This window comes from Rhamphochromis sp. 'chilingali', assembly GCF_963969265.1.
Source record: "Rhamphochromis sp. 'chilingali' genome assembly, chromosome: 1".
NCBI classification, from domain to species: domain Eukaryota; kingdom Metazoa; phylum Chordata; class Actinopteri; order Cichliformes; family Cichlidae; genus Rhamphochromis; species Rhamphochromis sp. 'chilingali'.
In genome coordinates, this window is record NC_137929.1 from 43,262,100 (window position 1) to 43,334,188 (window position 72,089).

A 72,089-nucleotide genomic window follows, 5' to 3' on the forward strand; every position below is an offset into this window, starting at 1 on the left:
TCCACACCTCCAGTGAATGGACATGAAAGGTACCTCTCCAGTTCCTCTGCTTCTGGCTTTCCTGACCCCATGGATCCATCATCTTAGTCGGTTAGGCTGCTGTTTGTGCTGGCCTCATCCAGCTCTGAGTCCAGGTGATGTCTGATGAAGTGGGGACCTGTGGAAAGATGTATGGTTTTCAAAAGAATTAGGTCTGGTCATTATAGTGCTGTATACACTGCCAAGCTGCAGATGTTTGTTTGGAGCTAGCCTCCAAAAGCTGGCCATACACTGTGCGATTTTTGGCCCATTTTGAGCCGATTTTTCAGTTGCGCAACCGTTTTGGGGATCGGCCCGTGTTTTGCCTTAATCGTGTGTGCATCATGTAGTATACATGGGGTAACGAAAAGCAGTTAACACCTCACGACCAGCTCCCAATCATCAATCGTATGGTCGCAAGATAATCTAACCTGTTTGAAATCCTGTTGCCCGTCAACGCAGCCTCTCACACTGCGCACGCACAAACACAGAAATGAAAGAGAAAAGGTGGAGCAGCACGGCGGAGCAGCGTGTGATCTGGACACAAGAGATGGAGGCACAACTTGTAGGATGAGGCAAGCTCATCCGAGTACGTAAGCGTAGAGCTGCCACCCAGGCAAAAGAAAAATAGAGCTACATCACATTATAACGTGAAAAGTTTATTGTTCTAACAATATACTTTTCATGTTCGTGCAATATACTTTTCACATTTGAACAATATAATACCACGTTCGTACAATATAATATTTATATTGTACGAACGTGATAATTATGTTTATTGTAATAACGTGATATTATATTGTTCAAACGTGGAAAGGTATATTGTTAGAAAAATTGTGCTACAACACAGCATTTTACATTCCTCAGGATGCCATCACAACATCAACAAAACATGGTTAGCAACATCTGGACTCTTACTTCAGTCATGTCTAGGTTCACATTGACAAGATAAAATAATATTAATGTTTTTATTGTTGGTTTGTTACACTCTCTCAGAAAGGTTACTGTGCATCATAAACTTAAGTATTATAGCTCTTAAAAATGGCTTTTTGGTACAATTTTTTAAAATTGTGTCATATAAAAACAAAAATAAAACAAATAAAAGAAATATGATTCAAAACTGGAGGGTTAAAATAAGAGGAAAAAAACGCAGCTCTTGGATGAATTAAACACCATTGCAAATATTCCATCGCTAACATAGAAAACATCCCTGTATCACAGCCTATTTGATTGAGAGGAGTCAACAGATTTCTGAAAGTCTAACAGCTGTGAATTATGCTCCAGTCAATCACAACCAATTCTTATCACAACCTCCTTCTTTTGATCAATTCTCACTCTTAAGTGACATATGTCAACTTTTCTGCTTTTCTTTGTATTTACCAGTTGTCCACTTTGGCCCTGAAGGATCACTCACTCACTTTCTCCTCTGGGACTGTTGACACATGTACAGGCAGTCACCAGTGCTTGTCGATGAAGACAACGTGGTAATTGACAGGCCGAAGGAAAATGTTTCAATCTGTAATTAAACTACACTTTTTGTTGAGCTTTTCTGCAACCGTTTTTATTCCTCATAAACATGCCATTGCTACACCAACATTATACATTTAACAGCATTCGTAACATCAGTTCTAACATTAACATTGAAGTGCCAAGGCGATTAAATGGATCTTTTCTCACTGTCCCTCTTCCCCTCTGTTTTCTTTCCCTGTCCTTTTCTTGAACTTCTCTTTTCTACGTCTTTCCCTTTCCTATCCCCAGTCATGTCTGTTCCGATTGTAATAACTTAAAAGTAAAAAATAAATAAATAATAAAGATCAATCAAGAGCACCAGTATGGCAAAGTACTGCAGGATGCTGTGGTAGCCAAGCTGGTTCAGTGTGCCTTCAATTTTGAATAAATCCCTAACAGTGTCTCCAGCAGAGCACCACCATGCTATCACACCTTCTCCTCCATGCTTCAAGGTGAGAACCATGTACAGTGGCTTGCAAAAGTATTCGGCCCCCTTGAACGTTTCCACATTCTCTGTGACAATGTTAAGATGATTTTATAGTCATGCCAACCTCCAACCGCATGGCAAAATATACCAAGAACTATAGAATAGTTTCTTCTTTTACATAATATTTCTTTGAATCCCAGTGCGTATTTCAAAGAATATGTGCAGCCTTTGAACAGTTCCTCAAACAAAACAAAGGCCAACTTGTTTGACTTGTTGCTTTACCTTTTGTTACTATTGTTATTTCAGTGGTCAGTGAAGGGAATCAGGTCTGGTTGTGTGAGCTTGTGGGTGGAGCTGAACACAAGATTTATAGTATTTAACAGTTGAAGTCAAATTAAAGCCAGCGTAGTCAACAATGGCCCTCCAATGGTTCTTGTGCTTTTTCTCTGTGATGATCATTCTTTTTGGCGAAGGTGAGAGAGAAAATTGTATTTCTGTTTGTAGTATTAAAATCTTTCCCATTACTTCTTTCAGATGAAGTGTGGAAAGTTTAATTACAGATACTAAAGAATTTTATAATAAATTTTATTTTAGCTGGATAGTATGAAATGCATCCTGCCTGTAGCATTCTGCAAGATGGGAAAGAATTTTTTGACATCCTTAAATTCTGCTCTTCTTATTTTTTTCTTTCTTTATTTTCTCTTCTAAATTATATGGAATAGAATGTTATTATACTAATTATTTTAATTATTATTATTATTATTATCATTATTATTATGTTTTAAACATTAGAGTTATTTCATATTAGTTGCAATTGAATAAAAATACTTATTCACTATGGACTAGTCATGATGTGTATTACCTCTATTTTGATATATTTGTCTTTGTGTTCCAATTTTTAGATGTTCATTCACAGCAGCCTGGTAAGCATCCAAGAACAATTCTGAAAGTTTTTCATACTTAACCTTTTTTTTAAATTATATTTAAACCTACACCAATGGGAGTGCCAATTGAACGTCTGAGCTGGGTATCTGTCAAGATTTTATTTTTCATTTATCTGTTGAAATCCACAGGGTAAATGGTATTAGTAAACTACTGTATCGTTGATAATCAGTAAGAGTATGGGAGGCAGAGTCTTCCTTTGTGGCACCTGCTCCCAGTTTTGACTGAGGAGACCGACATCCTCTCTACTTTTAAGATTAGACTTAACACTTGATTTTTTTTACTGTTTCTTCTTCCCTAACCTTTTTTCACTCACCATGTGTTTATAAAGCACTGTGCATTTAATCATTGCTTATTATTAATCTCTAGCTCTCTTATGTTCTTTGAAGTTTTCCCTGAACAATTTTGCACTAAAATGTCACAAAATACCTTTTCTGTGGTTGAGTGTGGTTCATGTGCAACAATGTTTTTATGACTTTACATCTAAAAATAACATCAACATGTATCATCTCCCATCAGAACTCTTCATGAGATGTTACTCACTGAACGTGTGAATGGTTATACAGGGAGTGCAGAATTATTAGGCAAGTTGTATTTTTGAGGAATAATTTTATTATTGAACAACAACCATGTTCTCAATGAACCCAAAAAACTCATTAATATCAAAGCTGAATGTTTTTGGAAGTAGTTTTTAGTTTGTTTTTAGTTTTAGCTATTTTAGGGGGATATCTGTGTGTGCAGGTGACTATTACTGTGCATAATTATTAGGCAACTTAACAAAAAAAACAAATATATACCCATTTCAATTATTTATTTTTACCAGTGAAACCAATATAACATCTCCACATTCACAAATATACATTTCTGACATTCAAAAACAAAACAAAACAAATCAGCGACCAATGTAGCCACCTTTCTTTGCAAGGACACTCAAAAGCCTGCCATCCATGGATTCTGTCAGTGTTTTGATCTGTTCACCATCAACATTGCGTGCAGCAGCAACCACAGTCTCCCAGACACTGTTCAGAGAGGTGTACTGTTTTCCCTCCTTGTAAATCTCACATTTGATGATGGACCACAGGTTCTCAATGGGGTTCAGATCAGGTGAACAAGGAGGCCATGTCATTAGTTTTTCTTCTTTTATACCCTTTCTTGCCAGCCACGCTGTGGAGTACTTGGACGCGTGTGATGGAGCATTGTCCTGCATGAAAATCATGTTTTTCTTGAAGGATGCAGACTTCTTCCTGTACCACTGCTTGAAGAAGGTGTCTTCCAGAAACTGGCAGTAGGACTGGGAGTTGAGCTTGACTCCATCCTCAACCCGAAAAGGCCCCACAAGCTCATCTTTGATGATACCAGCACAAACCAGTACTCCACCTCCACCTTGCTGGCGTCTGAGTCAGACTGGAGCTCTCTGCCCTTTACCAATCCAGCCACGGGCCCATCCATCTGGCCCATCAAGACTCACTCTCATTTCATCAGTCCATAAAACCTTAGAAAAACCAGTCTTGAGATATTTCTTGGCCCAGTCTTGACATTTCAGCTTGTGTGTCTTGTTCAGTGGTGGTCGTCTTTCAGCCTTTCTTACCTTGGCCATGCCTCTGAGTATTGCACACCTTGTGCTTTTGGGCACTCCAGTGATGTTGCAGCTCTGAAATATGGCCAAACTGGCGCCAAGTGGCATCTTGGCAGCTGCACGCTTGACTTTTCTCAGTTCATGGGCAGTTATTTTGCGCCTTGGTTTTCCACACGCTTCTTGCGACCCTGTTGACTATTTTGAATGAAACGCTTGATTGTTCGATGATCACGCTTCAGAAGCTTTGCAATTTTGAGACTGCTGCATCCCTCTGCAAGATATCTCACTATTTTTGACTTTTCTGAGCCTGTCAAGTCCTTCTTTTGACCCATTTTGCCAAAGGAAAGGACGTTGCCCAATAATTATGCACACCTGATATAGGGTGTTGATGTCATTAGACCACACCCCTTCTCATTACAGAGATGCACATCACCTAATATGCTTAATTGGTAGTAGGCTTTCGAGCCTATACAGCTTGGAGTAAGACAACATGCATGAAGAGGATGATGTGGACAAAATACTCATTTGCCTAATAATTCTGCACTCCCTATAATGCTGTGGCTTATCAACATATTCAGTATTTAACTGTTGTGTCTTATTCTCTCAGCATGTGGCAGGGTTATTAAAAATCCTAGAATCGTAGGAGGTGAAAATGCAGCCCCTGGAAGTTGGCCCTGGCAGGTATCTTTATCCAAAGATGGCTTTTTTTTCTGTGGAGGGTCCCTAATCTCCAACGACTGGGTGCTGACAGCTGCTCACTGCATTACACCGTAAGTCAACACTGCAAGTGTTTCTGTGGTGGTGCAGTGGTTAACGCCTGTCAATCACCATGCTAACCAGGTCTTCATCTATTTGAGATTGTTCTCCTGAGGAAAGACAATAAAGATAAAGCACAAATATAAATATCACACACATAACTTATTGCATTGTATAATATTGTTATATCATTTAGTAACATTACTGCATGCTATATTATCATGGCATTTGATGGCTCACCTGGTCTTGCTCCACAATCGGTGTTCCCCTTATTCTCATGCATAGCTCTATAGTGCCTAAGCAAATCAAATCAAATCAAATCACTTTTATTGTCACATCACATGTGCAGGTACATTGGTACAGCACATGTGAGTGAAATTCTTGTGTGCGAGCTTCACAAGCAACAGAGTTGTGCAAATACAATAATGTAAACAAGCAAAATACGAGAATGGCTACATCTGAAACTAATAAATATATGTACAATATATAATAGTATATGCATTTCTGGATGTGTATACTAAATATATTTTGTGTGTGTGTGTGTGTGTGTGTGTGTGTGTGTGTGTGTGTGTGTGTGTATACACATATTTTACAAATTAAATAGAGTAAACAATAAATAAAATATATAAAATAAATATACAGAGTTGAGACATGTGCAAAACAGTGGCGTTACTGTACAGTATGGAGTGCATAATGTTAAAGTTCCAGTAGTGAAGCTGAGGTGTCTATGAAGTGTTCAGCAGTCTGATGGCCTGTTGGAAAAAGCTGTCTCTCAGTCTGCTGGTACGGGACCGGATGCTGCAGAACCTCCTTCCTGATGGAAGTAGTCTGAACAGTTTATGGCTGGGGTGACTGGAGTCCTTGATGATCCTCCCCGCTTTCCTCAGGCACCGCTTCCTGTAGATGTCTTGGAGGGAGGGAAGCTCACCTCCAATTATCCGTTCAGAGCACCGCACTACTCTCTGGAGAGCTTTGCAGTTGTAGGCGGTGCTGTTGCCATACCAGGTGGTGATGCATCCAGTGAGGATGCTCTCAATGGCACAGTGATAGAAGGTCCTGAGGATGCGGGGGCTCATGCCGAATCTTTTCAGTCTCCTGAGAAAGAAGAGGCGCTGCTGCATGGATGAGGTGTTGTTGTTATATCCCAGCTCCCTGGCACATAGCAAACACCTCACCTTGTACAAAAGTACAGACAGCTTAACATAGGTTTTATTGCACCATCAGTATTATGAAAATACATCTTCTGTGGAAATTTACATACCTTGTTGGGAGATATAAGCTCAAAATGTTCCCACACAGGGGAGGACATCCTTCTCTTCGTAGCTGGCTCCATTCTCTCCTGACTTTCTCTCCTCACTCTCATAAACCTCCAACCTCTCTCCAAACTGTCTCTAACTCTCTCTCACTAACCGCAACTCTCCATCAAACACCCACATTTTGAATGGAGTCTGAGGGGTGTATATCGCTGTCATAGCTCGCGGTACAGTTCGAACCGCTTCCTGAACCAGTCACGTGGTACAGCCGGGCAGCGAGGCTTCGGACGTCATCATTTTCAGCTCCTCCCATAAATGAAGCAAGCCTCGATACGCGCTTCGCGGAAACGCCCCCTCCATTACTCGACACACGCTTCGAAGCCTCGATACAGAACGTCACATCACTAGGCGGAGGTTCACCTTCCAGCAGCACAACGACCCTAAACATAAAGCCAGGGCAACAATGGAATGGTTTAAAACAAAACATATCCATGTGTTCGAATGGCCCAGTCAAAGTCCAGATCTAAATCCAATCGAGAACCTGTGGCAAGATCTAAAACTGCAGTTCTCAAACGCTGTTCGTCTAATCTGACTGAGCTGGAGCTGTTTTGCAAAGAAGAATGGGCAAGGATTTCAGTCTCTAGATGTGCAAAGCTGGTAGAGACATACCCTAAAAGACTGGCAGCTGTAATTGCAGCAAAAAGGGGTTCTACAAAGTATTGACTCAGGGGGCTGAATAATTACACACACCCCACTTTTCAGTTATTTATTTGTAAAAAATGTTTGGAATCATGTATGATTTTCATTCCACTTCTCACGTGTACACCACTTTGTATTGGTCTTCCACGTGGGATTCCAATAAAATTGATTCATGTTTGTGGCTGTAATGTGACAAAATGTGGAAAAGTTCAAGGGGGCCGAATACTTTGGGAAGCCACTGTATATATTTATCATCAAAATCTCACAACCATCTGTTGCTACCTGGTTGTGACGGTAGTTCAATGATAATGATCACTATGCAATGCTATAAAAATAACTATATTTTTTCTTTCATTCAAGTGCTGATCTTCACACCACAAAAGTGACTCTGGGCCACAACACCGCGTCTGGTCCAAACCCAAATGCAGTTACTGTGACACTTGAAAACATCATCTGCCATCCCGACTACAATGCTGCAACATTTGAGAATGACATGTGCCTCCTGCAGCTGTCGACTCCTGTGAATTTCACAGACTACATTCAGCCAGTCTGCTTAGCCGCAGCAGGCAGCACTTTCAACAGTGGCACCAGCAGCTGGGTCACTGGCTTTGGTACCCTAGAAAGTAAGTTTTTTAAAATATGTATTTTCTTTTATTAGTGATAAATGATTCAGTAAAAATGATCTTCCTTTTAACATTTCCCAATTAGGTGGTGGTCTCACCCCAGAGATTCTGCAGGAGGTGAATGTACCAATAGTGGGAAACAACGAGTGCAGATGCGAATTACAAAACTTCGCTGCAATCACAGATAACATGATCTGTGCTGGACTGCAAAATGGCGGGAAGGATTCATGTCAGGTGACTACCACTTTGTGCTTATTTGTAATGTAAGGCCTAATTGACTGCATTGACTATCAGCTTTTAACCACTCACTGCTTTTCTGTAGTAGTGTTTATGATTATTAACATTATAGCCCTATTCCATTAGCACCTACTTGACTCAACTCAGTTTTCAGGGTTTTCGTTAGGTGTTATCACCTGGTACCAGGTACTTTTTTTTTTTTCCTTTAGTACTGCTCGGCCGGTATTCCAAGCAAACGAAATCGATACAAAAATGTGACATCAAGAGACTGCATGTCACTGATAGGCCAGTCAGTGGTGTAGCTCAAGGACTCATGAGAGTCACTCCTTAACAGTAATCAAAAGCACCATTTTGAAGGCATGCAACAACAGAAATGGGTACACAGAAACCAACACCATGGTCCGAGAGCCACCATAGACCAAGTAGCAGGTAGAGAATCCCCTCGAAGCCTTCCATGGTTAGTTTGTGTTCAGGTCAGTGGACTTTCTGTCATGTTGCTTTAATGATACAACGCAGGTGGTGCTCTATTGTACGACAAAATGGCAGAAACCAAGTAAAGTAGAGTCAAGCTGAGAAGGTACTGGTGGAAAAGAGGCTTTGCATTGAAGCTCATTTACTCATAATTCGTAATTATTTTCACTTAGATGTATTTAATTTATTCTATAAAGGTTTTCCCAAAGGTTTTGTGATAATTTCTGTCAGTGACATCACATCATGTAGTGACGTGCAGTTGAGTGTGTTGGGTGATACTGTAACTAATCAGCAAAAGTTGTGTGTCTGATTGACAATTAACACAAACATCTCCGGAAACATTTTATGTATTTAGTAGAAATTAAGCTCCATGAGATGTTCAACTGATCTCAATCTGTTTTAACAACTTTTACACTTTTTTCACAGGGAGACTCGGGGGGACCACTTGTGACAAAAGATAATAGCGGTATCTGGATCCAGAGTGGAGTCGTGAGTTTTGGTCAAGGCTGCGCCTTGCCTAATAGTCCTGGAGTCTACGCTCGTGTGTCCCAGTACCAAAACTGGATCAACACCACCGTCACCGGAACACCACCAGGCTTTGTTAACTACTTCAGCCTGGACTTTGACTATGACTTAATCTTCACCTGCCCCACATCAACACCACCCACTACAGATACACCACCCACCACCCCATGTGACAGTGACAGTTTGTTTTGCAGTGGTGAAAACCTGATCCACTTCACTCACTTCACCTCTCTCTGTGTTCTTGTTGTGTTGCTCCAAGTGTTTTTTGGAAGTGGTGGAATGTAACTCAACACATTTACTAGTCCTGTACTCAAATACTAAGTTGAAATAATCATTACTCCAAGAGATTTATGGGACAGCTTAAGTTTCTGGGCACTTCACAAGGGAAACGAAACAGTTATTAGTAGAAATTAGACTAACTGTTGATACCATAAGAGAAGAAGAAGTGGACAGTTTAAACATTTGGACATGAAATATTTGTTTATCTGAAAATGGCAACAATTTGTTATATCCTGTTTCTCAATTACAGTGATTGGCTAATCTTTATCTGATGTATTTCCATGACTTCAGTAATGATTTAAAACTACAGCCTGGCAAATTTGAAGTAATACATTTTAAACATTATTTAGTAATTCTCTTTAAATGTTAACACGTTATATATGGGCATATATCTGTGGTCTGTTCAAATCATGTTTTGGTATGCTTACACTTTTGATGATTAAAACATGCAATTTTAAAATACTATTTACTGTGCTGCATTCTTTTGTATTCTATTTTGAGTTATTTAAATAAATAGTATTCGTTGTTGAGTTGGTAGGACTATCATTCACAAGCTTGATGTTGCCAGCTAGATATTTTCTTTACATTAGAGTGCCTCGAAACGTATTGTGCAACATAACTTTTCCTCATAGAGAAGGCATTGCTAAACCAGCATCATACATTTAACAGCATTTGTACCATCAGTTTTTGTATCAGAAAGTCTGCTATTTTTTTCTAATGCGATGATGGAAAAATAAGAGAAGATGAGAAAATGAAAAAAACAAAAACAAAAAACAAATTAAATATGTATGTGTGGCATTAGAAACGGACCTGACCACAGGCTTATGCTTTTCACCATTAATCTCAAAAAGTTGATTCTGTTCATCTGGACGTAGCGTTTTCAGTGAGAGAAAAATTTCATCACTTATCCAAGTGACTTCTTCAGTCTCAGCTGACTGCAGGTTTCCCCAATCTTATACACAGCCACAGAAACAGCAATTTGAAATAACAATTTTGCAGACGTGGAAGCAGAGCAACTACGGACGAATTTTTCAGCCTGTCTCAGCAATGTAAAGCCCCTAGCATCCAACATCAGCATGGAGGAGAGGAAGGCACTCACATCACTTAGTAATGACAACAACATTATCATCCTTGTGGCAGACAAGGGTAGATGCATGGTTTTGCTAAACCAGAAAGACTATCATGAGATTATTTTGTCACTGCTCAGTGACAAAAATACTGAGCCCCTGAAATGAGACCCAGGAAGTGGTTACAGGAAGAGGGTAGGTAGTTCTGTTACGGTTGACATGGAGGACTCACACGCAGGACTCAGAGGTCAGATGCACACAAGAGAATTTATTTACAAACGTCCACCAGGTGTGTATACAAAAAGGTTTTTAGTTTTCAGTTTTATTTGTCATATGCAAGTTAGCACAGGGTCAACATTGCAATGAAATGTGTTTGACGAGCAGCAGTCACTCAGCAGCATGATACAATAGGAAAAAATATAATAAAATAAAATAATAAAGAAAATAGAAAAATAGTAAGGAGCAAAATATTAGAGAGACATGGTAAAAGAGAAAAGATGACTAAATATATATGTATCTATAAATATAAATATATGTACACTAGTGATTAAATAAGAAAATCTTGAAAAGAAATATGACGGGAGGGCAGATGGGATATTGCACAGGAATGAGCAGCAGAAAATTACAGTATTGCACTTTTAAATATAAATATCAATGACAATAAAGTGGAGTGACCAGTGCAGATTAAACAGAGTACTTGTGAAGCTGCAGGGTAGCTTCTGAGTGCTGAGTTGTGTGTGTTTAAGTGTTGTGGTTGAGGTGTCGTATGGCTTGGTGGTAAAACTGTTTTTAAGTCTTGTAGTCCGAGCAGACAGGCTCCTGTAATGTCTGCCAGATGGTAACAAGGAGAACAGCTGATGTGCTGGGTGGCTGTGGTCCTTGATGATGCTGTGTGCTTTACGGAGGCATCGCTGGAGATAAATGTCCTGAATGGCAGGAAGCCTCGTGCCAGTGATGTGCTCTGCTGCCTTCACCGCCCTCTGTAGTGATTTACGGCTGCTGGCAGAGCAGCTTCCGTACCAAACTGTGATGCAGCTTGTCAGCAAGCTCTCAATTGCACACCTGTAAAAATTTGAGGTGATGTTGGCATTCATGCTAAACTTCCTAAGCCTCCTCAGGAAGTAAAGCCGCTGGCGAGCTTTCCTGATAGCAGTGTCTGTGTGAAGGGTCCAGGAGAAGTCCTCAGTGATGTTGACTCCAGGGAACTTGAATCTGCTGACCCTTTCGACCTTGACACCGTTGATGTGGATGGGCTGGTGTTCTCTGACTGGTCGTTTCCCGTAGTCCACTATCATCTCTCTAGTTTTGCTGATGTTGAGAGTCAGGTTATTTTCCAGACACCACTCGTACAGCGCCATCGCCTCCTCTCTATAGGCCGTCTCATCGTTGTCTGTGATGAGGCCTATGATGGTTGTGTCATCCGCAAACTTGATGATGATGTTGGACTCTTGTTTAGCAACACAGTCATGTGTGAACAGGGAATATAGGAGGGGGCTAAGCACACAACCCTGTGGCGTACCTGTGTTTAGGATGAGTGATGAGGAGGTGTGCTTACCAACTCTCACCACCTGGGGCCTGTTTGTGAGGAAGTTTAGAATCCATCAGCAGATCGGTGTTCCCAGCCCGAGGTCGACGAGCTTCGTGGCAAGTTTTGAGGGGATGATGGTGTTAAATGCCGAGCTGTAGTCGATGAAGAGCATCCTTGCATATGTATTCCCTTTTTCCAGGTGAGTGAGGGTGGTGTGCGTTGCCAGGGCGATGGCATCCTCTGTGGTTCTGTTTGTCCGATAGGCAAACTGAAGAGGGTCCAGTGTGTCAGGGAGGGAGGAGCAGATATGACCTTTGACCAGCCGCTCCAGGCACTTCATGATGACGGATGTCAGTGCAACAGGACGGTAGTCATTCAGACAGGAGACCACTGATTTTCGGGGAACGGGAATGATGGTGGATGCTTTGAGGGACGTGGGGACCACTGACTGCCTCAGGGAGAGGTTGAAGATGTTGGTGAACACCTCTGCCAGCTCGTCTGCACACACTCTGAGTAGCCGGCCTGGGATGCCGTCTGGTCCTGGAGCTTTGTGAGGATTTACCTTTTTAAAGGTCCATCTCACAGCTTCTGTTTTCAGAGTTAGAGTTGCAGCCTCACTGTCCTCCTGATGGTAGAGTATCTGCTCTCTGTTGTCTGCGTCAAAACGAGCATAGAAGTTGTTAAGCTCGTCTGCAAGAGATGCAGTGGGCTGAACACTGACTGTGTTGACCTTCTTGTAGTCAGTGATGCAGCGCAGTCCATTCCACAGTCGCCTGGTGTCAAAGCTGTGGTAGCTGGACTCCATTTTGTCCCTGTAGTCCTTTCTGGCCTTTTTTATGGACTTTCGGAGGTCGTACCTGGATGCTTTATATGCATCAGCATCCCTGGAGTTAAAGGCAGAGGTCCGCACTTTTAGCTTGGCGCGAACGTCTTTATTTACCCAGGGTTTCTGATTTGGATATATGTGGACAGTGGTTTTTGTGATGGTATCATCCATGCACTTTCCAATATATCCAATGACAGAGTCTGTGAGTTCATTGATGTTGCCATCAGCTGCATCCACAAATATCTGCCAGTCAGTTATGTCAAAGCAGTCCTGCAGGACCTCCTCAGCCTCACTGTCCCATTTGTAAATAACCCTGGAAGCTGGTTTTTCCTGTTTCAGTCTTTGTCTGTACGCAGGCAGCAGCAGTATGGAACAATGGTCTGCCTTACCAAAAGCTGGGCGGGGGAGGGGTTTGTAGCACACTTTGAATGGAGTGTAACAGTGGTCCAATGTTTGATCACCTCTTGTGGGGAAGGAGATGTGCTGATAGCATTTGGGGAGAACCTTCTTCATGTTGGCTCTGTTGAAGTCTCCCAGCACAATAAAGGCAGCTTCTGGATTTTTGTTCTCAAGTTCAGTAATGATGTCATACAGTTCATCCATAGCAGCAGCTTTATCAGCATATGGGGGAATGTAAACAACTGAGAGGAGAACTGAGCTGAACTCCCTCGGGAGGTAAAAAGGCCTGACTTTAACGGTCAGCAGCTCGAGACTCTGAGAGCAGTAAGTTTTTAAGATACACACATCTCTAGCCCACAAGGAGTTAACCATAAAGCACACCCCTCCTCCCCTTTTCTTGCCTGAGTCCTTCGTTCAGTCTCCCCGGTAAACAGTGAATCCATCCGGAGTAATGGCGCAGTCGGGGACACTGGGCTCCAGCCATGTCTCTGTGAAGGCCAGAACGCAGCAGTTCCTGATGTCTTGTTGGTGTTTAATCCGTGCACGCAGCTCGTCAAGTTTGTTGTCCAGAGACTGGAGATTCGCGAGCAGGATGCTGGGAAGAGGTGGCTTGCTGTTTCTCTGTCGCGTTCGGCACAAAACTCCGGCGCGTTTCCCCCTCTTTGTTTTCCCTCGACGTCGCGGGAGTAAACAAAGGATCCCAGGCAGCAGAGCGTCCACGGAGTCGAAACCCGCAGTAAAGTCCGAACTGGCTGACGAACGTAGCTCCAGAAGCGTTTGTCTGTCATACCGAGTGTATGATCGCGCTGTGCGCACAGAAATTGAAAGCAGTACAAAATAAATAATAACATTTTTGCTGAGATGACTGGGAGCTCTCGTTGGTGCAGCCATCTAACGGCGCAACCGGAAGCTTTAGGTGCAGGCCTGGGCTATATACAAAAGGTGAGGGGACAGGACTCCAGGGAAATCCGGGAGAAAAAGCAATTGTGCCTCTCCAAACAATCCACACACGAAATCAGTCTCTCTCTCCGACACTTGTCACGGGAAACACAGAGGAAACAATCCAGGGAGTATGTACAAAAAGAAACCCTTGTTAATACAAAGCACTAAGACATGAGAGAACACTTGCTGAAGCTTGACTTCACTAATGCGAGTCATGCAACAATCCCGATAAGAACAGTAGTCGCTCCCTGGATTGAATACTGGACACACTAATGAGGCTCAGATGTTTCTTCCTACGAGGGGCATGGGCCGAGGGCGTCAACCCGCAATGAGTTCTAACCAACGAGAGAGAGAAAGAGAGAACAAAGAGAGAAAAGCAGAAGCTGGTGATTGGCGTCCTGCTGATCATCCAGACCGTGACAGTACTCCCTCCCCCAACGGGAGCCTCCCGGCGACCTCCAGTCTTCTCAGGGTGTGCCTCATGGAATGCCTGCACCATGTTCTTGTCCAGAAGTGTCGCCCATGGGATCCATGAACGCTCCTCCATCCCGCAGCCCTCCCAATCCACCAGGTATTACAAACCATGCCCCAGGCCCCTGACACCTGGGTCTGGAAGGAGGGCACAAAGGACTGGAGAGACAGGGTTTCACTTGCGACACGTGGAAAACATTGTGAATCCGCATATTCTGGGGCAGCTTAAGGCAGACTGTTACCGGGTGAACCAGAGAGTCAATCTTGAATGGGCAAATAAAGGTAGGAGACAGTTTCTTGGATTCAGATCTGAGCGGAATGAATCTGGTTGACAGCCAAACCGTTTGTCCGGGTGCGTAAGTCGGTGGCAGGGTCCTATGGCGGTCCACCAGGCATTTGTTCCACTCCACTATGCGGAGAAGGGCATCTCGTGTGGCTCTCTCCGAGCGCGCTGACACCTGCTGTACAGAAGGCACAAAATGATCACCTTCAATGGCAGCGAACAGAAGTGGTTGGAAGCCCAGGGACGCCTCGAAAGGGGACACTCCGGTGGCTGAGGAGGTGAGGCCATTGTGAGGGTACTCAATCCATGGAAGTTGCTTGCTCCAGGTGGTCTGGTGGGTGGATGCCACACATCGGAGGGCCGCATCAAGCTCCTGATTGGCCCGCTCAGTTTGGCTGTTAGTCTGTGGATGAAAGCCAGAGGAAAGACTGACCTGAGCTCCCAGGGAGGAACAAAACACCTTCCAGACATATGACGTGAATTGTGGGCCCCTGTCTGAAACTATGTCAACGGGGATTCCATGGAGACGGAAGACATGGTTTGTCCGGAGCCGGGCAGTTTCTAGGGCCGTAGGAAGCTTAGGGAGGGCAACAAAGGGAGCAGCTTTAGAAAAATGATCAATGATGGTCAGAATGACAGAGTTACCTGACAAAGGTGGCAAACCAGTGATGAAGTCGACAGCAATATGAGACCAGGGGCGGCTTGGTGTAGGTAGGGGCTGAAGAAAACCAGAGGATGGTTGATGATGGGAGAGTCACAAGCAGAATCCTTGGAGGCGGTGAATTGGTGAGAGAGAGCGTCGGGTTTGGTATTGTGGGAACAAGGTCTGTAGGTGATAGTGAACTGAAACACATGAAGGAAAAAACAGCTGGGAGGTCAGTTCCTTGATCAGTAATATGCAAATTCCCATATCTGTGTAGATGTGTCTGTGTGTATGTATGTGTCAAGAGATTTATTCTAAAGACACTTCTTCAGCTAAGAATCTAAAGGTAGAAACACACAGACGCTGCAGCTTTTACTTGCAAGGGCGATCACAGAACGCTCACACCAGAGTGGGAGCCCTGTGATGTGCGCTCTGTTCGTGCACTTGTCTTTATTTCTATACAAAAATAATACAACAGTGAATACGTCTATTCATAGAAAGAGGAATATTAGTGCGTATGTATGTGCGTATGTAGGTGTATGTGTGTGTGTGTGTGATTCTGAAGGACGTGGCCCCTCTTCTTGTTAGGGAGTGCAGATAAAAGTATCCAGCTCTCCTCTTCCTGGCAGGAGTGAAATAATAACAGCTTGTTCAGCTATTATCGCTGTGAGAAAGAATGTATAAAACAAGTCTTGTAGTGGACAACAGTCTAAGTCATAAAAAGGTCATCATGCAGTATTCTATCATATGCAAACATATCATTAAAAGCTTATACTGACTACTAAGTACAATTGTATATTGATAGTATGTATGGGTGTATCTGTACGTATGCATGTGTATGTATAACTTGTACATATCTTTCTTGTGTAAATATTAAAGCCTGTGTTATTGTGTAAATACTTATGTTATTGTGTATTACACACAACTGAGAGATGCCAAACTGTGTTTTATTGTTCTTGTAACATTGACAATAAAAAGCTATTCTATTCTATTCTATTCTATTCTAAAACCAAAAAAAATCAAATCTCATGACCTACCACAATTCACAGATCACATTAAATCGGTGGACCAACACATCAAATTCACCAGGGAGGATATGAAAAGTGGCCTACGCATATGGATTAGTATTTAAGGTTTGACTCTCATCAACCACTGGAGCATAAACTGGGTGTCATCAGGAGGCTACAACACAGAGCGAACACCATCCCCACAGTCAGGGAAGCAGAAGAACATCACATCAAAAAGGCCCTGAGTAAATGTGGTTATCCCAGCTGGACATTTGTCAAAGCTCGGAAGGCGCCTAAAGAAAGCTCCAGCCGATCCAGGAGAGAAGGACAACCACTGCCTAAGTGAAAACCTGTAGTGATCCTGTACGTGCCAGGAGTATGAGAACAGTTGAGATGCATTTTTTCTAAGCATCGTGTCTCCGTGGCTTTTAAACCCCAAAACACTCCAAAACTTGCTCCACCCCAAGGATCGGGTCCCCTGAAACAAACAGAGTAACATAGTGTACGCTGTTAAGTGCCAGGAGGATTGCCAGGATTTATACATCGGGGAAACCACACAACCTCTGGTAAAGCGTATGGCACTACACAGAAGAGCTACCTCGTCAGGCCAGGACTCTGCAGCCTATTTACACCTACAGGCAAGTGGACACTCTTACAAGGATGAGGATGAACACATCCTGGACACGGAGGAACGCTGGTTTGAGCGTGGAATCAAGGAGGCCATTTACGTGATTAGGGAAAGACCATCTCTGAATCGAGGAAGGGGCCTTAGGTTACATCTTTCACCATCTTACAATGCTGTGGTTGCAGCCATTGCCCAAATCTCTGTCAATGGTACTCATGGCCATTGATCAGTGGGTTTTGATCAATGGTCATGAGAATTTGCATATTAATGATCAAGGTGGATAAGAGGGTTTGTTCCCTGCGCCTTAGGGTCAGGGAATGGGTCCTGACTGTCATCTGCGCTTAGGCGCTGAGTGGCAGTTCAGAGTACCCAGCCTTCTTAGAGTCCCTGGGTGGGGTGCTGAAAGGTGCTCCACCTGGAGACTCTGTTGTCCTACTGGGAGACTTTAATGCTCACATGGGTAACGACAGCGAGACCTGGAGGTGCGTGATTGGGAGGAACGGTTGATCCTATTGGACTTGGTTAGCCTGTGGAACTCCGGAGGCAGCTGACAGGTACCGACAGGCCAAGCGGAATGCGGCTCAGGCAGTGGCTGAAGCAAAAACTCGGGTGTGGGAAGAGTTCGGAGAGGCCATGGAAAAAGACTTTCGGACTGCCTCGAAGAGATTCTGGCAAACCATCAGGCGTCTCAGGTGGGGTAAGCGGTGCTCTACCTGCACTGTGTATAGTGCTGGCAGAGCACTGCTGACTTCGACTGAGAAAATTGTTGGGCGTGGAAGGAATACTTTAAGGACCTCCTTAATCCCACTGGCACGTCTTCTGAGCAGGAAGCAGAGTGTGGGGATGAGGGGGATGACCCGCCAATTTCCAGGGGTGAGGTCACTGAGGCAGTTAAAGAACTCCTTGGTGGCAGAGCCCCTGGTGTGGATGAGGTCCGCCCCGAGTTCCTGAAGGCAAGTTATTGTAAATGACTGAAATGAATCTATAAATCTATAAAGACAAATTGAAGACAACATTTGTGTAAAAAGTTAAAACATGTTGTATCCATGAAAACCTTCTCTTACAGTGGCTGACAAAACAGTGTGAGCCAGGGGCGATTCTTTGGTCCAGCAACCAGGCGATAACAGCTCGGATGGCCAACTACTTCTCTAGTAGCGACGGTGAAGCTGGTCCGGTGGTCGACCGTGTAGCAAGCAGTCACAGCGCGGTGTCGGCAAGCCGAGGCTCACAGGCAGCCGGGTGCGCATGCAGCACGCGAGACCACGAGGCGCTACAGCCTCTGGTGGAGGTGAGGCTGGTCTGACCCGCCGGCCGACCTCGGGCTTACGTGCAGGCTCCCCTGGCATGGGAACCTCCATTCCTGAACCTCCGGCTCCTCCACTGCTCCTTGCTGGTGCAGGTCGCATGCACGGTAGTTACTCCACGGTGCTGGGATCAGCGCAGGCACCTGCTGGCCACTAGCCTCTCCCACCCGTGGAGTGGGGACATATATAGCTGCAGGCTGCGTCTTGGCTGATCGCACACTGCGGGCAGGCATGGGTGGCCCTCCACCGCCAGAACTGTTGGGGAACGCCGGTGGTAGTGGCGGCGGTGTCAGCCAGGAACCAACCCAAACTGCCAGACTTGCCATAAACTGCAGGTGGCGCTTGGATCAGTCCTGTGGCTCTTCCCCCCAGCAGCGATACACCGCCACCTGCTCCTTGTGTGTGGCCACCAATTCGGCCACCTTTTTTGCCAGCTCCTCCCTTTGCTGGTCTGGTCCTGGGTCTGCCGCGCCCCCCTCCTGGGTTTCGGCATCACTGTAATATATCCATGGCAGACCAAATCACATTTTACTGCTTTCCAGCATACTTTATGCACGGTTGCTGTTCAGAAACACACACACGGCTGCAGCATTTCAGCCGCCAGCTGACCAAATATCAACAACAACAACATGATAGGACCCAGTACAGATTTTAAGTCCACGGATGCCGTGCAGGTGTGTTCGCCTTCCCTGTATGGCACTGCAGACCAGTCCCCGCCGAAAGGATACAAGCACATAAGAGAAGAAACATGCACAACATTGTTTTATTAACTAAACACAAAGAGGCAGTGCCGCAAATCTTCAAGCAATTAAAGTAGAATACAGACAATACAGACACTGGAAAATCACCTTTCCACTCCATACACAAAGCAAACTTGCCCAGTAAGAGCGCTGCTTTTATATGAAAAAGAATAGATTTGTAGTAGAAACCAGCCTATTCAAGCCATGCTTAGAGTAATATGTACCCTGTTAAATGCTACTATTCATATCATAAGCTACTGGAAACCACAAAAATCATCCATGAAGTGCATGGATGCAGGCTGGAGATCCATATTTAATAACAGTGTAAGAGACTACTTTATAATGTGAAATCACCATAAGGGAATGCAGGCAAACAGAAGCTACATTGGCTTTATTTTATTTTATTTTTTATTTTATTTTTTATTTTATTGATTGGATGGCCACTATATTTTTTTTGCTCCCTCTCTCTCTCTCTTGCTGTCATCATCCATGTTTTAAGGTTTCAAGTGACAGTATCATCAAGCTTATTATTATCAAGTATAAAGTGACTTGTCTGCATTGTTAAATAAAAGATAAAAGAACATAACTAACAGCAAATATCTAGAAAATTTTATATGACAAGAAAAATAAAAGTAAGATAAAATGTGATCTTTTAAGCTCTGTTTGTGACTAAAACATAGCACACATATAAGCTCTTCTATCAAAATATATGTATTAATGTAAGTATTATACTATAAGCATTATAGTAGTATTATAAGTATTTCCCGTGTATATTAATAGTGCATAAGGCTGCGAAGTGAATGGTGGCTCTAAAATAAACAAATGTTTTCTAAGTTTCAGTTATACCAAATAATTTTTTAAAAAATCCCTGAGAGAATACTTGGAATTAAGCCAACAGCAGGTGGAAACACTCGCTGCTGAAAACGGCTCAATATGGGACTTGGTCAAGTCTCTAACTGAGAATGTGACCCATCTTGGTGAAGGAAATAAAAAAAAATTAATGAAGGAGACTGTCATTGATCTTCAGGCCTGTGGCATGAAAGATAACCTTGTTTTTTTCAGATATCCCAGAGTCTCCTGGAGAGGACACTAAATCAACAGTTAAAAAACAGTTAAGAACATCTGCTTCAACAGAGTCCATCGTATCGGAGCTAAGAGGCCGGGTGCTGGGAGACCACGTCCTGTTGTGGCCAAATTTAATCTTTTCAACCAAAAGGAGCAAGTGAAGAGTCGCTGCAGGGAGCTGAAATGAACGGACTTCAGCGTGAACGACCAGTTCCATAAAGAAATCCTGGAATGACGCATGATCTGACACATCTAAATTCAGAAGGGCTCAGCAGTGTTACATTAATCACAATTTCTTTTTTTATGTTTCATCCCTCCCACTTGCCCTTTTTCACAGGTCTCTTCCCTCTCCCTTTTTTCACTGCACTGATCACCTATTCTCCCACGCAGTGACACACAACACCCTGGATCTTTACACATTTGCATGGCATGATCACACATGCACTCAGCGTCAGCACATCCACTACAGCCTCACAGCACACGCTGACATATAGGACACACACACACACACACACACAAGCATGTACATGCTAGTTCATATAAGTTAGCATGCACACACGTCACATGTAGCATCCAACATTAGTTAAACACAAACAATTAGGGGCACATTAAGGATTGTCTCATGTGAATATGCATGGAGCCGGCTCCAGAAAGAAGAAATTAAAGATATTTAACAAGCTTAAAAAAACTACAGGCATATGTTGTTTTATTACAAGAGACTCGTAGACCTGCCAAAGCTACAGATGAACTTAAAACACCTGAGTTTCCTAATGTGTTCTCAGCCTGCTATAACTTTAGGCAAAGAGTAATATTTTTGCATATTAAGATTTCTAATAATTTCACAGTACTCAATACAGCTGTAGACACAGAGGGTAGATTTGCAATCATTAAATTATCTATACTTAAAGAAAGTAGAAGATGATCTGGCTAGATGGAAATCTCTACCCATATCACTTGGGTCGCTACAATAAAAATGATGGTCTTGCCAAGAATAAATTATTTATTCTCAGTGATCCCAAGTAAACCATCGCCACACTGGTTTAGTTCTCTGGAATCGTCAGTTCCAGTTCCAATTCCTTTGGAAAGATAAACCTGCGTATTTTAGTTTAACAATGTGACAAACGGCCAAGGATAAAGGAGGATTTGATCTGCCTAACTTTCAACACTACTTCTTGGCCAACAGGCTACGATTTATCTCAGGGTGGTTAAAACATACTGTGGCGGGGTATGATTTGTGGCTCAGCTGCAGGGGAGGGGTGGAACAGTGGGTTCAGGGTGTGGTGGGGAGGCTGACACATGCCTGAGCTCCATCAGCTCATCATCTCTCCCCTATAAAAGATGTGCTATTCATCAGATCCAACATCAAAACAACATGTATGTTTTAAAAGCATCAACATCAGCTCCTCTCTGACAGCATGTTGGGAGTTTCCATGACCAAGTTTCAATTATCCCATGCAAACGTACACCCATTTGGAACAACCCTGACATACTACAGAACAATAATGTAATTAACTTCCTATTTGGAGTTGTAAAGAAATAACATATTTGGAGCATATATTTGAAAGAACAGACTTTATTCAGTTTAACAAATTAGTTATACAATATGGGTTTAACAAGAATAGATTTTTAAAATATCAAAAATTAAATCCATAGTAACACCCAGAGCTGAGTCATTCGTGAATAAAAGCGCACTGTCATATCCAACTTGTGCCAGCGGATCCTCTTGCTTTGGCTCTGAACTTGTCTTTCCTGCTTGGCTTCTCTTGTCTAGTCTCGTCTAACTTGAATCCTCAGGGAGTCTCTCGGTCTTGTTCTCTAAAACCTAAAGAATATTGATTTGATTAACTGGTCCCTCAACACAATTGGCACCCCTTTCTCAACGAGAAGCCTGGGTTCAGGAGAGCCCGATTCTTGATCATGAGACTGTGTTATGACTCTCTATGCCCATATCCTCCCAAGGTCACCTGCATCGGCTGCGGACTGTTGACTTTCACTTTACTGGTTGGAAGGTCACTCTGTCAAGCTGAACACAGGACACATACACACATGCATGCACGTACAGAGTTCGGGCGATCGTGGCTCAAGAGTTGGGAGTTCGCCTTGTAATCGGAAGGTTGCCGGTTCGAGCCCTGGCTTGGACAGTCTCGGTCGTTGTGTCCTTGGGCAAGACACTTCACCCGTTGCCTACTGGTGGTCAGAGGGTCCGGTGGTGCCTCGCGTCTGTCAGTGTGCCCCAGGGTGGCTGTGGCTACAATGTAGCTTGCCATCACCAGTGTGTGAATGTGTGTGTGAATGGGTGGATGACTGGTTGTGTAAAGCGCTTTGGGGTCCTTAGGGACTAGTAAAGCGCTATACAAATACAGGCCATTTACCATTTACCAGAGTTACGCACTCACCCCCGTCCCCCATTCCAAAGGCCTCTGCTGCTTGCCCCCTACCCAATACAGACAGCAGGTCGACTGGACCAGCGCAGTCATGCCGCATGACTGGATGCTCACACTGATCCCCTATCAGGAGTTCAGTCTGAGTAGAGTTATCATTTTTCTCCTCGACTCCCCTATTCTGTTGTACATTTTACTGTTTTTCTTTAAAGCTGACCTGTCTACCCAATGTATGTATGGTTGGAAGGTCAACAGTGTGGAGTCGAGCGATGTGTCATTATAGTCCCCTGATATTATAAAAAGGGCTCTCAGAGATTGGGTTTGCAGTCTGCTGACCACAGAGAGTCACAGACTGCCTCCCCGCATGCTAACAGCTAACAGCTCAATGTATCTGTTGCAGAGCTATTCTTTCATAGCGATGTACCCATGGTTACACCATCTGTCATTTAACAAACACTGCCAGTCCCCCTCCTTTCCTCTCACTGCTGTCTCTCGTCCTGTGAACCGGCAGCAGCTGGAAACCAGGCAGCGCCACATTCATGTCCGGTGTTAGCCAGGACTCTGTTAGCATCGTAATGCTACACTGCCCGTACTCCCTCTGTGACTGGGTCATTAGTTCCTCAATCTTATTAGGGATTTCCAATGATTACATAACGTCTCCTTTTCCAGCAACAACACCCCCGTCTTTTCATCCTCAGCTTACTTGGGATGTCGGTTCTCTGTCACGAAGCTGCAGGGCCTCCAAATATGGGTGGAAAAAGTGGAGACAAAAGAAGAGAAAAGTAAACAGAACTAGCACGAAACGGTAGTGCATGATGGCAGAATATTATTGCTAAGATGTAAGACGTAAAGTATTCTGTCGTTTGTTTGCTTGATCATGTGTTAAACACATCAAAATGCATAGTAGGATTATAATACAAGTGAATACTGGGACAAGCATTGGTACCGAAAAGGTAGCAAGGCGAATCTGTGATGAATTAGTGTGGTCTGCACTTCTTTCTTCCTTGATTGGGTGAAAGGAGTTAAAAGTAATTGGATGAGGGAACCATGAGGAGTGCCCTGCATAATTTCAAGAAAACGGCGTTTTAAATGGCGTCACAGCTGATACTGAACAAATGTGAATGTCTGTGTGTGTGGTGATCATATATGTGTGGTGATTGAGGTGTCTATAAACAACAAAGCAAAAACAGCTGTAGATTTCATTTTAATTGTCTTGGTGAAGGCCATCTTAGGTCACATGATCCTGTGGGTGGAGCTGAGCAGGTATATGTAGTAGATGAAGTCAAAGTTAGGTGTAGTTAACAATGGTTCTTCCACGGATGTTCTGTTTCTCTGTGATCATCATTCTCTTATGCAAAGGTGAGGAAGACTGACATTTATTTGAATTACTGCACATTTTTCTTATTACCTAGCTTAAACAAAGAATGGGCAGAGTAAAACAATAATCACAAAAACAAGAGCAGACTTTATCACTTATCAGCCCAACTGGCATCATACTAGTAAGTTGCTGCAAGATGGGAAAGGTGATCAAAATGGTTCTAAATAAAATGAAAATGCAATATCAACAGGAGTGGGTCACAAAAGAAAATATCACCTAGATCAGGGGTCTGCAACCCTTAAGACCCAAAGAGCCATTTGGACCTGGTTTCCACGCAAAAGAAAACACTGGGAGCCGCAAATACGTCTAAAATGAAGATAACACTGCATATATTGTTTTTTTACCTTTATGCTTTGTGTGAATAACTAAAGTGTGTTGCTTATTAAATCCATGAAGTGCTAATGAGAAAATTACATTTTATTTATGTAATTAACACATTTTGAACTCTTAAAGAAATATAACAAAAGGAAAGACACCCAGCTGAACTAAAATGATCCATGTAGCAAACAAAAACTGTTGTGAGCCGCCACCCTTATATCGCCTTTGGGCTTTTGGAGCCTTGACCTGACTTTTAAAAAATAATTGGAAAAAAAGCACTATGCTGCTAAAAGATGAAAAATAGATATTTGCAAAATTCTGCCTAAATATGTATTTTACCTGGTTAATGTGTGTGGCGGGGGGGCTGCAGCGCCGCTGCATGGGAGTCGGACGCACCTGAGCGGCACCCGCAATCACGCCTCGCCACCTTAAAGTCTGTGCTCTCTCTGCTGTTGTGTTGGTGTGTGTCGGGCAGTGAGCTGAAAAGCTACAGCCGACTGTATGCGTACAACAACCGTGTGTGAAAAGTGGTCAATAAAGAGATGCTGAAAAGCACCGGGTCTGCAGTGGTATGTTTTCAATGGAACTTCTGCTCCTGAACCTCTGCGCACAGCATCTGCAACGAAGTCACTTTCATCTTTACGCAGGACTGTAAGCTGTCGTCTATGAGGCGTGAGTGGTGTTTGTTTTTAACATGGTTCACGGTGGTGGCTGCTGACGTAATGTGGATCTGAAGATCCATAATTGGCCTACCTGGGGTTGAAAGTCTCGATAAATGCATGGCGTTTCGGCAGGTATACTGGCTTCCGCAAGTGTGACGCTTATTTTGAGCGAAATACAATTTTATTTTTATATTTCAATATCACAATAATCTTCCAATTTAGAACTACAAGTTAAAAAAAAGAACTAAACACAAATAAAATACACTTCAGCTAAATACTTCTAATTTATTTTCCCAAACCACCCGGAGCCGCAGTATAAGGACAAAAGAGCCACATGCGGCTCCGGAGCCGCAGGTTGCCGACTCCTGACCTAGATCAAGGCACGGTTAGTTTTGATCGTCACCATATTCCTTGCAACCAACTATGTTTCTTTTAGTTTTGTTTTCTATTATCATTTAAATATCAAACCAGTGATACATTAAAATGAGATTAGTTACTTGGGATTCTTTAGGTTTTTGCCTTTTCTTTGAAACTTTAATGCATATCCACAAGTGGAAACTCAGTACAGTTAAAATAGTGCTAAAGTCAGTAACATATTTAACCCTAAGTTATGTTAATAATGGATAACTTCAAAGTTACATTTCCATTGAGACTTTGTTTGCAGTTAATAATTTTTAATAACTAGTGAATAACAGTAAACCAGTGTTGTATTTATGAAAAATGTGTGGCATATCTACAATATTATTTGAACACTTGTTATAATGTTGAAACTAATGTTTATATCATTAGCAGTATGCATAGACTGGCAGGGCAGAACTAGTGTGAATGACAAGAACAAACCAGTTATTTTGGTAAATTTCAGTTTTAATTTAAAATATTCTGGTTGGATGATCAGCATTACCAACCAACATTATTATTAGTTAAATGAAACTAAATTGAAAAGTAAAACTAGATGTGAAAAGGCCTTTTACTAACCTAAATATAAAAATGCCGTCTACAATTTGAAAAAAAAAAAACTGAAAGAATTTTGTGAAGTTGGAAAAAAGGGTGCATTCGATCTCCTCAGCTGTAATTGGTCCAGCGCAGAGTCAATCATGACCAATTGGCTCCTCAACCACCTTTCATTGTTATACCGTTATAAAAAGAACAAAAAACATCGGCCCATGAAAAAGAAAAATCACAATTGGCCCACCTGGCAAATGCCCTGTATATCCGATGGCCAGTCCAGCTGTGATCCAAGGCCCGCTGTTAGAGCCAAAAGTAAAAACGTGTATATGGTGGATTTTTCACCATAATTTGGTCTTTCATCAATACAGGTTTTGAAAGAAGTTTACAACATATGTTGTACAGTCCCGATCAAAAGTTTAAGACCACTTAAAAAATAGCTAAAAATCATATTTTGCATAATTGGATCTTAATAAGGTTCCAAGTAGAGCTTCAACATGCAACAAGAAGAAATGGGAATGAGACAAAATATTTTTTTGAGCATGCAATTTATTGAAAAGAATGCGTGAACTGAGACAGGCTGTTTTACAGCTCATCAAAAGTTTAAGATCACATGCCTTTAAAACGCCAAATCTGTGCAGAAATGTGGATTCATAGCCTGTTTCTGTTTAAGGGTTGTTTTCAAGAAATTGCATGCTTAAATTTTTTTTGTCTCACTCTCATTTCTTGTTGTTGCATTTTGAAGCTCTGCTTGGAATCTTATTTAGATACAATCATGCAAATATGATTTTTTTGCCATTTTTCACGCGATCTTAAACGTTTGATCGGGACTGTATGTATGTGCAGTATGCTGTTTTCACTTGTGGCACCAATTGAGTTTGTCAGTATTACAAGCATGCCAAGCCTTAATAAAATTATTTTGCCTTAATCTAAAAAAACCCAAAAACAAATGAAAATATCAAAACGTACTTGCTTACTTATTTTGCATACTAGTTAATGTTTTAAAGCCATAAATTATGCATGTTAGGTTGATAGATTTTATAGTAACACCAACATCCACCTCCAGGCTGGAGAAAACAACCTCCAACCACAGCCTTTAGAATAGTTTCTTCTCTTACATAAAATTTCTATGAATCCCAGTGTGTATTTCCAAGAATGTGTGAATCATTTGAGCTTTTATCAAACATCGGCACACAGACCGACTTATTTAACTTGTTGCTTTATCTTTTGTTACTATTGTTATTTCAGTGGTCATTGGGGGGAAGGTCAGATCTGGGTGCATCAGGCTGTGGGTGAAACCAACAAACTATAGCCAGCATAATCAACAATGGCCCTCCAACGGTTCCTGTGCTTTTTCTCTGTGATGATCAATCTTTTTGGCAAAGGTGAGAGAAAAGTTTAAGTTGTATTTGCATTGTTAAACATTTTTCTTATGACATAGTTCACATGAAATGTGAACTATGTCATAAGAAAAATGTAGTTAAACTTTTAAAATCTGTAGTTAAACTTTTCACATGAAATGTGAAAAGTTTAACTACAGATGTTAAAGAGTTTTATACTCTAAAAAATATATTTCTGGATACTATGAAATGTATCCTGCCTGTACATTTCTGTAAGATAGGATAGATAATTTTTTGACATTTTTAAGTTCTGCTCTTGTCACCTCTATTTCATTATCTAATTTCTCTTTTAAATTTGTAAGTAATAGTAGTTAATGATACTAATTAAGTAAGTACTAATTACTTACATAATTTTTTTTTTTAAAGTGAAGTAATTTCACATTAGTTGGGTTTAAATAGAATTTCAGTAGTAATGACGTGCAATACCACTGGTTTGATATATCGGTCTTTGTGTTCCAATTTTCAGATGTTCATTCACAGCATCCTGGTAAGCATCCAAGAACAATTTTGCACGATTCCCCATTTCAGATGTGCTGTAAATACAGTTAACAAACATTACTGTAACTCATTTGTTTCAGCAAGAAAACAATTTTGGCTGGGTCTTTTATTTTATTTTTATTTAAACCCACACCTGTTGTTGTCTGAGCTACATATGTGCCAAGATGGCAACTAAAACAATGAAAAGCTTTTTTTGAGTAGTTGCTGCTTCCCTTCATAATCTTTTGAAATTTACAGTGTAAATGGTATTAGTAATTTACAGTTCCAGGCTGATCATCGTATTCACTATTGAACTTTTGTGTCTTCTTCTGTCAGCATGTGGCAGAGCTAATAAAAATGGCAGGATCGTAGGAGGTGAAGATGAAGTCCCTGGAAGTTGGCCCTGGCAGGCATCTTTAGCCAATGCTGGCTTTTTTTTCCTGTGGAGGGTCCCTAATCACCGACCAGTGGGTGCTGACAGCTGCTCACTTCATTACTCCAAATGCAGTTACTGTGACACTTGAAAACATCATCTGCCATCCCGACTACAATGCTTTAACATATGAGAATGACATGTGCCTCCTGCAGGTGTCGACTCCTGTGAATTTCACAGACTACATTCAGCCAGTCTGCTTAGCCTCAGCAGGCAGCACTTTCTACAATGGCACCAGCAGCTGGGTCACTGGCTTTGGTGACCTATCAAGTAATTTATAAAATATATATTTTTCTTTTATATTAGTGATACATGTAAAAATGCTCTTTCTTTTAAAATTTCTCAATTAGGTGGTGGTTCCACCCCAGAGACTCTGCAGGAGGTGAATGTACCAATAGTGGGAAACAATGAGTGCAATTGTGACTTACAAAACTTGGTTGCAATAACAGATAACCTGATCTGTGCTGGATTGAAAAAGGATTCATGTCAGGTGACTACCACTTTGTGCTTATTTGTAATGTAAAGCCTAATTGACTGCATTGAGTATCAGCTTTCAACCACTCACTGTTTTTCTGTAGTGTTTATGATTATTAACATTATAGCCCTTTTCCATTAGCAGTTACTTGACTCAGCTCAGTTTTCAGGGTTTTCATTAGGTGGTAGTACCTGGTGCCAGGTACTTTTTTTGTACCTACTCAGCCAGTATTCCAAGCGGGGGAAATCGATACGTAAATGTGATGTCAACAGACTGCATGTCACTGATAGGCCAGTCAGTGGTGTAGGTCGATGAGTCATGAGAGGGACTCCTTAACAGTAATGAAAACCGCCGTTTTTGAAAGAGAAAGAGAAAAAGCTAAACAGAAACCAGTGCCATGGTCCCTGAGTCTGACAAAATGCCATAGACTGAGCAGCAGGTATACCATCGCCTCAAAGTAGTGGTAATAATAACAATAATAATAATAATAATGGATTGCATTTATATTGCGCTTTTCGAGACCCTCAAAGCGCTTTACAATTCCACTATTCATTCACACACTGGTGGAAGCAGCTACAGTTGTAGCCACAGCAGGCTGACTGGCAGAAGCGAGGCTACCATATCGCGCCATCGGCCTCTCTGGCCAACACCAGTAGGCGATAGGTGAAGTCTCTTGCCCAAGGGCACAATGACCGAGACAAACAGAGCAGAGGATCAAACTGCCAACCTTCCAGTTGCAAGATGAGCTTCCCATACTCCATTGTTGTGTTTTGGTTGTTTTTTGGCCGTGATGTATACAAATGATGTCACTGGACTTTTGGCCCCATTGCTATAATGACCCAATGCACAATCAACTGTACGACAAAATGACCAAAACTGAGTAGAGTCGAGTCCACACTGAGCACGAGTGAAAATGAGGCCTTTATTTGTTCAAGTTCATTTATTCATACATCATTTCACTTAGATTTATTTCAAGTTTTGTGATACTCTGTCAGTGACTAAAAACGATTTAATCATGTGAAGGTGAGAGTGTTGGATGATACTATAACTAATCAGTACAAGTTATGTGTGTCTGATTGACGGTTAACACGAACAGCTCCAGAACCATTTTATGCATTTAGTAGAAATTAAGTTCCATGAGATGTTCAACAGATCTAAGTCTGTTTTAAGAACTTACACATTTTTTACAGGAATACTCGGGGGTACCACTTGTGACAAAAAATAATATAGGTATCTAGATCCAGAGTGGAGTTCTGAGTTTTGGTGATGGCTGCACCCTACCTAGTAGAACAGGAGTCTACGCTCGTGTGTCCCAGTACCAAAACTGGATCAGTGCCACCGTGACCGGAACACCACCAGGCTGTTACCTACACCTCCCCGGGCTTTGACTATGACTTATTCTTCACCTGCCCCACATCAATCTCAACCACTGCTCCTACCTGCAAAGAAAAGCGTCTGGACTTATTTAAGTTGCTTGAAGACATTTCACCTCTCATCTGAGAAGCTTCTTCAGTTCTAAGGTCAAATGGTGGAGAGTCCCAGATATAGGGCTTTGGAGTTGACGTCACGCCGCAATGCATTATGGGAGCGCAGCGCCATTTTCGGGGTCTACGAATCAAACCAAACACACTGTGTTGGAACGACGACTACAAGAAAGATGCTTAAAAGCAGCTCAAAAGAGAATGAACTGTATAGAGACCGATTTCATTCAGAGGCGAAGCAGCGGTACTTGCAGAAAATAGCGTGCATTGGAAATGTGGACCCGTATGAAATACGGCCGTGGAGTAGAAACCCTGAAGACCAACCGCTATTGATGTAGCCTGACATATTTTCGTACCTTATTTGTGGAATCAGCGCGTACAAGTCGTCATTCAAACAAAGGTAAGTCAGCTCAAGTAGCCTACTGCGAGTGAAATGCGTTTGATTTCCCTGCAAACATTCAGATTAGTGCAGCATAAATTCATTCATGAGGGGAAATTACAGTGAGAACATGTGGAGGCTGTTAGGTGGATAACATAGTGAGTTCAGTGCATTGTTGTGACATTCTCCTGAAGGACTGTTATTCTTTATGGTTAAAGAAATTGCAGTAATTTATTAATGTTTATTATAAATAATCCTAATTAAACATCTTGCTTCCATGTTTGTATCTTGTGTCACTAAAAATACAGTTTATTTTAATTTTATATATTGATCAATGACCTGCAGAATCTCCTTATCATATTAAGGGATTCATAATTGTCACTTTATGCTTTCTCCATCTCTAAAGTGATGACATCCTTGCATTACATACTTTAGGTTCATTTTCTGCAGGCAGATTTAGAATATAACATGCAGCGTTCTATAGATGGACACATAAAGAAATGAAAAATTACATGTATGTGCTAACTTTCTAAACACTTTGTTACATTTATGATAAAGTAGATAAAACACATTTGTCGGCCTTGGCTCATAGTTCTTGTCTTTAAATGAACGTTGTCTGTGTGTGTTTCAGGTCCTGCACTCTCAAAGACTGAATGAACCAGCATTGCAGCCATGGGTCACTGTGAGCATCACAGGGAAGGTTGAAGCCGCCCACTGCACCTGTAAGGCCGGAGTCGCAGAGACCTGCACCCACGTCACTGCTCTTCTGTTTAATGTAGAAGCAACAGTGTTGATCCGTGGCACAAGGACTGTTACAGATGAACCTGCATACTGGGTTTTGCTGGGTAATATGACCAAGATACAGCCAGAGGTTGGCCATAAGATAGACTTCTCCTCTTCAGCTGCCCAAAAAAAGGCTCTTGATCAAAACATAAACAGACCATCTGTAGTGACAGGGAAAAGGAGCCGTCCTCAAAACAGAAAAATCCCACCTGCTACTTTGGAGGAGTTGTCACTGCTATTGGATACTTTGCTGGAACACAGTAAAGCTGTGGGTTGTGGGAATGACCCATAATGTTTTATCTAGGGGTCTACATTTATGCCTGTAGTACACTGCCGTGTAAATAATTTGCATTTACTGAATATATACTGAGTACCACTGCTCAAAAGTTGAATAAAGAAACAAACTAATTTTTGCCTCTTTTTTTATTAAAACCACCTTATAGAACATCACATCAGTTACAATGTAGAATCCATGTCATTTATAGTTTACAAATGACAAAATGTTTACATAAAATCATGAGTGTTTACATGACATCACCCACTACTAACATTACTTTATTTACTGTATCTTTTGAAAAAATACAGCAATTTTAACAGCACAAGACTTAAGAACATTTAACAGGAGCAGGTTTCATTTTTCCCTGGTTTTATTATCACACTGTTCACCAAACGCAGCAAACCTTCACCATCTTATCCAGAAGGGTCACCTCTTCACCCTCACATGGAAGAAGTAATCTGATTGGCATGGTGGTGTGTTTGAAGCAGGTCCCTTGTGTAGCGCTGGAACTCAGTCACGATGTGTTTCATCTATTTCATAGGCTGGTTTGCTGCAATAATGCCAAATAATTAGCATCTCTATAGATAGAAGGTAGTTCTGCAAAATCACTCAGTAGGATGTTTGTTCTAATTTGCTATGAGCTCAGAGCGCATAGAAAATAATACTAATAGGCTATAAAGAGTGATATGAACATATTTAGAACTTACCGGAATGAAAATGTCTGGAGCACCAACAGATATTTGGAGATGGAAGAGAACTGCACGTCAGCTCTTCTCACAGCTGCTATCCAGGCTGGACGCCTTCGTTTGGTAACATCAATACACGAGCTGCCTCATGTTGCTTCCAGGTTTGGAAAGAATGAAAAGATAAACCATTTTCAACCTTATTCTCTTGCCGGTCGTGTGATCGAACATTGCAGCCGACCACACAGCAAATACGAACCATGGCTGTTGTGTGTGCCTTCGCTCCCTTTTCACTTGCGCTAGACCCCCAAAATGGCGGATCGGGCCAAAATCCTTTCCACGCCCACCCCCGTGACATCACGCTCCAAAGCCCTATAAACCTAGTGGGAGTATCCCCCCACAGAGGGACAAAAGGACCCCCTGATGATCCCCTAATCGCCTGAGCCAAGGTGTGAAACTGGGTGTGGGTGCCAATCAGCCAGGGTTTCGGGTGCGCTCATTGTGAAACCTGGCCCCACCTTATCATGCAAATTCCTGAGGTCAGATGGCCCAGGATGTGAGTGGGATACTCCCACTAGGTTTAAATCTGGGACTCCCCATCATTTGACCTTAGAACTGAAGAAGCTTCTCGGATGAGAGGTGAAACATCTTCAAGCAACTTAAAGAAGTCCAGACGCTTTTCTTTGCAAGCTCCTTTGACTACGATAACCTGGATGACTGAGAACCTTCACAGACATTACATTCTGTTCAGGGCCAGCTGTGGACGAATGAAGCCTCAATACATCTACTCTTTAAATGGGTGTAACATTTCAAACATACATCATATTATTTGTTTTTCCTTTTGCAGAATGGCAATGCATTCGAGATTATTTTTCTCAGAAATTCTATTCATGACATCACACAAGAATAGACAAATTAGTTTGCATCAAAGTGGTTATATAATGTAACATCAAATATTTAGACTAAATCCAAGCCCATTTCTTAAGTCCTGAAAAAACACGTCATAACAACAGTCGTATGTTACAGTAAGTCCTTCCTTTTGACAGAAGAAATACCGTAATTGTCGCGCTATAAACCGCTAATTTTTGCACAAGCTTTGAACCCTGCGGCTTTTAGTCAGGTGCGGCTTTTCTATGGATTGTAAATGATTTTTGTCATATCGTAAGACGATTTGTTTTGTTTGTTCCGCTGTTGTACGGCACTACGTTGCCTGGCGGAAGGGCATGTGATCAGACACACAGTATTGGGGTTCAAGAGTAGTATGTTGGTCACATGTCCATCCGCCAGGCAACATAGTGCCGTACAAGTAGCGCGAAAAACAAACTTCAAAGTAGCGCTACACCTTCAGCAGGAGGCGTGGATGATGAGCGGCCATAAACTTGCGAAAAGCAAGTTATGCTCAACTCCACCGGTGGAATCTGACAGCGTGGAAAAGTGTGAAAACATCCACGATCACCAACGGATTTTGAAGGGCTGGACTGCTGCATGATGGAGAGGAGGACACCGCCACGGCCCTTCTGAAGGTGTTCGACTCTGACACTGACAACGAGGATTTCTTTGGTTTTGAAAGTGACAACGAAGGAGAGAAGCGGAGAGTGGATGACGAAGCCACCCTGAGCCTGTTCGTATCCGACACTGGAGAAGAGGACTTTGGTGGTTTTAGTGCGCAGGAAGATGGTGGTGAATGACTTGACTTTTCTTCTTGTTAAAGCCGTGTCACTGCACCTGAGCCTAAAAGGTAGTCTGAATCTATTTTTCTGGTGTGCTGTAGGTTATTTTTATGTACTACATTTGTTATCCATTTATGAAGCACGGTACATACGTACTTGTAATTACCGCTACTTGTACATATACCTAAAAAGTTATGCAAATATGTACCCATAACTTGTTTTTCAAAATATTAATAAAAGGGATGTGTCTCCAAACAGCCATCTCTTTCCTGACAATTCCCTTTGTGCATATTCTCTTACATATGATAAGTCAACATTGAAACACCTGCGGCTTTTAGTCAGGTGCGGCTAATGTATGTACAAAACAGGATTTTCCCCTGATTTTAGCTTGTGCGGCTAATATTCAGGTGCGCTTTGTAGTCCGGGAAATACGGTAGTTCACTTTATTGAGCATGTATCTACAATATGCAGCTTTTCAAATGAGAAAATGAAAATGAAATAATCATACCTAAAAATAATCAAAGTATTGAATGATGTCATAATTAAAACATTACCTTGGTTTTATAGTTTAGTTAATGTTTTATCTCCATAGATTTTCCATGTCATGACATAGATACGGTCTCATATTCACACCTGCTGGTTGAAGGAAGTGTTTCTCAGGAAAATAATCTGGGTAATTATTTCATTCATGTTCACTCATCCATTCATCTTTTGAATATGAACTTTGTTCTCATGTAAACGCATTGTTATTTATTGTATAATGCTTTGGTGCCACTGGGTTTTAGCATGTCTCAATGTCTCACACCTTATTCATGCCTTTAAACAGCTGGGTGATTTTATCTGATCTCCCACAGGAAGAGTCTTTTGTCTCTTCAACACTGTGAGAGGTAACAAGAGTGTGTGAACTTTTCTTTGGGGGAGGACTAAATGTGTGAAAACAGCACTGTACTGCTTTTTGTTTCTGTAGAAGGCATTTAAACTCAGGACTTTGCTGGGTTCAGGAGAGACTCTGCTAGTCATTCTTCCCGCAATGGCTCCTCTCACCAAGCTTGGATTTTTGTTCTTTTTTGATTAAAGGAGGTTAGCTTCCACTCACCGTTTGTCTGCAGGCTTTATTAAATGGAAACTTCCACAACAGCACCAAGCCCAACTTGTTTGACCTGGTTCCTTGTCTTTTGTTGCTTATGTAGGTCCAGTGGTTAGTGATGTGCGGATCGATCCTGAAATATCGATTCCTCCGATACCAGTCATTTATGTTCTAGAATCGATTCTCCCATTAAAATATCGATATTTTAGTAATTTAGGGTAAATATCTAGTTTATCATCAACAGGAACACAGTGGATAGAAACTATAACATTCGGATTATCTACATTTGAAGGAACTACTTCCTCTTCCGCCTTTCTTAGTCATGTGCGAAATACGGCTGTATAAATGTCTCGCAGCCCCTTGGCGTGCGCACTTGCGCACTCAAAACAATGGCCGAACGCAAGCGAAGTCATGTGTGGACATATTTTACCTCCACAAACAGCCAAGACGCGGTTTGTGATGTATGTGGCAAGACAGTGAGGTGTTGTGGCAACACCACTAACCTCGTAAAACACCTCAGAATTAATCATAACACAGAATATGATCAGGTCATGTTGAGGCGAACCGAAGAGGAGGAGAGGAGAGGGACAGGTGCTGCTAGGGCGAGACAGACGTCTCTCGCGGAGTCCTTTAGTGCTGCAGGCAGGCACTATCCAGGTACAGAGGAGGAAAATGCTGGGTACACAGGCTAGGTCGCATTAAAATATACAGAGTACTTGCAGTAAAACAGGCATTGTAATCTTTAAAACATAAAAATTCAGTTGAAGATTATTTCATAGATAAGAGAAACGTTTTATAGATACTATTATTATCTATTAGCTTTATTATTATTTTCACTCAGTTTAATTTTTTTGGCTGAGTTATTTGAATATTTTAAAATGCAGGTATTGACAAACTTATTTATTCCTTTAATTATGTATTATACTGACAATTTCATTCACACAGCATTCTATGTAAAACAGCAAGTATATGTAAACTATCAATTCCTTTCCCCTTAGGCTATTTTAACAGACTGCATACATGACTCTAAAAAGATTAAACATTCAGTGCAGTATACCCCATCTTTTGTTTTGCCCTTTGTATTTTCTTTTCTTTGTAGATGATTCCCCAAGAGCAGCAACACTCACAAGATGCCTTGTAGAGATGATTGTGAAGGACCTCCAGCCTCTGTCCATAGTGGAGGACCAGGGTTTCCAGGGATTTGTGAGCGCTCTTGACTCAAAATATAAACTCCCAGGAAGAAAATCACTGACTGAGACTCATCTTGTAAATTTGTTTGATGAATGTAAAGACAAAGTAAGAGCATCTTTGCAAAATGCTTCCAGTGTTGTTCTCACCACTGATATGTGGACCTCAGTGTCCACAGAGGCATATTTGACTGTAACATGCCATCTCATTGAAAACTGGCAAATGAGAGAATTTGTCCTGGAAACCCACTCTTTCCATGGGCAGCATACAGCAGATAATATCAGCTCAGCACTTAAGCAAATCACAGAAGAATGGGGCATAACTGAGAAGGTGGTTGCAGTTGTCACAGACAATGGTGCAAATATGGTTGCTGCAGTGCACAAAGCTGGATGGAGGCATTTTCCATGTTTTGCGCACACACTGAATTTAGTTGTAAAGGACAGTGTAAAAGCTGTCCCAGAAGTGGTGCAGGTGCTGGAAAAATGCCGTGCGATTGTGTCCTTTTTTCACCACAGCACAAAGGCTACTGAGAAGCTTAAGGATATTCAGCAACAGTTGAAAGTGGCAGAGCACAAGCTAATTCAGTCAGTAGATACCCGCTGGAACTCTGTCTTTTACATGTTGGAGCGGCTCTGTGAGCAAAATGAAGCCGTGACCACAGCCCTCTGCCTTTTAGGGAAGAATCAACTATGCTTAAATGCGGGAGAATTATCCCTGATCAAGGAAACAGTTGTTGTACTACGGCCGTTTGAAGAAGTAACACAGGAAGTTTCATCTGAAAAACATGTTTCAGTCTCCAAAGTGATTCCACTTGTGTCACTCATTCACAGGGCTGTAGCAGCCTGTGAACATCAGGGCAGCTCCCTTGCCACACAGCTGGCACAGCAATGCCAGCGCAGATTCAGGGGTATTGAGAGCATTCACTGTCTAGCTGCAAGTACATTTCTGGATGTTAGGTTTAAACACCTTGGTTTTCGTGACAAAGACAATGTTGAAGTATTAAAGAAACGTCTCCACACTGAAATGCAAGAAGTCTATCAGACAGGACAGTCTGCTCCCACTCTAACTGTAAGCTCAACGCCTATTGTTAGCTCTGCCTCAGGGCCTTCTACTTCAGGGTCTATCCCGAGTCCTCCACCCGCAGGTCCAGCTGCAACAAAAGGAGGGATATGGACAGATTTTGACATGCAGGTTGTGTCAAGCCAACATCACCGGTCAGCTTCCAGTGATGTACTCATTGAAATACGCCGGTACTCAGAGGAAAAACTGATTCCCCGAGATAAGAATCCATTGGTTTGGTGGCAAGAACATGAACAAACCTTCCCATCCCTAAGCAGACTTGTAGTGAGATACCTAGGAATTGTTGCTTCTTCTGTACCTGCAGAGAGAATCTTTTCAAAAGCAGGAGAGGTTGTGAGCAAAAAACGGAGCAGACTTAGAGGGAAAACTGTAAATATGCTGTTGTTCCTAAACAAAAACCTGTGAATAAGGGAAAGTGTTACTGTCAAATGTTTTTGATGACATGTCCAGACAAGTTAAACGTTAAATGACATGTTAAATTATGTTGAATGTCTTTATTGACATGTCCAGACAAGATAAACGTTAAATGACATGTTAAATTGTGTTGAATATTTTTGTTGACATGTCCAGACAAGATAAACGTTAAATGACATGTTAAATTATGTTGAATGTCTTTATTGACATGTCCAGACAAGATAAACGTTAAATGACATGTTAAATTATGTTGAATGTTTTTGTTGACATGTCCAGACAAGATAAACGTTAAATGACATGTTAAATTATGTTGAATGTTTTTGTTGACATGTCCAGACAAGATAAACGTTAAATGACATGTTAAATTATGTGTTCAAATAGCACACAACTTCAGGTTTTTTTATATGTATATAATAATTCTGCATTATTAAACAGTAAAAAAAAAAGTAGTCTGATGTTCTGTAATCAATTTGAAGCTAAAATTTGAAATACAATGTAGAAAAACTTAATGTTAAAAAGTATCGGTATCGGATCGGTATCGCCAATACCACCCTGAATTTTACTTGGTATCGGATCGAAAAGGAAATCACTGGTATCGCACATCACTACCAGTGGTCAGTGAGGGCAAGGACAAGTGTGGAGGCATGATCTCGTGGGTGGAGCTCACCAGGATTTCCATATTTAATACTTGAAGTCAAATTAAAACCGGTGTACTTAACAATGTCTCTCCAACAGTTTGTGTGCTGTTTCTCTGTGATCGTCGTTCTCTTGTGCAAAGGTGAGAAATTGATTTTATTTGCAGTACTACACTATTTTCTTATGGGCTATAGAAGAGCGAAAGATTAATACAGAGATACAAAACATTAAACATTAGTCACATTTTTTCTGCCAGGTTACTATTAAAGGGCTCACTTGGCATATTCCCTGTAAGGACAGGAAAGTCACATTGTGTTATTTTATATAGACATTTCCAACTTATTCATCAATAAACTGGCAAGTATGTGTTTAGCACGTGTTCGGCAGAGCTGAATTCAGTAACCTAATAAAAACCAGTGTTTATAAGGGAAGAGACGATACTGGCACAAGTACAAATGACAAAATCTTTGATTTGATTGCTGTTGAATAAATAAATAAAATTGAATTGTTAGCAGACAAACGATATTAGAAATTGAATTTTTAAATTACATGGGCAATATCATAAGATGTAATATAACATAATATAGTATAATATAATATATTTAATTTGCTATTGGAAAAAACACTTTTAAATTTCCTGAAAGGACAGTTTTAGTTTTTAAATCACTCACTTTTCCTAAAATTCTGTGAGCAGGTCCAATTTCAATTTTTACATATTTGTTTCCTCTCTCTCTGACACGTGCTGACAAAAGCAAATCGTGATGTGCAATACACTGTTTTAACTAGTTATCGCTGTTTCAATTTTCAGATGCTGATTCACAGCAGCCTGGTAAGCATCCAAGAACAATTTTACACATTCTGCAAGCTTCAGGTTTCAACATGATTATTTCCTCCTCTCAGCTGCAGACAATAGACGATACTCCTCCCATTTGTTTCAGCAACAAAGGAGTGCTCGGAGTCTTTTTCATTTGACATTAATCCTACAGTCTACACCCTTGGATAGACGTTTTGTTAAGTTAAATATTAAATGCCAAAGTTATGAAACTATAAACAATGACTAAACATATTGGTTTTACAGCAAGGACAGGATACGATGCCAACATATTTTAGGATTGAATGTCTTGTCATGTCTCCCTCCCCTCACTCTCACCCACTCGTGGCATATGGCCGTCCTTCCCCTAGCCTGGTTCTGTCGGAGGTTTCTTCCTGTTACTGTAGGGTCTTTATCCTTACAATACAAAGCAACCTGAGGCAACTGTTGTTGAGATTTGACTTTGAAATTTTTAATTTGGAGAGGACCGAATATCCGTAATATACTGACCAAGTCACAGCTTTGATTGAAGTTACCAAACAGAGCAAATATATTTGTCTAACCCTACTACATGAGTTAAGACATGATCATTTTTACACCACCAATAAAATGTTGCATATTGTATTGCATTTTAAATTACAACTGGCTCTCTCTGAAAATCTGAAGAATACTGCAGGAAGTCTACCTAAAATATAGTATTTATTAAGCCCTGTTTGCAAAAAAACAAGAATCTTCACAAATATCAGCACCAAACTGAATAAAAAGCTGCAGTCTGGGGAGGTTTGAAAGTTGACTTACAGTCAGTGGAGTTTGTTGTACAATCAGCATGTTTTAAGAATCTTTGCATCTTTCTTAGTAAAGGCGCTTGCAGGCAGACACAATCAAAAACAACATGACAGATAAATTGCCAAACATTACGCCTAAAACAATAAGGAATGCTCTTTGCTTTACCAGTAAGTGGTTTTTATTGTGGCTTATCAGCGTACTCACCATTTAACTTGCATCCATTTTTATTTATCAGCATGCGGCATGACTGCAAAACATAGCAGAATTGTAGGAGGTCAAGATGCACCCCCAGGAAGTTGGCCCTGGCAGGCAGCTTTATCCATTTTTGGCAGTTTTTCCTGTGGAGGGTCCCTCATCACCGACCAGTGGGTGTTGACGGCCGCTCACTGCATTTCATTGTAAGTCACCATTGTAAGTTTCCATTTTTAGTAATAATAATGTTCCTGCATGGTGTTGCAGGAGTTAGCACTGTTTCCTGACTTCAAAAAGTTCTGGGGGTTTTTTTAGACTTGTGATTTGTAAGAAAATGGATAATTTTGCACTTGTCTGGTTATCATGTGGTCCCTTTTTTTAAGCTATTTTTTTGGTTCTAATGACTGATGGCTAATACTAACATGAATAAAAGGCCTTGAAGAAACTGTTGCTGTTGCTTTGATTTGACTCTATATAAATAGCACATTAAATCACAGCCAGATGAGAAACTTTCCATCAACTGGAATATATATATATATATATATTACTGCATTTGTTACTATGGTGACTGTTATAATGGTCAACATAAGATGCTATGAAAATAACTATATTTTTTTTTCCGTTTTTTCCGTTTTGTCAAGACTTGAACTCTCCTTCACAAAGGTCCATCTGGGTCGCCACAGCCAGTCAGGTTTAAACCCAAATGAGGTGACACAGACACTTGAAAACATTGTTTGCCATCCCAACTACAACCCTTTAACAATTGAGAACGACATATGCCTCCTGAAGCTGTCGGCTCCAGTGAATTTCACAGACTACATTCAACCCATCTGTTTAGCCTCTGAAAACAGCACTTTCTACAGTGGGACCAGCAGCTGGGTCACTGGTTTTGGTAGTACGGCAAGTAAGTTACAAAAAATTTAGTTTATTTTACTTTACTTACTTTATCAAGGTTCAAAAAGAATAGTGAATAGTATGATGTACAGTTTGGAGATGGTGGCTCTAACAAGAAGACATGAAGCTGAGCTAAAGATGTCTAAGGAGCTTGTAAAGAAAAGCATCTGGACTCCTTTAAGTGGCTTGAAGACGTTTCAACTCTCATCCGAAAAGCTTCTTCAGTTCTAGAGTCCCAAATTTAAGTCCTGTGGCAGTGTCCCCCCAAGAGGGACAATGGACCCCCTAATGATCCTCTATCTAATCACATGAGCCAAGGGGGGACACTCTTGAGGGGTTACTCCCACAAGGCTTAAATCTGGGACTCTCAATCATTTGACCTTAGAACTGAAGAAGCTTCTCGAATGAGAGGTGAAACCTCTTCAAGCAACTTAAAGAAGTCCAGACGCTTGTCTCCACGTTCCTTAGACTATGATGACCTGGATGACTGAGAACCTTCATAGACATACTGAGCTAAAGATGTTTCGATTTTCATTCATGAGACCATCAGAGGGACAGCTCAGGTTGAGCGGTTTGGAGACATAGTTAGACATATGGTTTATACAGTGGAGAAGAGGTGCACAAGAGGGAACATGGTGGACAAAGGGTATTGAATATATGGAGCTGCCATGCAGGAGAGAAAAGAGCAAGACCACAAAAGAGCTTCATGGGTGTAGAGGAGGACATAGCAGGAAAGAATGCTAAGAATAGCATGAGACTGAGGCAGATGATCCACAGTGGAGGGAGAAGAAGATGGTGCTGGCTTCTTTAATAAAAGCTCTTGCATTTGAATTTTTTCCAATTAGGTGATGGTTCACTTTCCAACATCCTGCAGGAGGTGAATGTACCAATAGTGGGAAGCAACGAGTGCAAATGCTACTATCAAGACTTCAGTGAGATCACAGAGAACATGATCTGTGCTGGGTTAAAAGCTGGAGGGAAGGATTCATGTCAGGTAACACCCACTGTTTGTTTACAAGATAGAGTGGGATGTTAATAAAACAAATGCTGCTAGTTACTTTTTAAGGAAGTAATGCATCATGTTACTTCATTAATTCATGTAGAAATCATTTGTTACACTACTTGTTACATTACTGCACCATGGCCTCTTACTCAGACATGCAAATAATCTGTTTCATGTTGACACGATCCATACTTCACCAGGATTGATCTTACTGAGACAAGTCAGGACCTCTACAGGACGCCTATCTGTCTTAACTTTTATCAATTTCTTTTTACAGGGAGACTCCGGGGGACCACTTATGACAAAGAAAGAATCAGTCTGGGTCCAAAGTGGAGTTGTGAGCTTTGGTTATGGCTGTGCTGAGCCTATGAGACCTGGGATCTACACTCGTGTGTCCCAGTACCAGAAATGGATCAGCGACACCATCACCGGCAAATCACCAGGCTTTGTTACCTTCACCTCGCCAGGCACTGATAGTGATTTAGACTTCACTTGTCCGATAGATGACAGTGTGTTTGACAGTGGTGAAAACCTGATCCACTTCACTCACTTCACCTCTCTCTGTGTTCTTGTTGTGTTGCTCCAAGTGTTTGTTGGAAGTGATGGAATTTAACTCATCACATTTACTCAAGTTCAGCATTGAAGCTTGAAATAATTTTTCTTTATGAAACTTTATAACCTAGAGGTGAAGGCTACACTTTTTATTCCAATAGATTTATGGGGGCGCTTCAGTTTCAACTTACCCAATTTAGGATTTGAGTATTTGAGAATACACAATCTAAAATTTTTATAAATGAAGCACTAGGTATGAAAGTAATGGGAAATACTAAAAAAAAGTTGAGTCAGTGAGCATATTAGACATTATAACACAGAATAACTTTTTATCTGAAAATGTAACATGTTTACTTATCTCTACTGTCTAAAATATGGTGAATTGCTTTACTTTGTCTTACTTCATTTTAATCATTTAAGACATTTTAATGATTAAAGCAGTGGCTCCCAAACTTTTTTTGCTAGGCTCCCCTTTGTTTTACAAGAAAAATGTTCGCGCGCTCCCACCCTTCTCGCACGCACAAACACATCCTCCAACCACACACACCCACATTTTGCTCCATTGCGGTTTCTTTCACACCTCAAACATTTAGTAAACAATTAAACAAATACAAGTAATCTGGAATAAATTACAGGTAGTAAGAAAATAAACTACCAGGTTTTAGTTTTTACCAATTGTTTGCTAGTTTAGTTTAGTTTTTATTTTTTGAAAATCCTTAGTTTCAGTTTAGTTTTGATTAGTTTCAGTTATAGTTTTAGTTGTGTTTGCAATAATTAAGTGTAACAAAATCCCAGTTTCATCATATCAGTCATTCTCTTCTGCTTATCCTTGGGTATGTTGCTATTCCAGCTACCATACCCTGCACCCTGGACAGGTCACCTGTCTGTCGCAGGGCTAACACGCAGAGACAGACAACTCACATTCCCACCTATGGGTTCTTTAAATAAATAAATAAATAAATAAAAAATAAATAAATAAAGGCAGATGAACAACCACTGATACCAGGCAACTATAAAATGTATATCTTGGCCCCAATGAGACTATTAACTCTTGCAGCACCGGGTGTTCGTAATTTTGGTTCAAGTGAATTGATAAACTTTTTGAAGGCAATTGACTCACACAGTTATGTAGATGTCCCAGTCCTGTTGTCTCGGGATGCATCAGGCTGCCTTGTCTGGGGTTAGCTTCTGTTTCTGGGGATGAGAGTTGAGTGTGCTCCCTTACCTTCTCAAGGTAAGCTAGGTTAGCCTTCTTGTGTGAGCTTTTCAAGTGCACTTTGAGGTTTGTGGGATTTTTTTCCCTTTAGAAATGTCCCTCATAATTTGTCTCTTTCCACTACAAGACACTTGCTTTATCCAAAACACAGTCATATTCAAAGTAATCCCAAACTGGACTCTGGCGCTTTCTCCCGACTTTTCCTGACATGATTCTGCATGTGGACGGAGCAGCAACACAGACGACTCGACTAACGTACTGCCACCTGCTGGCATAATTAGACAGCAAGAAAAAAATCTGTAAACTAAACTTCATTTTCACCCTTGACTATTGTATGACACGCACACATCAATGAAAACTAAACATGTTTTTGCTATAAATTCAGTTACTTTTAGTTAGTTTTGTGAACACTCATTACAGTTTTAGTTAGTTTTCCTTTTTTTTAATTTTTTATTTCCGTTAACGAAAATGTTTTTTCACATCTAGTTTTCGTTATTTCGTTAGTTTTCGTTAACAATAATAACCTTGCAAACTACTAACTCTTTTACGCTCTGTTCACACCTACACGGGTACTTTTGAAAACGCAGCCGTTTTGTCCACACGTAAACGGCGTTTCGAATCACCGAAAACTGAGATTTTTTAAAACTAATTTTTTGCGTTTACGTGTAGACGAGGAATACAGAGTTCATCACCCAACGTCAAAGGTATGTGCCTTTTTTTCACGTCATGCTGTGCGCCACGTTATTGTTTACATGAGATGAATTTCAGAATGGCAGATAGAGACAAAATACTGTTAATCTGACTATCTGCAGGTTTTACAGTTTACATATAAACACGCAGTTACTGTCCCTCCATTTAAAAAGGCAGAAGCGTCACGGTGTGATTATTTTACGTCTAGTTGTGTTTTTTCATGTGTAATAATATTCAACATTGCTATCAATGCATGTTTCAAAAAATGCCTCTCTGTGCAAAATGGGTTTAAAAACATAAACAACTGTGGGATACTGTTTGTCCGTGATTTGAACCGGGGAACAAATTGTGGCAGGATCAGCCTGATGTTATTTGTATCCCGCTGTAACTTTATTGTATAAAGAGCTAACATCTCCAAAATGTGTCAATCAGTGTCAATCAATGAACAGATGATGGATCAGTAACTACGACTGGATTGTGTTTGTTCTCTCCATCAGATTCCTGTCAACTCAAAATCGACACAAACACAATATGTCATGGTCCTGGGCCATGTGGGCCCAGTATTCTTAGTTTCTTGTATTTTTGTATTTCGTTCCTTATTTAGGTCATGTTTCCTGAGTTGTCCTATTATGTTGTTCCTTATTTGACTTCCCCTTGTGACTTTTATCCCCTGTGTGCCCCTCTATGTATCTGTGAGCCCTCATCTCCCCTCCTTGTGTTTCATTCCATGTTTCCCCAGCCCACTATGCCCGTGCTCTCTCTCTCCTCCTGTTTGCACCTCTGTGTACTTCCTGTTTTACTTTGACAGTCTCCCGTCAGTGTTGTTTACTCCTGCCATGTCTTGTTATGTTTATCTGTGTCAGCTGTGTTCCCATGTGTGGCCACTTCCCCTGATCATCCCTCTTGTGTGTTTAGTCTCTGTGTTTCATGTAGTCTGTGTCGCGTCGTCTGTGTTCTCACCCCCATGTTTTCACGATCAGTCTTTTTGTGATCATCTTCGTCTCAGAGTTCTCTTAGTTTGTCACAGTATTAGTTTTCCCAGTTTAGTTATAGTTTAGCCACGCTATCCCTGCTGTGTTTGTATTCCTGGTCTTCAGTCATATTAAAGGCTCGCTTTCTGTTAAACTCACTCCCGTCTACTCACTTGTGTACGCTCCTGGGTCCATTACACACACCACCGCACGGCCTGCCTCTGTAGACCGTGACACAGTAAACAAAATGGTAAATAAACGGTAAATGGCCTGTATTTATATAGCGCTTTACTAGTCCCTAAGGACCCCAAAGCGCTTTACATTTCCAGTCATCCACCCATTCACACACACATTCACACACTGGTGATGGCAAGCTACATTGTAGCCACAGCCACCCTGGGGCGCACTGACAGAGGCGAGGCTGCCGGTGTTCTGACAAACCATCCTACTTTGGCAAAACGTCCTACCAGTAGGATAATTTTACGCTGCCATATGACAAACTGTCCTACTTTGGCAAAATGTCCTACTGTATGTAATTTATGCACATTTCTGCTGCCAAACAATAATTCCAGCACAAATTTAAGTAGGTATGATGGTTTGCCACTTAACTTTGCCCATCAGAGTATGTTTGTAGCTGATATTCAGTTCGGTTTGACACTTCTTTTTACCCATTAAAGTGTGCTTGTAGGTCACATTCACAAAGGTAGCATGTTTTGGCACGTAATTCTTCCTGTCAGAATTATGCTTCTACTTTATAATAACAACGGTAGCATGTTTTGGCACATAATTCTTCCTGTCAGAATTATGCTTCTACTTTATAATAACAAAGGTAGCATGTTTTGGCACTTGTTTGTAGAAGCAGTCTGCATGCCAAGGTGCTTAAGTTATACAGCTGTCACCACTGAAGTGATTGGAACACCTGACTATATAAACTTTGACAATGAACTCACTCCATTATAGTTACAGTATATATTTACTGAATATATTTACAGATACATATATTTGACATTTATAGATCCAACAGAACACAGGGAGAAAGAACTGAAAAAGAAACAGTGTACAAATTATGCACATTTGTCGCACAGGTACTTGACCAGGCTGCTCTCATATTGAGCACATCCAAAATGTGCCCATCTGGAACAAAACTCGCACTGCACCTGAAGAGGGAGAAGGGGGGGGGGGGGGGGGGGGGGGTGTAAGTGTGTTAACCAACATTATGAATTTGATGAGAAAATAATTACTACAGTGGCTTGCAAAAGTATTCGGCCCCCGTGAACTTTTCCACATTTTGTCAGATTGCATTCACAAACATGAATCAATTTTATTGGAATTCCACGTGAAAGACCAATGTCTTTACCAGTCTCTAGCTGGTAGAGACAGACCCTAAAAGACTGGCAGCTGTAATTGCAGATAAAGGTGGTTCTACAAAGTATTGACTCAGGGGGCTGAATAATTATACACACCCCACTTTTCAGTTATTCATTTGTAAAAATTGTTTGGAATCATGTATGATTGTTGTTCCACTTCTCACGTGTACAGCACTTTGTGTTGGTCTTTCACGTGGAATTCCAATTAAAATTGATTTGTGTTTGTGGCTGTAATGTGACAAAATGTGGAAAAGTTCAAGGGGGCCGAATACTATTGCAAGCCACTGTATATTGCATTTGTGGTTTATTTGTTTTACCATTTCAATCATACTGGACTCAGGATCGGCTTCCAGCATGGAACAAACTACACAGCATTACCTAGAAACACACTGACATTAAACCTAACAGTTTTAAACAAAACTGAAAGTGCTATTGCAATACAAAAGCACATGACTCAACTTACTTTGATGTTCTAGCAGTTCGCAAGCAATTTCAGTGCGGTGCAGCCCAATGGCTTCTGGAGTGGACAGCACCCTAGTAACCTCTCCACTCAGAAGGTAGTGTTCGGCAAACTGTAAAATATGTTGCAGTAATTGCAATTGATTAACTTAATTCTAGTTAAATACATTAAATACAATTGCTTATTAAATACCTTCAACACTAAAACTCCACAACTGCTGGAGTCCATCTGCTTGTTGTGTGGCAGAGTCTCCATTTTCCAATCCACTCGGGACTCTTCCTTTCCTTTCATCTTCAGAAAATTCCTAATAAAAACAAAACAAGTTTTTAAAATGTAGCCAGCATTTTGCTCTAAATAAAAAGAAAAAAAAAACCCACAAACCAAACAACCTAAAACAGATAATTAATGAATGATGAATACCTCCAGTTACGCATAACTTTCCTTTCATAACAACCTTCATTTCCAAGAGGGTCTAACAGCAGTACAGATTGTGAGGAGATTTTGACAACCTAAAATAAAAATTGTATTTAGTAGAATATGTGTATTACACTCACTTATAAGAATATGCTGCTAAAAATAACAGTAAAACAAAAAAAGAGAAAAAACACATGAGGTGTGAACATGTACCACAAGGATCCAGTGTGCACCAGAGTTCAGTGGGCACAACCAAATGTCCTCAGCCGGAAACAACATCTGTGGAATATTTTTAAGTTTATAAAAGGTTTAGATTTATTTACATAGCATACACTATATAACCAATATAACATCTACATTACCTTGCTGACACATTTAAACTTCCCAGAAAACAGAGAGGTTGCACGGGTTTCTGAAAAATGCAAGATTTTTTTTTTTTTTAAAAAGATTACAAAATTGTATAAAATACCTTTGTGAAATAACCGGCATACGTTCTTACTTGCCTTTTGTTTCTTAATGAGGCAGTGCAGGTATGCATCAAAGACCTGTTTGGATTAAAAGAAGATTATTTTTACAGACCACCACTAGGACCAAAAATGATTATTTCACTTACCTCATCAGAAAGCCACCCACTATCCTCCAGTGTGCGAAAAGAAGAGTCATACAATTTGTATGGCCCAACGACTGCCTCCACACGCCCGGTGTCTTTTGCAGCCCAAAGCCACTTCACTACAAAACAAAATATGATAAGTTTCTTTAGTAATAACAGTTGCCATTTGAAAATCACGGTCAATGGCCAACAAGCAGACAAGGGCCAACAGGCCACAAGCAGACAAGGGCCAACGGGCCAACAACATAAACATGCCAGAGGGGAGTAGCTTTATGTAAATCAGAAATTAGCCAAAATTGGACCAACAGGTCAAAATTAGCAAGAAGGGAGAAAAAAATAAAACATTCTATCCATTTGACTAGCCAAACTGGCAACAATTGACCAACCGGTCAGAATGAGATTTTTAGCTATGCCACCTTTTTCTTGCGTGCTGGGTTTCTGGGGGATCACTGGTACAAGCTCTTCTGGTGCTTGGACTGATTTTACCTGAGCTATTTTTGGTGCAAACTGAATGACAGAGGATCTGTTATTTTGCAGCGCTTCATGATGATGCTGAGGACTGCAAGGCCACATCTCAGAAGATGGGCTACTCTCAACAGGTTCAGTTGGAGTTGAGACTTGACAGGGTGGCTTGTTCTATAGGGTTTAATGTGGTCAATACTGTATAGACCTTTTAAAGTATTTCCCTCAGCGTTTTTCAGTCTAACACATTTTCCACTGAAGTCATCAATTGTGTAGGGACCTGAAAAATCCGGTTCAAGTCTTCCTCCTTTTCGCCCACGTTTCCTCATATTTAGAAGCAGAATTTGATCCCCTACATTGTACACAACATTTTTGTACTTTTTCAGGGCCCGCTTGGCGTATGCAACCTTTTGCTTGTCTTGTGACTTCGCAATGTTTTCTTGTGCAGTTTCTTTAACTGCATGTTGTGCTTCACTTTCAGACTGTACATAGTCACTGTACCTTTTGTCGTCTGGCAGAATGATGTTGGAAATCTAAAATTTTGTAGATATTAGCAATTAAAACAAGATGATATCATATTCATAAAGACATTACTGGGTTTTTTTCTTAAATGGTTTCAATTCTTTGTTCTAACATAGAAAGAATTTGACAAACACTCACCGGCACTTGAGCAGGCACTTCTGATGGAAATACTGCTTCTCTTCCATACATCAGAAAAAAAGGTGTGTATTTTGTTGTGGTGTGTACTTTTGACCGAAGTGAAAACAGGGTGGGCTCTAGATACAGATCCCAGTTATTCTGCTGGTCATTCACCAGTTTTCGGAGGGCTCTAAATGCAGGCATAGAAATATGTAAACACAGTAAGTAAGACAGAAAGTTTAATTAGAAGTAAAGAAATTAATAAATTATTAAGTAACAATTAAGTTTGAATAACATAAGTAATGTTATTAAAAACTGATAGATAAAAATTAGGCATACCTTTTTATGTTGAGATGAGATGAAAAGACCAATGACAACATACCATCCACAGATGGTCTGTGGATGGTATGCTGCTGTGACACTTCTTTCAATTTGCAATAACTTGCAAAGATCAGAGTTGAGCTTCAACAGATAAGGACAAGGTTATACTTCTTATACAAGCACACAAGAAAAAAATCTTTGACCCCAGTGAAGTAAAGTTAAAAAATGTACCGGTAACTGAAAATTATTTAACACTTACTTCATTCACAAACTCTCTGCCTTGGTCTGACAAAATCCTTTTGGGGCAGCCATGTCTATATATAATGGAGCACAAGTGCTGGGCTACCTCAGATGCAGATTTTGTTTTTAATGGGAAAGCTTCAACCCATTTTGAAAAGTAGTCAGTTGCAGTAAGTATATACTGGAAGCCGCTTGAAGTTTTAGGAAGAGGTCCAGTAAGATCTATACCAATAAGTTCCCACACTTCAGACACCTATCAAGGACAAATAAATAATTTGAATAACAATTTGTATAATGTACACATTAACATTGATGGTTAAAATTAGTTGGCAAAGCCTCCTGCCTTTATGAATATGAGCTACAAACATAGTTTGATGGGTAAACGGGGCATAATATTTACCTGAATACACTGTAACGGTTGCACAGCAGTCAGTGGTTTCCCAACTTTTTGACACTGGTCACATTCCAGAATCTTTAAGGTAAAAATATTTATGGAGTTCACGTAAATGTTCAACATTCTCATTTGTAAAAAACAAAAAATAAAAAACACTTACCGGTAATGACATATTCTCTAACGAATAAAATATTTAGCAACAATAGTTTGTGTGCGTGTCTTCAAATCTCTGCCAGGCCTACAGGTTATTACTGTAATGTCACTAATTAACCATATTTATTTATATTTTGCAAGTGTACAGTTTCTCTTTTAACTGATATCAAAAAAATTGCTTATTTTAAACACTATTTAACAACAGTACAAACAGTTAATACATACCCATGTTTTAATGTCAACTGTCATACCAAACCAGTAAAATCTGGAATACACTGCATTTAGCGTTTTGTGTGTGCCAGTGTGTCCTCCAATTGGAGATGAATGAAACTCATGAAATATCTTCCTGGCATCATCCATGGTTTTTACTACTCTTCTGGTTCCAACAAAGAGTTCTCCATCTGCAGTAAAACAATATATATTTAGAAATTAATTTAATCACATATATGAGTTGTTAGTATTAACAATAAATTACTGACCCTTTTGTTTGAATTTTGAGGCATATCTTCTGAGGTTTTGCCTCTGAGCCTGGTCATATCCTGAAGGGTAGGAGCCCGCAGAAATGAACGCGTAAATCTCTTCCCACTTCTTCTCCATATCTACGAATGTCAGTAAACATTTTCTTATGAGCTTCAATATGTGCAGTTGACAATGCAAATAATTTAACTTATTAAATAACGACATTACCGAAACAGCCTTAAAACACCGAAGCTGCGGACTCAAAAGTGTTGTGCAAATACCACGTGTCCAGTAACTTGGCAGCAGACTTCACCGAATCTGCAAATTCGACAGTTTTGTGCAGAAAGCAGATAGCGACTTCACTTTAATATTGACAAACAATCACAAAGGCTTAAAAAAAAAATCAAGTATCAACGTCAATAAAAAGTACTAATACTTACTACTTACCTATTCTCCTGCAAATATGACAATGGAGTAGCGTGAAATCACAGCCGGATGCGCTTAGCTTCCCTTTTTGTGTTGTGCGCATGCGCGCACATGCTCAGGAACAACGGGTAGGACGGTTTACGGGGTAGGAGAAATTCCCAGAACACCGGACACCACCACCAGTAGGCAACGGGTAAAGTTTCTTGCCCAAGGACACAACGACCGAGACTGTCCAAGCCGGGGCTCGAACCGGCAACCTTCCGATTACAAGGCGAGAGGCTGATGGAGAGGGTGCTCGTGGATATCCCTCGTAGCCGCTGCGTTGTGTACCTGGATGACCTGTTGGTGCATGGTGGCGACTTCGACAGTGCACTGTCTCACCTGAGCGAGGTCTTGAGTGCCATCCGACGAGCTGGGCTGCGGCTCAACCCCGCGAAATGCCGGCTGTTGGCGAGAGAGACCACGTTCTTGGGCCATGTGATCGAGGTGTCGCCACTGACCCCGCAAAAGTGGCTGCGGTCCGGGACTGGCCGACTCCCTCGAACGTCCAAGAACTGCGGAGCTTCCTGGGCCTAGCCTCCTACTACCGTCGGTTCATCAAGGGGTTCGCGACAATGGCCAGCCCCCTCCACCGCCTGACTGACAAGGGGCAGCTGTTTGGCTGGGGGGGAGGCCTGTGCTGCGGCTTTTGCACAGCTGAAGGAGGCCCTCACCAGAGCCCCAGTCCTGGCCTACCCTGACGCCCGGCAACCTTTTATTGTGGACACTGATGCTAGCAATGTAGGAGTCGGGCGGTCCTTTCCCAGCAGGACGAGGCTGGAGAATGGGTGGCTGCGTACTTCAGTCGTGCCTTGGGGCGAGCCGAGAGGAACTACTGCGTGACCCGGCGGGAGCTGCTGGCCGTAGTGCTAGCGGTGCAGCACTTCCAGCCATATCTGCACAGCTGCCGGTTCCTCCTGCGCACTGACCATGCATCTCTGACTTGGCTCCTGAACTTCAAACACCCAGAAGGGCAGGTGGCCCGCTGGCTGGAGGTCCTTCAGGGCTATGACTTCGAGATCCAGCATTGGGCAGGTTGACAGCATGGCAACGCTGATGCCCTCTCCAGACGGCCCTGCGTAGCCGTCGAGTGCCGCTACTGCCTGCGACAGGAGGAGCGGGCCCAGGAGGTGCTGGGGGTGGCTCCCATTGACAACGCAGCAGCTGAAGCGGGAGCAGGAGGCCGACGCGACGTTGGTTCAGGTGGGGGCCTGGCTGGAGGCGGCGCAACGCCCCGCCTGGACGGGGGTGTTGGGACAGGAGCCCCAGGTGAAGGCCTACTACTCCCACCACAACAATCTGGAGACCCACGACGGCCTCCTGTACCGGAGATGGCGGGCCCCCGGTCAGGGCAGAGGTCTCCTGCAGCTGTTGGTGCCTCGGTCGCTGTGGTCGCAGGTGCTTGAGCTGGTCCATGGCTCGGTGGGGGCAGGACACTATGGGAACGCCAAAACTCTCCGCCGCCTCAGGGGACGGTTCTACTGGCCTGGCTGTCGACGGGATGTGGAACTTCATGTGCACTGCTGTGACACCTGCACGGCACAGAAGGGCCCAACTCAACGCTCCACTGCCCCCCTTCAGCAGTACCTGGTGGGGGCCCCAATGGAAAGAGTGGGAGTGGACGTCCTAGGGCCTTTCCCCGTCACAGAGTCAGGGAACCGGTATGTGTTGGTGGCTATGGAATATTTCACGAAGTGGCCAGAGGCCTACGCGGTGCCGGACCAGAGCACAACGACGACGGCCGAGAAGCTGGTGGAGGAGATGTTCACCCGTTTTGGGGTCCTGGCTGAGCTCCACAGTGACCAGGGGCGTAACTTCGAATCGAAGGTCTTCGGGGAGATCTGCCGACGACTGGGGGTGGAGAAGACAAGAACCACACCGCTCTGCCCACAAAGCGATGGCTTGGTTGAGCGCTTCAACCGCACGCTGGCCACCCAGCTCGCCATTCTCACCAGCCGCCACCAGCGGGATTGGGACCGACATCTGCCCCTGGTCCTTTGGTCGTATCGGACTGCGGTGCAGGAGTCCAGCCAGTGCACACCTGCCGCTCTGATGTTTGGACGGGAGCTCCGGACACCTGTGGATCTGGTGTTCGGGTCCCCCCCGAGCCGGAGATTGATGGTGGGCCAGAGATGGACTACTACAGGAGGCTGAGGGAGCGGCTGCAGGTGGTTCATGACTACACCCGCCAGGCCCAGGCCGGAGTACGACAGAAAAGAGCCTACGACACCAAGTGCCGAGGGGGGGTTTTCATGCCTGGCGACAAGGTTTGGGTGTACTGCCCGGTTCGGAAGAGAGGAGTGTCCCCCAAACTCTGCAGTCACTGGCAAGGGCCGGCGGAGGTCGTGGAGCGGCTAACAGACGTGGTGTACCGTATCCGCATGTCGGGCCCGGGGCGCATGGTGGTGTTGCACCGTGACAGGCTCTCAGCGTACCGACCGCTCGCTCCTGCAGACCCCGGGGCAGGGGATGATGGTGGCACCCCATGTTCTGACCCGAGTGACTTTTCCCACGCCGGTCGTGACCGGCCGGTGCACCAAAAGAAGGCACCTGGACATTTGCAGGACTTTGTGTGGGGTAATGGGGTCGTCGGGGACGACTGACCCCTTAGGTGGGGGCTATGTAGCGGGTAAGGGCTGTTCGGGGTTCTGTTTGTACAGTTATGTTTTGTTTATGTTGCCATAGTGACGGGTGACGCCCTCTCGCTGCGACGGCATGTCCTTCCGGGGTCAGAGGGCACCCTGTGTGTTGTTATTGTTGTTGCTGTGCTGTTGCCGCGCTGAGCAGTTAGCTAGCGGCTGTGTTCTTCTGCAGATGTCAATAAACGGCTGTGCTCCCTGGCTAGCTCACGGGAAGCAAGACCAAACAATACCTCCGTCTCCTCCTTGTCTGAGCTCACCACAATATAATGCCATCCTGGACATTTGTTCCGACCATTCCCTAAAACAACAGGGGCTAGATGACTTCCAGCGCCTCAGTATTATCCTGCATCCTGTTATGAAAGGCAAACGCACCCATAGTCTCTGTTTTCTAGTGAGAATACTGCTGTCAGGTAACAGACCCAGGACACACAAAGCTGGAGACTTAGAAAGGTTAAGATTAAAAAGATTGTTCACAAGGTTAATGATCCCATACCACAAGTAATCATTTTTCCAGTATGCATACAACATGTGAACTAGGGTCCCGGCTTCCTCCTGACATTTCCAGCAGGTGTCATTGTCAGCAAACTTCAACCTGACTAGCTTACTGGGAGTCCAGTAATTTCTGTGAAGCAACTTGTATTGGATAAGCTGAGACTGTGCTTCATGTGAGCAAACACACCACGATTAAACCAGCTTCCTCCAACTATCCTCTAAAATCTGAATTCCCAGATCCTTCTCCCAGCACTGCCTCAGTCCTATGGGTTCAAATTGTGGTCATAAATATTTTGTACTTGTAAATCAGTTTTATACTTGCACATCAGGATTTATATGTTTAAAAATAATTTTTGACCCTTTTATTTCATTGGTCAATGTCATGTCAATCACAAATTTAACTATCCAATCAGAGAATTGATGGGTTTGGCTGTCGGAGGGGTGCTTTTGAACTGCAGGTTCTTGAAGGGTAATAGAGTTTGAAGCTGGAGGATCTCTATATAAATATCCCATAGAAGCTAGGTCCCCTAACTTTCAGTAGCTGCTGAAAGGATAAAGTTGTGGTATATCAATGGTTAGAAATACCATTATTACTTTAGGATTAGTTTAACACAAAGTCAGGGCTGACCCGGGAGTAGGGCTGGGACAATGTGTCGACGTAATCGATTACGTCAACGCGTAAAATATGTCGACATAAAAACATTAGTCAGGCAGTCGCAGTTGACTTAAACCACTCCACCCGAACAGTTCTACAATAAGGGGCTATTTTAACCGAAAACAAAGCAAATCAGTCATTTGCCGGCTTTGTGAGGTGGACATGGCCTATCATAAAAGCACGACGGCTATGCACCAGCACCTCAAACGATGACATCCAGGAGCAGCTTCTGAAAAAGACAAACCACCATAAGTTTTCAATTTTTTTACTAACGCTGGTTTTTACCCTTTAATTCATCCAGACACCCCCCCCCCCCCCAATCCACGTAGACATACACTCACTCATAGACAGAGATAAACACCCAACCTCCGTAAATGCAAAAATCATTTAAGATGCTTAGCAGTAACATGTAGCAGCTGCTGTTTAGTTGGTTTTTATTTCTGGCCCATGCTGGCAAAACGAGTCGGAATGCGCGCAGGCGCATTCCGACTCGTTTTGATCATCCCTTATCAAAATCGGAGAAAGACAAAAATGTGAGACAGCGAATTGGCCACAGGAAAAATGTTAACAAAGATAATACACCACCTGCTAAACGGTGATGGTGATTATCATTAATCTCTTACTGTTATGCTATGAAGGCACATGGCATAACAGTGAGGCACATACATGGTATAGATAGATAGATAGTAGGGTGCAACAATACACAAAATTCACGGTTCGGTTCAGTTCGATATTTTGGTGTCACGGTTCGATATTTTTTCGATACAAAAAAATGTTCATGCCTTTTTAATTTGTCATTTATTAAAAGTATAAATATATATTTTAACTCAAAGGTACAGTTTTTAAATTTAATGTTGCTGAAACAACAAAATAATAAAAAAAATAAATCTATCTGATCGAGAAATCACTCATCTTTGGAAAAGAGAGTTTATTACAGAGAAATGGCTCTTTCCAAAATAAAAGCTACACTATACGCTTTTGACGTCTGGAGGACTACTGTCAGAGAAGAAGTACACTATGCACCCCCCAGGAGGTGGCTGTACTTACCGAGAGCGTCTTATCTATGATTTTAAAAGACATGAGACCACTTGCTGTGGTTGAAGGTGAGGAATTCAAAGAAATGCTGACCACTTTCCAACCAGGTTACACTCTGCCGTCTAGGCGTCATTTTGCAAGCATGATAGAGAGAAAGTATGAAACTTCTGTGGAGAAACTAAGGAATTAACTAAAAAAGGCCACATCCAAAATCTCCCTTACCACTGATGCTTGGACAAGTCTGGTCACAGAGTCCTATTTAGGGGTAACTTGTCATTTCATTAATGACAATTGGGATCTTCTCTCCTTCAATTTAGCAACACTGCCAGTTGAAGAGCGCCACACTGCAGAAAACCTTGCCTCCTGGGTGGAGAAGGTGGCAGAAAAATTCCACATTTCCTTGCATAATGTCCTTGCCATTGTGCATGATAATGCAAGTAACATAGTTTCAGCTCTTGACATCCTGAAAGAGAAGTTTGGAGTGGTGTCCTATCGGTTTGCCGGGCATACACTTCAACTGGTTGTAAATTATGCACTGAAAGACCCCAAGATTGATAAGGCACTATCAGCTGCACGGGGCCTTGTAAAGCACATCAGGAAAAGTGAGCCAGCTAGCACCAAACTTAAGCAGAAGCAAAAACAGATGGGTACAGCTGAGCATAAACTAATCCAGGATGTCACTGTCAGATGGAACAGTTCATACTACATGATTGAACGTCTGTTGGAACAGAGATGGCCAGTGGTTGCGACGCTTTCAGATCCAGAAGTCACACAGCGTGGGAAACAGTACCTAGATCTGAAAAAATGATCAGTGGATTCTTCTGGATGAATTGAAGGAGGTGCTCAAGCCTTATGAGCAAGCCACTAATGTTCTCAGTGGACAGTCTTATGTCACAGTCTCTGTTCTTCCCCCCCTGCTGAAAGGTCTCCTGAAATCCACCCAAAACAAATCATTTGATTCTGCTGCAGTGAACTCTTTCCAGAACTGTGCAGAAGAGGAAATCTTGTATAGGTCGCAGCCAGAAGTATCTGCATTTAAAGCAGGTTGGAAAAATGTGTCACTCATTGCTGCTGCCCTCGATCCACGTTTTCGTAAACTGAAATTCCTTTCTCCAGAAGATGCTCTGAAACTGCAAGCAAGAATACAGAGGGAGGCACTTGATCTCAAAAGGGAGCAGAGATCACAGTTAGAGCAGGAACATGTGGGACAGGAAGCCTCAGCAAGTCCCCCAACAAAGAAGAGATCTGTGTTGGACACTTTATTGGGTACAGATTCTGAGGAGGAAGATTTTAATGAAAACACTGACCAGGTTGGGGATGGAGAAAATGAGGCAGTGAGGAAAGAAGTATTGTTGTATTTTGGGGAAGCCCCTATTCCAAGGGATAATGACCCCCTTACATGATGGAAGAATAATGCAACAAGATTCCCCACACTAGCTACTTTAGCCAAATCATATCTGGCTGTACCTGCCACATCAACACCATCTGAAAGGCTTTTTTCAGTTGCTGGAAACATTGTCACCAAAAAAAAGGGCAAGCCTGACTGCTGAGCATGTAGAAATGCTAACATTCCTCCACTCCAATGCATAACTACTTCATGTGATGAACGTGATTGAACACACACACAAAAATAGAAGAGAAGGCAGCAAAATGGATATTTTGTTAACGAAGAGCACTTTTTTTGCAGAGAGCAAAGTGAATGTTACATTTTATTTGTTCAAAGACGCCATTGTTGCTGTTTATATTTTATTAATTTTTTGCTATGATTTCCTTTATTCATATTTGTTTTCCACAACATTTAATTTTTTGTTAAAAACAGAAGATTGTACTGCAATTTTACTGTGGATTTTATTATTATTAAATCTCCAATGCATAACTACTACAATCCATAACTACTTCATGTAATTAACATGATTGATGATTGAACTCAAACACACACACAGAAATGTGAGAAACGGGAACAAAATGGATTTTGTTTTGTGAATGAAGAGCACTTTTTTGCAGATATCAAAGTGAATGTTACATTTTGTTTGTTTAAAGACACCATTGTTGCTATTTATTTTAAATGTTTTGTTAACTTTTCCTCAATTTTATATATGTTTGCATATTTCATTTCTTGTTAAATGCTATCTCTTATATAAGATTGTACGACTACTACAACTTTATTTTAGTAAAGTGAAAGTAAATGTGAAATTGCTATACAAGTCAAATAATGGGGAAATAATTGATAATCGAATCAAATCGAAATCGAATCTGATTGAAAAATTAATCGTTAGATTAATCGATGCATCGAAAAATTAATCGCTAGATTCATCGATTAGGAAAATAATCATTTTGCCCAGCCCTACCCGGGAGCATTGCTGTGAGTCACAGTGCACAGCATAAAGTCCTTTCACATCGGACGCAGCATGTGCTGCTAATGCTAACTAAAAGCCAAGGATCCAGAATTTGTTGCGCTGGCTGCTGAGCTCTGTGGGTTTTTGCAGCAGCTCTACCTGTACTAGATGCACCTGCTCCTTGTCCATCTCTGACTTTATGTCCTCTACAAGAGTTTCTGTTTTTTTTTGCTGGTTCTTCAAATGCTCAATAAAAACATGTATGCTAATTCATAAAGAAGAAAGCTGTGTAAGTATCCCCACTAGTGAAGACTGTCATTTCTACGCACAAATTATTTTTACACACACAAATCTTTTTTACACACACGCAAATTCCTTTTACACATACAAATCCTGATTTACAAGTACAAAATATTTATGACCACAATATGAGCCCATACAGCCCCTCCAAATTGGGAGAGTGTGCCTCTCTGAAGATCCCATAGAATACCATGAGCTGCAAACACCTGAATACTAGATGAAGGATCTGGGTTATTAACCTCCATATAAACCTCCAAATTTCCCTTGGATCCAGAATAAATTCTTGTTTGATTGGTTGCCGCTATAAAAATGATGGTCTTACCAAAAATAAATTATTTATTCTCAATGATCCCAACTAAACCACCACAAGATTGGTTCAGATCTCTAGATTCATATATGTCCAAATTCCTTTGGAAAAATAAACCCCCACGTATAAGCTTAAAAACACTACAAAAGACCAAGGATGAAGGAGGACTAGAACTGCCTAACTTTCAGCACTACTTCTTAGCTAACAGGCTTCAGTTTATCTCAGGATGGCTAAAACATACCCTCTTAGATGAACCTTGGCTAGATGTAGAACAAGCACTTTGCAACAATCTAGAGATCTCAGACCTACCATTTATCAGCTCAAACATCCAACGACATGAATGCTTTAAAAGCATCAACATCAGCTCTTCTCTGACAGCGTGGTGGGAGTTTCTAAAATTGACGGCGTCTTCATTAATCCCATGCAAACGTACACCTATCTGGAACAACCCTGACATATTACAAAACAATAATATGATAAACTTTTCAGATTGGAGTGGTAAAGGAATCAAATATTTAGAACATATACTAGAAGGAACAGAATTTATCTCATTTGACGGACTAGTTACACAATATGGGATCAACAAGAAAAGATTTTTAGAATATCAACAAATTAAATCCATAGTAAAAAGGAAATTTAAACCCGGTCAAGTTGAACTACAAACACCACCAAGTGTGGTTCAATTTCTTACTCTTAAAACCCCCAAATTACTATCCAAAATATACAGAATGCTTTCTAAAACAGATGAATCAATATCACTTCCTATTGCAAAATGGGAAGCGGATTTATCAGTTAACTTAGACCTAAACTTCTGGTCTCAGATTTGCTTAAAAACCTTTCATCTAATTAGAAAGCCCAGTCTTCAATTAATTCAATACAAAATATTACATAGAGTGCACTATACAGGTCATCGGATGTTCAAGATGGGCTTTACGTCTACCAACAACTGCTCACACTGCCAAACCAATTCACCGGACAATTATATCCACGCTCTTTGGTTCTGTCCACCAGTTCAGAAGTTTTGGCGCAAGATATGTGAAGACTTATCGAAGTGTCTGAAATGTAACATTCCAACTTCCCCCTTAGTGTGTTTGTTGGGCAGCTTAGATAATGTCACTTCAGAAAAGAATATCGCCCATATGGTTTTCACTGCCCTATGCACAGCCAAGAAAACAGTCCTCATGAACTGGAAAAATAAAAATAATCTTAATTCTAACCAATATAGAAATTATCTATTAGATTACATTAGTCTTGATACAGCCTCTGCCACCACGTCAGATCAATTGCTCTGGGCTCCTTTGATCAGCTCCATCACCTAGTGGGGGTGGGGGGTCATAGTTTGGTCCCGCCTTCACTGTTGTGATTGGTGTGGGGGTAGGGACAGGCTTAGGGCGTCGGGGGGTTCCCCGGAGGCATCTTCCTTGGGGGGCTCAACCCGGGGTAGCTGTTATGTCCGGTTAGGGGCTCTGTTGGCTCTCAGGTGACTGTTTCCTTGCGGCTGCGTGCAGCGGGGCTAGGGGAGGGTCTGTGCTGACGGACGTGGGTTACTGACCTGGTAGCCTGGCTGCCCCTGGGTGGGTCCGGGATGGGCGTGAGGTTCTGGGGGCGCTCTGTCTCTGGGCTGGGGCCCGGGCCGGGCCTCGGGGGCTTGGGTCCTGGTTGGTGTGTTGCCGGGGTTGTGGGCGGGTGGGTGCATGGGGGCCCAGCCCTGGAGCAGGCGAGCCACCTGGGGGGCTCTTCAACTGGTGGGGGAGATTATCACATCTTGCAGGAGCTTTCCTCTCTTCAGGAGCTCTCTCTGCAGGAGGGGGAGATACAGGAGAGGTGGAGGAAGATCTCAGCCTGGGTGTTTATTGTCTTATTATTCTTATTCCTCTTCACCCTCTACACCACAGACTTCAGCCACTGCACAGAGACCTGCCAACTTCAGAAGTTTTCTGATGACTCTGCGGTGGTTGGATGCATCAGCAGGGATGATGAGACAGAGTACCGGGCTGTGGTCGACTCCTTTGTCACGTGGTGTGAGCAGAATCATCTGCAGCTCAACGTGGCAAAGACCAAGGAACTGATCGTGGACTTCAGGAAGACCAGGAAACACTTGACCCCTGTTTCAATCCAGGGGGTCAGTGTTGACATTGTGGAGGACTATAAATACCTTGGAGTACACATTGACAATAAACTGGACTGGGCTAAAAACACCACAGCACTTTACAGGAAGGGCCAGAGTCGTCTCTATTTTTTGAGGCGACTGAGGTCCTTCAACATCTGCCAGAAAATGATGAGGATTTTCTATGAGTCTGTTGTGGCCAGTGCGATCCTCTATGCTGTTGCATGCTGGGGGAGCAGGCTGAGGGTCGCAGATGCCAACAGACTTAATAAACTGATCCGTAAGGCCAGCAATGTTGTGGGGATGGAGCTGGACTCCCTCAAGGTGGTGTCGGAGAGGCGGATGCTGTCCAAGATAAAGACAATGTTGGATAACACCTCCCACCCACTCCATGACATGTTGGTCAGTCACAGGAGCTCGTTCAGTGAGAGACTGAGATTACCGAAAAGCACCACTGAACGACACAGGAAATCATTCCTGCCTGTGGCCATCTCCCTGTACAACGCATCCACTTAACACACTGTTTGCTGCTACAACTACACATGTTTCTTTTCCAAATATTTATTTATAAGTGACTTATGTATGTATGTATGTATATATATGTATATATTGTACTATTCTTAGTTAGCGTATTGTCTGTCTTGTCTTAATGTTGGTTTAAAATGGAGCACTGTAACAAAAAATAATTTCCCCCAGGGATCAATAAAGTATTCTGATTCTGATTCTGATTCTGATTATGTAGTCTGGAAGATGAGTGGATGGTGGGGTGGGTGCAGTTTTCTCTGTGGTGGGGTTGGGTGGACTGTCCCGGGCTCTGTGGGGCTGGGAGGCGCTGCTGCACTGGGCCCCGGTCTGGATGGGCCTGGGCCCCCTTTCCCTGGCGGGTCGCGGAGTATGGGGGTGCCTACTGGGGTCAGCGGGGGAGCTGGCCCCAGGGAGGGGTCACTTGCCCCTCCCTTCCTTCCCTCCCCATCTCCAGCTGCCTCCCTCTTCCCGCTCCACCACAACCACCCACACATGCAGGACCTTGGGGTAGGGGTATGTCACCAGGGTGAAGAGGAGGCTATCCCCCCCTCTGTCCCCTTCTGGCTGCCTCTGCCTCAATTTTATCCCACAACTTAGACATTCACATTACTCACACTCTCATTACACATACATATAGGATCTTGGGGGTGGGCACGATACACGGAATCCAAAGTACTATCAGGGTGTACACCCCACCCCTGGCGTCGTTGCCCACCTCTCAATTTTAAATACACGTAGACATTGAGGGCTAGCAGGAGGGACCATGCGCTTACCTGCTGCTCTCTGGCAGGTAGCTCCATGCCCCCCTGGGTTTTAAATGCACCTTAGAACACACATGTATCAACACTACAATGAGCGGGTGGAGGGAGGTTTGGAGTCTTCTCTCACCCCCATTCTCTGCGGCCTGCTGGAGCGGGGGGGCTAGGAGGAGGAGTTGGCCGTCCGACTGCGGTCTGGGGTGTGGGGCCTCCCTGCTGCTGCGGAGTCGGGGCGGTCTGCCTCCTCCCACCGCAGGGAAAAGGGTAACACCACCTGGGTCTGGGTGCAGTTCCCCCCTCCAGGGGCAAGGGTACCTAGAACCGGTTTGTAGAGTACGCTTGGGGAGTGTGATCGTGTGTACAGCGTCTCTTTATGTCTGTCTCCACGTTGGTTGAGTGTGGAGTAAGTGCATATGAGAGCATGAGGGTGGGAATGGATGTTTGTATCTGTGTGTGCCTGTATGTCTGTGTCTATATGTCAGGTTGGGTGTCAGGCGCCACCTCTCTGGGGACATCTCAGGCCCTCCAAGGTTTGGAGGCCTATCTCCCCCTACCACCACTTCCCCTGCCAGTGGCGGACTCCCTCAGACATCGGTGCGTTGGTGGTTCTTTGTGTCCGGGGATGGGCGTCCAGGTACACACCGGCTCACTCCTTGGCGGCTGCTTATCGGGGCCTGGAGCCTGGGGCTCGCTCGGGCCACTTCGGAGGTGGGGTGCCCCCGGCCTCTCGGCCTGGGGCTCGGTCACTCAGGCACGGCTGGCTGCCGGTGGAGCTCACGGGCGCGTCACTGCAACTCCCCCTGGCTTCTGCTCCGCGGCTGCTGAGTGAGCCCTCATCTGGGACTCTCCCAACCCGTTCTCACTCCCAAAGCGTAACATTTTACGCTAGGTGACAAATCGTCACCATATTACGTTTTCGGCTACCCACCACGTTCCTAAATGACGACCTCGGAAAAAGAGGAAATATGAGAACCGTCTGGACTGAACCTACACATGTTCGCTCTTTTTCTTCAAATCGCTTAGAAACACGCTATTTAACATCATTAAAGTCCTGGTTAAGGTCAGGAATAAGGTTATGGTCAGGGCTAGGGGTAAGGTTAGGTTTAGGGCTGGAATACAGGTCTGGAACGTCTACTACCGCGGGAGCGTCATTGCACTGGATTCCAGCCATAACCCGCCGCGTACCATAAGAACGCCGAAGGTCTCCTTTCGCGTTCCTCAGGAACGCCGCGGGACGTGACAAAACGTCCACATGTTACGCCTCGGGAGTGAGAACGCTCTGGACTCTCCTCAGCTCTTTCTGGGACAGTGGTGCGGCTGCCCCTCTGTTGGTCTTCCTTGGTCTCTTGTGTTCTGGGGGCCTCTGGATGTCTGGAGTTTTGATCTCCTCCATACCTGCTTCATGCCCTGGAGGACGGGGCTGTGCCCCCCCCCCCCCCCACACCCTCTAGCAGATCATTACATGAAGGAACCTTTTAAAAAAAAAAACAAGCGCAAACATGCTCACAGGTGTACACACGGGTGATCACACCCACAAACTACACCCTTTTTGGCTCCTCCCTCAAAGCACACTGTGTTCTGTTGATCTTATGTGCTGCACGATAATGTTTAATATTTAGTATTTACTGTCATATTCCCATATATCATTGTGATGTTGTTTATTCTAGTACTCTTGTTCTCTTCTGCTTGTTTTATTTTTTCTTTCTCAGCAGGTGATCCAGGTGATTGATATATGCTTTTTTTTTTCTGCTCATTCTGTTGGTTTTTGTCTTTTGCCCTTCTCCCCCGTCCCTCTTCTCAGCTGTTTCTCTTTCCCTCTTTCTTTCTCCCCTTCTTTCCCCCAGTCAAGTCTGTCCCGTATTCAGTAAGTGAAAATAAAATAAACAATAAAAGGTGAATCAAATGGACCATTACGGCAAGGCTGGGATGGTCAGTTTGGTAAAGTAAATCCGTTGGGCATCTTTCTTTGCCTTTAGACAACAATTCTGATGGCAAAAGAGCCAAACGGGACAGGCAAAAAAAAAATAAAAAAAAATAAAAAATTCTTGTTTGATTTCCGCAAATGGTTTCATGCCACTCTGCCCAAATAAATCACCCACCCGCTTGATACCTGCCCTCACCCAAGCCTCCCACCTGAACGGTTTCTTACCAATTAATATTTTCTTATTATACCAGATAGAGGTTCTAGAGGTAAGATAGGGGCTAGCGCGGATAAATTGGTGAGCTCTAAACCAGGTCTCTTGTATAAAAGCCAATACTGGATCTTTAAACGGTACTGGTCTTCCCCTCTGAGTGAGGAAGGCCTCTAAAGATGAGGGAGCCACAAGACTTTCCTCAATCGCAACCCATGATGTCTTCTCCGTAGGGGAGTTAGTTATCTTAACTACCTGAGAGAGAGAGAAAGCATAATGATACCATTATCTTTTGCAGCATATAATTTGGACCGATTAAAGGATGGCTTTTTGCCTGCCCACACAAAACCCTCCACACATGTATTATAAAGCTTTAGCAAGTTATGTGGGACTGCTATAGGTAACATTTGGGGAAAGTACTGGAATTTAGGAGCAATAATCATCTTCACCAAGTTAATTCTGCCCAGAATGGACAGATTCGTTTTGGCCCAATTCTGCAAAAGCGGATGAATGTTTTGAGTTACTGGGGAGATATTTACTTGCATTATGTTATCTAAACCAGGGGTCAATTTAATCCCTAAGTAGGTCAAACCCTCGGGCATCCACTTGAACTGCCATGAGCTTCTAATGGCTGGAGGACACAGTTTAGAAATGGAAATAACTTCGGACTTGGACCAATTTATGGTGTAGCAAGAAATTGCAGAGAAAGAATCAATAATTGAGGAGATTGCAGGAACCACCTGTTCTGGGTTACTTGAAATCTATAAAATGTCATCCGCGTACAAAAAAGTTTTATGTTCTTCTTGACCCATATCCACCCCTCTGATCTGCTTACATTCACGTAGTGCAATAGCCAGAGGCTCCAAAAACAGGGCAAAAATGAGAGGTGATAAGGGTGAACCTTGTCTAGTGCCCCGACTTAACGAAAAGGAGGGTGACATTATCCCATTGGTAGTGACTGTAGCCATTGGATCTGTGTATACCACCTGCCTGAAAATGGGACGAAAACCCAATTTCTTCAACGTATATAACAGAAAGGGATACTCAACTTTATCGAAGGCCTTCTCTGCATCTAAGGAGAAGGCGACGACGGGATCTAAATTATTCCTGCTCTTCCAGAATATATGCAATATCCTACGTAAAGTATCTGCAGAACATCTGTTTTTCACAAAACCAACCTGATCCCTATGGACCAAGCAAGGAAGTACCTTCTCAAGCCTCAAAGCTAGTATCTTGGAGATAATCTTTTTGTCCACGTTGAGTAATGAAATTGGGCGGTAATTCCCACATTGCTGTGGGTCTTTCCCTTTTTTGTGTAATAACGTGATCACTGCCGATCGCATACTAAGTGTTAATCTCCCCTTTTGAAGTGCATCTTGATACACCGACAGTAGTCTTGGAGCTAATTCGTCTACAAACACCTTATAAAAATCTGAAGGAAATTACCTGGAGATTTGCCCAATCTAAGAGTACCAATTGCCTGCTTAACTTCAGCTAGTGTGACCTTACCTTCTAATACAGTTCTTTGGTCTTCGGACAGTTTGGGAATTTTAATAGAACAAAAGAAATCTGACAACCTCTGTACAGCTCCTGATAGAATTAAGTAAAAGCATCATTAATTTCTTTTTTACTGGTGGTCAACTCATCTAGATCGATCTCTAATCCCTAAATCTAACCAAGGAAGGAAAATGGCAGATTAGCCTGGGTAAAAGACCGAAAGTTGAGACACACAACGACGTGTGCTGCTGGCAAAGTTTCTGGGCTGCCTTTCCTCATAACAGCCATCCCTCAAGAGTCTCTCAATCTAAAGCAATGCATTATCAGGGACTGTAACATCTAGTCCTTTTAACTGAATTATATAGTTTTGCATGTGGCTCCTAGTTCCCATTTGTTTTTCCCACCTAGTTTCCATTTCACTGCTATTCTCGGTACTCCTCCATGCCGAGTGATTGGCAGGTTCATTAATTAGCTTTGGATATTTGTATGCACAGAGTCATGTCACTAAGGAAAAGTGTTACCCTTCCACCCCGACTGCTCTTAACTTTCCTCTGAGCAGACTGTGCTGATTACTGTCTGCCATGATGCCTTCGTGACTGATTGATTAATGGGATCCAAAGCATTGTTCATTTCCTGAAAGTGCTAGCCAAGAAAAAAGCTATATTTTTGTCGGAACATTTTTCCTGCCAGTTTGGAACAGGAGGCATGAAAGTTTTGCTTAATATGCTCATAAACTATTTCTTATGTATTCACCTTTATCTTAATATCACAATAATGGTCCTTAGTTTGTAATTCTACAGCTTTTCTATTTAAGATGAGTGTCTTGTCTCCTTGCTGATAAAGTGAGTGCACTGGAGGTGATATTGTGCAAAAGACGTAATTTTAGGATTTCCTTTAGTCTTCACGATGGGAAGTGGAAGAACAGAAGGGAGGTGGAGTGAAGTGACCGTGGAAAACAAACATATGCTCATTCGATTTGTTTCAGTACAATGCAAAGAACAAGTATTACTTCATAGGATAAAATCCCATCTTTTTGTTGAACAGTCTTTGTTTTTAATTTTTATTTTTATTTTTTGCTTTTGAATGTTCTTAACTGAGTGAAATGTCACTGTGCTCTGTGTAACCAGTGCTATACCCTTCATTGTTTCTGTCTTCCATCTGGTTTCCATCAAGGCTCCTGCTGGCACACCTGCAGCTCATCATTTGCAATATATCAAGCCCGGCTTGTGAAACCACCCCTCGCCACCTCAAGTGTCAGAAAACATTGTTGGGCCAACATAAGTTTAGCGTCTTGTGCTTACCTCCTTTTTTCCATCTTTCTGCTGTTTTTGCTACCTGCCAGCAGCTCTCTACTTCTTGGCCTACCAGTTTATCCACTTGCAAGCATCACTCACCTGCCAACTTCACTCTTTGCCACAATTCCCTCTGCCTCACCTCCAGCCCCCCTCACGGCCCTCCCAACCACTCGATCTTCATTACTATCCTCTAAAATATAGACCCTTTAAACCTACTCCTGTTTGTGCCCTGTGTTTGAGTTTGCTCGCTGTACTTAACAGTTTTTAACAAGTATCACCCATAGCAAATACTGACTAAATACTTTAAATTCTGAAGAAATGTGTTTGTGTGCTTGTTTTTTCTAAATATCACTTGGCAGAATACCCTAGACCCTTCCTTGAGAAAGAAAATGAGATAATGCTGTCCCACATCTCCTTGTGGCAGCAGTGTTTAAGGCAACAAACACATAGATATATGGACACCACTTTGATGGGAACACCTGTTCAGCTTCCATCAAGTCAAATATCTCATCATCCAATCCCTTGGCAGAAACTCAGTGCATTTAGGCATCTATACATGGAAAGATGAACTTCAAACTGAACATCAGAATAGAGAAGAAAGGTAATTTAAGTGACTTTGAATGCAGTATTATTTGAGTGGTATGGTGTATGACAGGCTGGTCTTAGTATTCTAGAAACTACCAATGTCCATGTACCATGTACTATCTCTAGTGTTTACAGAGAATAGTCAGAAAAAGATAACATATCCAGTGAGTGGTAGCTCTCTGGATGAAAGAGTCTTGTTGAAGTTGGTGATTAGAGGACAATGGTCAGACTTCTTAAAGCTGATATAAAGGCAGAAACTCAAATACTCATTACTACAAAAGTATAAGAAGAAGAGCATCTCTAAATGCAGAACATACCAAAACATGAAGTAGCTGTACGACATTATCTGAAGATCACATCAGGTACTATTCTTGTCAGCTAAGAACAGAAAACAGAGACTACAATTCACACATGGTCACCAAAGTTAAAAGAATATTGCAAAAAATGTCTGGTCTAATGAGTCTCGATTTCGGCTGTGATATTAAGACAGTATTAACCAACAGCACAGGTCCATCCTGCCTTGTATCAACAGTTAAAGCAGCTGCTGGTGTTGCATTTTTTTAGCAACCCATGAGAAGATGCATCCATCTTCTGATGACTGTTTCCAGCAGGATAACACACCATGTCACAAAGCTCAAATCATCTCAACCTGGTTTCTTGAACATGACAATGAATTCACTGTAATGTTGAGGTAACACCATGGAATTTCAAAACAACAAAAACTGATACTCAATTTAATGGATGATATTAAAGAACTAAGAAGGCAGAGCGAGGAAAAGGACAAGAAGATTGCTATGCTGGAAGGACGGGTGTCAGATCTGGAACAATATTCAAGAGTAAATGATGTGATAGTGACAGGACTGGAAACCAAGCATCAGACATACGCACGGGTAGCAGCAGCAGAGAGAGGGGAGCCACCCGAGCAAGAGCTACGCTCTTTGGAAGAGCAGGTAATGGCCTTCTTTAAAAGCAAAGGTATAGAAATGGACAGTAAAAATATTGAGGGATGCCATCCTCTTCCGAGAAAAAATCAAATACCTGCCATTATCATTCGTTTTGTTAATAGAAAACAGAAAAAAGAACTGCTCAAGCAAGGAAGAAAGCTAAAAGGTACAAATGTTTATTTAAATGAACACCTAATCAAGAAAAATGCAGACATTGCAAGACAAGCAAGAATATTAAGAAAACAGAAGAAAATACAGTCAACTTGGACGTCAGACTGTAAAATATTCATTAAGTTAAATGGAACACCAGAGCAGGCTAAGGTTCTAGTCATCAAAGAGATGACTGAACTAGAAAAATATAACTGATAAATGCAAAGCAGTGCTAAATATGATGGGACCGTCCAAGTGCTCAACCAACGCAGATGTCTGACAATTTTCAACTAACAACTCATATAGATATTGAAAATAAGACATTGATGTATGACAGCAACATAGATCCTGATTGTAATTTCTTTAACAATAAGACAAATGAATGCAATTATTATACAAATGAGCAACTTAAAAAGGAATTCAAGGTAGAACAGGGTATAACAATGGTTCACTTTAATAGTCGAAGCTTATATGCAAACTTTCAATCCATCAAAGACTACATAACACAGTTTGAACAGCCATTCAATGTGATAGCCATATCGGAGACCTGGATAACTCCTGGAAAAGAAGAAGACTTTAAAATAAATGGATATGAATTCCTTCATGTAGACAGGATCAACAAGAAAGGAGGTGGGGTGGCACTTTACATTGATAAAAACCTAAAGTACAAAAGAATGGGAAGAATGACAACTGTTATTGATGGAGTGATGGAATGTTTATCAGTGGAAATAAGTATAGAAAAAAGGAAAAACCTAATTGTCAGTTGTATATATAGAACACCAGGATCTAAGATTGAGATATTTAAGGATAATATGGAGGACTTATTTACAAATATAAATCAGAAAAGAATGTTTATTTGTGGGGACTTTAATATTGACTTATTGAATCCAAATCATAATAAGAGTACAGAAGAATTTATTGATTCCATGTACAGCATAGGTTTATTTCCACTGATAACAAGACCGACCAGAATAACATCTCATTGTACAACTCTATTAGATAATATATTTACAAATATAATAGAAGGAAAGATAAAAAGTGGGCTGTTAATCAATGATATAAGTGACCATTTACCAGTCTTTGCATCTTATAAATGCCATTATAAAGTGAACAACGATGGACATAAGATTATTTACAAAAGAATAAGAACAGAGAAGACCTTAAATTGTCTTAGAAATGAACTTTTAAAGCAAGATTGGAATATTGTATATGAACAAACAGAAGTTAATAAAGCTTACGAAGGATTTTTAAGAACATTTAACACATTACTTGATAAAAACTGCCCAGTAATTGAAATCAATAGGAAACACAATTATGCAGGAAGACCATGGATGACAAAAGGACTACAAAATGCCAGCAAAAAAAAAATACCTTATATCGAGAATTCATAAAAAAGAGAACAATAGAAACTGAAATGAAGTATAAAACTTACAAAAATAAATTAACTAATATAATGAGATCCTGTAAAAGAGAGTATTACATTAAAAGGTTAGAACACAATAAAGATAACACAAGAGATATATGGAATGTATTAAACAGAATAATCAAAAATGAATCAAGGAATAATGATTACCCTGGGTACTTTATAGAAGGGACAAGAAGTATTAATAACATGGAGGAGATAGTAAATGGCTTTAATGAATTCTTCGTAAACATAGGGCCAAAACTGGCAGAAGAAATAAAGGTTGATGGAATAGAAAGGGACACTGGTGAAAATATTGAAAGGAATAGTAGCTCAATGTTTTTAAGAGCAGTGGAAGAGAAAGAGATTTATGACATGGTTAGAGGACTTAAGAACAAAACCAGTACAGACTGGAATGATATTGATATGGTAACGGTAAAGACAGTTATTGATGGTATCGTAAAACCATTAAAATATATATTCAACTTGTCGTTTCAAAAAGGAGTTTTTCCACAAAAAATGAAAGTTGCTAAAGTTATTCCCATTTACAAAACCGGTGAAAGACATAATTTTACAAACTATAGACCAGTGTCAATACTCTCCCAGTTCTCTAAGATACTGGAAAAACTCTTCATAAAAAGATTTGACAGTTTTGTGGAAAAATATGAATTAATGACAGATAGTCAGTATGGGTTCAGAAACAACAGATCAACAGCTTTGGCACTGATAGATTTAATGGAAAAGATAACGGAATGTATGGATAATAAGAGGTATGCGCTCGGAGTTTTCTTAGATCTAAAGAAGGCGTTTGATACTGTTAATCATGAAATTCTATTAAAAAAACTGGAAAAGTACGGGTTTAGGGGAGTGGTTTTGGAATGGTTAAAAAGCTATGTAGGGAATAGGCAACAATATGTACAAATAAATGAATATAAATCTAATTTGATGGATATAGCTTGTGGAGTACCTCAAGGTTCAGTACTGGGTCCAAAAATGTTTATTATGTACTTAAATGATATCTGCAGAGTATCGGAGATTTTAAAGTTTGTAATATTTGCAGATGACACAAATATACTGTGTGCAGGTGGGGAATTGCCACAGGTTTTGGAAATGATCACACAGGAATTAACGATATTAAAGAAGTGGTTTGATATAAATAAATTATCATTGAATCTCGATAAAACCAAATTTATGTTGTTTGGAAACCAAAAGAAAAACATCGAAGTAGAAATATGTGTTGACAATGTATATTTAGAAAGAGTAAATGAAATAAAATTTCTTGGGGTGATCATTGACCACAAGCTCTGTTGGAAGCCACACATTACTTATGTTCGGGGGAAATTGGCACGGGGCATTGCCGTCCTGGGAAAAGCAAAGCATATGTTGGATCAGAAAGCACTGCACATTTTATACTGTGCTTTACTACTGCCATATATGAGCTACTGTGTAGAGGTCTGGGGAAACAC

At 41.9% G+C, this 72,089-nt stretch overlaps 2 protein-coding genes and 1 long non-coding RNA gene across 3 annotated transcripts; 2 read left to right on the forward strand and 1 right to left on the reverse strand.

Moving 5' to 3' along the window:
- Positions 1–2,330: 2,330 nt before the first annotated feature.
- Positions 2,331–9,755, forward strand: LOC308405924 (chymotrypsin-like protease CTRL-1). Its single transcript, XM_080896728.1, has 6 exons — positions 2,331–2,427; positions 2,857–2,877; positions 5,080–5,242; positions 7,541–7,803; positions 7,889–8,037; positions 8,938–9,755. The coding sequence occupies exons 1-6, from the start codon at positions 2,370–2,372 to the stop codon at positions 9,319–9,321; spliced, it is 1,038 nt and encodes a 345-aa protein (XP_080752854.1). The 5' UTR covers positions 2,331–2,369; the 3' UTR covers positions 9,322–9,755.
- Positions 9,756–28,349: 18,594 nt separating this feature from the next.
- LOC308408258 (serine protease 27-like) lies at positions 28,350–42,661 on the forward strand (the record flags this gene model as incomplete). The annotated part of the gene is made up of 6 exons (XM_080900436.1): positions 28,350–28,479; positions 28,560–28,628; positions 40,195–40,357; positions 40,793–41,055; positions 41,891–42,039; positions 42,326–42,661. The coding sequence occupies 6 exons, from the start codon at positions 28,350–28,352 to the stop codon at positions 42,659–42,661; spliced, it is 1,110 nt and encodes a 369-aa protein (XP_080756562.1).
- Positions 42,662–47,303: 4,642 nt separating this feature from the next.
- On the reverse strand, positions 47,304–47,992 carry LOC308400199. Its single transcript, XR_013972336.1, has 4 exons — positions 47,932–47,992; positions 47,725–47,813; positions 47,497–47,608; positions 47,304–47,416 (listed from the first exon to the last, which is right to left on the reverse strand). It is a non-coding gene; the product is annotated as an uncharacterized lncRNA (long non-coding RNA).
- Positions 47,993–72,089: the final 24,097 nt, after the last annotated feature.

Coding starts and splice junctions, on each gene's coding strand:
- LOC308405924 (XM_080896728.1), top strand. CDS start 2,370: ATGGCCCTCCAATGGTTCTTGTGCTTTTTCTCTGTGATGATCATTCTT. Junction 7,804..7,888: donor TGGCTTTGGTACCCTAGAAA/GTAAGTTTTTTA, acceptor TTTCCCAATTAG/GTGGTGGTCTCACCCCAGAG. Junction 8,038..8,937: donor GCGGGAAGGATTCATGTCAG/GTGACTACCACT, acceptor CTTTTTTCACAG/GGAGACTCGGGGGGACCACT.